Below are 65,051 nucleotides of genomic sequence, written 5' to 3' on the forward strand. Positions count from 1 at the left end.
AAAGCCTTTGACGCTTGTTTCCCTTTATTCCAATTGTATTTATATGTAACATTTTATATGTTAAACGACATGACCGGTAACAGCCTACAGATTTATTCTAAAGAAATAATAATGTCATAACTTGTGTTAACGATAACATGTTTGTAATGACAACCGAATAACATCTACCGTGTTAAAAACCACATGTTTTCATTACACCACGTTTCAACACATTACTGTCCTTATCCGTGAAATCTAGACGCTGACATTTTAAGGGAATGTTGTAAAATTGTTTTTTAAAGATATTAAAGGTGTTGATTTATCATATCCTTCCTTTCCCTTCCACACTCGATGGAAATATACGAAAAAAAAATCCGCCTTTTTTTTTGGGGGGGGGTGTACCTAGTTTGACACGTCGTTTTTCGCAAGTTACTGAATCGATCCCTTTGCTACATGTACGGTCAAATAAGCATTCATATGCGAATTCATAAGCGTATTAATAATCCAGAAAAGTGATGAATAAATAGCAGAAACTTTCCGTTTTTTGACAACATGTTCGGGTTTGTTTTGTTTTTGTTCAACCGTGTTAGCCATATGTACCGTGTTAACGATATCGCGTTAACCCCGGTGGGTACAGTTATAAGATCCGTAAACGTTATTTCAAGTATAAATCAACGGCCCTTTACACAAAAAAATCATAAGAGTAAAATAAGTCGTAAGTTATGACGTCACAATACGTTGATTTGTAAACATTGTTTTAAGTGAAACAAGACCCGATACATTAACGCAGGTAAACAATATATCTGTAAATTTCATAGCAAGAATACATTATTGTAAATGAGAATGGAATCTTTGAATGTTATTGATCGTAAACATTAGACATGTTTAAAGTACAGTGTAAAACCAGCTTAAAATCATTAATTTCATCCACTACTATCCCCGTAAGGCTTGTAGACTTCATCTCAATTTAATAATTCATCTTATCCTAAAGTAATATGTGATAATTTGTTTGATATATAGTTTAGGTGAGATGTATCTGTCTCTAACAATTTATAAAACAAAGAGTTCAATCGGTAACGTAAATGTTTCCGTTACTCTGTCACGACAATAAATTAAGGTCTTTTAATTTGCCATCGGTTACTTTGTTGTTCAGATGTTCAGGAGGAGAGCGAGTAAACAAGGGGACCTAGATTCGAGTGGAAATCTAAGAAATATGTTCCAAAGATAAACCTAGACAGGGAACATAGACAAGACCAACAAAGAACCTAAATAATACGTACAGAGAAACAAACGAAAATAAGCAACCCATACTATTCTAACTCGAAGCTTGCACCAGGTGCACCGGTAGGGTAATCGTCTAAAGAGTAATCAAAGGAATCAACATTCTAGTGGAATCAAAAGAATGTAATCCAGAACCAGGTAGTATGGACCTGAACGTATGTTCAGTGTTTACATATTTAGTAAATCTAAAATCATTAACGAGACCTTCTATTCGTGGTGAATGGTAATGAGAATAAATTAATATGTTTGCTCCTGTTAATTTTGATAAGATTGTTGTCTCTTTGACATATTCACCATATCACCATATTCACCATATCACCATATTTATATTCCTTATTTTTTTTCCTTTTTTTTAGGGTTTGGTTTAGATAGGTTTTACTGTAACAAACATCGATATGTTTGAAAATAGATAATTTATTTGCTCTGTTTCACATGTAAGGTGAAACAATCTGATTTTATTCAAGGACAGGATAAATAATTCAAGGTGGATGATAAATTTCGTAGAAGTGTGAATCGAAAACGATTTAATGCGACTTATTTATATTTGACTTACTTTCTACAGTTAGTTAAGACTTAAATCCCAATGCAACCAGAGGAAATGAACGAGAGATTATACATTTTCTTTACTCTAAAACTGTCGGCTCTATTTCAACTTTCTCGTGGTGTATACACAAATATTATACAAAATGTACTTGTAGAAGTGGGTGTTATACCGAATATCGCGCAAAATAAAAACATCACCTGAGACGCAATCAAGAAGGTTGAAACATTTACTTAATGCAATCCCTCTAATACTAGCAATATGCATTTCGACATGCGATTATGGAACGCAAATTTTCCGTCTAGATGGAGATATACCGCAGAAACAGGTAAAATGTTAAAGGTGATATATGTATAACGGGTTACCTATCTTTATCCGTTTAGGGGTGGATGAGGCGTAGAAGTAATGAATCTACAAATAGATATTATTTTGTAACGGGAAAAAATCGTCAGTCAGATAATCACTTTTTCGAAAAATTCTTAATTACGAGATTTTCCGAAATAGAATATGGGGTATTTTGAGTAATTTCAACTTCTTAAAACGGGTATAAATCCATTAATCTATTCCTAGTGGATTTAGACCGGGTCAACCTAGTGTGCGAAGCAGTGTGCCTAAATGTAGCTGTGTAGTGCACCCGTAAGTGTTTGTAAGAATCCGGCAAAATTGGGAAAACATGCATGCCAAAACCCTACCGATCTGACAATATGATTTACCTCAAGGATACTTTCTTTATTTGAAAAAAAAACATATTTGATCTCTGCATCACTAGATTCGCTCAAAAATAGGTCAGTATAATCTTAGAAAAATGAGGTTTTTTTTTCATCTGCCCTTGAAATGCCCATTTTGAATCAGTGCATTTCAAGGAAATTGTAACTCAATGGTCCAACATGATATGGAAAATATTGTACGTATTCCTTGATTCTGATGGCGCAAATAGTCAAATTGCACATCAAAATGATGTTTTTTTTTATACCATGTTTCACCGACTGCCTGATTCTTATAAGGACTGACACTTATTATTAATTTTTTTCAGGGTTTGGTTTAGACAGGTTTTATTATACTAGAGTATATAATGTGATACTACTATAATATTGTACTCACCACCAGTATCATAAATGAAAGGCAATTACATAATAATATGGGTATATAAAATATTTTTTTATTATTTGTAGGATTGATAACTTTGTGTGTAAATCGTTTTAGGATTAGACACTACTCTTACTGCAGAATGTGGGCCAACCATAACAACAGTTTTGTCAGTTTTAATGTTCGACCAAAACACAAAACATAATCCGACTTACATTATTTATTCTGTCCTTGAATATGATCAAAAATGGCTTTGTTTGTACTTTGTGGTTACATTGATATATTCTACAGAGAATGAATTGTCTATTTTCAGACATATGAAATATTAGCCAACATAAATGAAGCAATTATAGATAAAATAAAAGAACTAACTAGGTCACTACCAAATCGATTTTATATAGCATAGCATGTCGTCTGATCTATGAGTTTTATATGATTGCATTTCTTTTCTTTTTCGGACGAAACAATGTTGTCGGTACTGTAAGCTTTCCGTTTACGGAGTATATTTCCAAAGAAGAACTGCAACTGCAACTTTTATTATGAGAGGATCTCTGTGAGGATCTAAGAAATACACAACATTTTCATATATATATATATATATATTATGTTAAACAGTATTAAATCATAACATAGTATACAGGTTAGTGTCCAGTTCAACCACGGCATGATTAATTGACAAGCACCTGGTCCATGCTCCCAGTTTTTAGTGGAGTCCGAGTTGCTCATTTACTTTTGTTACTTTGTATGTATGATTTTAGTTACTTTATGTTCTTTGTTGTGAATGTCTGTTTTCCATTTCTGGTCTTTGTCCCTGAATTACATTCTTTTGATTACCGCTATAACCTTGGTTTCCTTGATTACTCTTTCAATTCACACGTATTTGATATTCATTTGTTTTTCACCGAGGTATTTTTTGTATACATGTGCATTTGACGGGGTATTTCTGTTGTGATAATTGATTTTAATAATATGTTCTTTTGATTCCCTTAATGGTTGTTTTCATACCCTTAAATACATTTAATTTAATTAGTAATTAACATGAGCAATTATAATAACTCTGAAGTCATATAGTGTCCTAACACATTCCTCCCTTTCTCAAAACTAACAATTTTAATCAATGTACGAATGAGGAAAGTATGTCACATTAGCTAATGAGATGAAGAATCATCAACTAGAGATACGAGACAAGATGGACAGAAGCAAGAGGGACAAAATTACCAATAGGCGAAACCATCACATACTAGAACTTTGGCTACAAAGATCAGAATGTGCACCACACAAGAGGTGCGTGGATCATCATGACACCAGGCCACAAATTCATAATTAGAAAGGACATCGGTAAATGAACGAATAATCTTAGAATGAGTAAGTACACCAAACAGTAGTGTAACATTAACTGTCATAGGCATATGTTATGCAACAATGAACGAGGCAGACGAAGACATAAAGTACTACAAGATAATGTAAGAATCATGGGCAAAATATCAGAGAAAACTGTCGGAAATGATATCACCAGGCACAAAAAGGGGTCATAATGGACTTGAAAATATGAATGAAAATGACCAATATCTGACAGATTTATGTGCAAACAATTACCTATATTTTTGTATATTATCTCCTCACAAAAATAAATGCAGGCTAGGCCTGGCATGCGACGGTTAGTAGCGCCCAGAACAGAATTAGATGCATGAAAGATGATTGTTGGTGGCAGTCAGAATTAACTCATTTATTCTATTTGAAAAGGTGAAGGGCACTGTAGGTTGATTCGGCCCAGTCCACGTACAGATACGGGTTAAAAGAGAGAAAATTTGTGCTGTCATAAAAATATACAAATAGTTTACTTTTCATGTGATTCCTTTGTGAATGTGATTCTTTTGAAATTCTGTTTCAATTTATTTTACAGACAGGACTTTCCGAACATCGTTTTCAAGAATAAGGGGTCTGAAATGGGTCCACGCCTCCAAAATACACTTGAAAAATATGTATTACTACGTGTGAGGGATAAGCACACGAGTCTCGCTATCTCCCTCAAGTAAGTAACAAATTTATTATGTTGCAGTAAAACATTTCATCTTAATATTAATGCATTTTAAAATTGTATAAATATTTGTTAAGCCGAACCCATTCTGAAGTCCAAAGAGGTTCGATTTCGAGATAAATCAAAGTATATTGAAAATATGGATATTCGTAAAAAGACAACGTAATGATGTACATTTGTATGTTTAAACTTCTATGTTGTTGCAGTGTATAGGGGCAATTATTTTCCTGTACCTGTGTATAATTTTGTTTTGGGGTCAACTGTAGCCTGCCCTGTGGTAAGAGGGTTTTCATGTCATTCATTGAAGATCAATTGTTGGCCTTGGGCTGACATTTTCATCTAAGTAGGGTTGTTATCTCTGACATATTCACCGTACCTATTCTCATTACATGAGAATTGTGTTATTTGCATTATACCGGTAACATGTGATTATCATATGAATCGAGCATGATATGATTAATATATAAATATGATTACCATACGAGAACCACATGACTATCATAATTTTACGATAAATGTTGTATTATTATCATTTGAATAGATCGTCATATGATTATCATATGTGACACTTTTTGGAGTGGTAGACATAAAATATATTAGAGTTTCGAAAATTCGTGAAGAAACGCTTCCATAAATGTATATACCGGACAAGAGTACGGGCGCTTCCATAAGCGGAATGATACTCCATCAGAACTCATTGATTGTGGTGGTTCGCAGTAGATTCAAATTAAATTAATGGCAAATTTTCCACAGCATTGCTTTAAGCAAAGGACAAAGCTCTTGATTAATGAACTGTCAGCTCGAACATGCATTAAAACCTCGTTAATCTTGCTTCCTAGTTTTTGAAGTGTATAACATACGCAGATATCTAACCACGTGGGTCTATGTTCCTATTAACGACGGAGTATCTAACATACGGAAGAAATAATAAATTGTATGGTCTGTCAAAGGACTAGCCAGAAGACATTGAACCATATTTCATGCGCAATTTCGTTTTAAGATGCATATTTGCTAATTTAATGTTTTAACACTTAATATAGGTATAAATGTATTTACTGGTAGTAAATCTGAACGAAGATAATATTTGTTTGTGGCGTAGTAATTTCCTCCCAATCTTCTTCGCAGCTTATATAGTGTTATTTGAAACCTTTTACACTGCGTACTAAAATATTGTCTCTTTATGTAACTTGAATTAGTATAGACTAGCTGGGGGTCTTTTATTAAGGGAGATAACTCTTTTTTTAAGTTTTTTTTTTTTAATAACAGTAATTTGAGAGGAGAGAGTTAAACTATCTTATCTAAGCCTGAGACCGTCTTAACAACATTTTCTGTACAAGTCTGAAATAGTCTGAACGTGACTGAACCGGTACTGGATACGAAAGACTGAACCGACTCAAGTAGACTGAATAAGACTTTAATGGATAAGGCGGATAACAGTCATTTAAACAGCTACTGAACTACTGAATTAGTCTTAACAATTTTCTTGTTCAGACAAGAAATGGCCGTTTAAGACTGTAACCAAAGTACTAGTGTAGCGGATATAGCATCAAAGGTTTAGAAAGAGTAGTGCCCATGTCTATACTAAATGTTTATTCACATGTATTTATAAGCTTGTGGGAGATATGTAGTTAATAAATATGCGCTTTTGGGTCTGCGGATTGCGGTCTGCGTATTGGTCCATTCGGGAATCACCCAATATGTACATATTCTCAAACGACAGAGGCTCTACTTTTTCCTTAGTTTCATAATAATTAATATTCTATGCTGAGTTCTGTACTGATCCTCGAGCAATGCCGGTGTATTTTAAGCTTTCGAGGTTTGCAAAGAATATTGACCGAAACGATATTTATACGTTTCATTATTTTTTCGGTTGGTGTAAGTTCTCGTTGCGATTCATGAAAAAAAAATTCGTTTCAAATTATTTTGCACTAATTATAAAAAAAAGATAAAGTATAAAACTAGTTGTATTTAATTTCTTCTTACACTAGTTGTCCACTAAATTATATGCATAGATACGGTCCTATGCACCGTCCATAACATAAATGTTTGCTCCTATTGATAAACACTCAGGACAGTGCACTCTTGCTTAGTCGTCTCTTGAGATAGATAGTCCAATATATGTCTCATAAACTTCAAATTCAGCTGTAGTATTGCATTTACTTAATATTTATTATACCCATGTGAAATAGCTCACATGTGATTTATTGGAATAAGCATGAAAGATAATGGCATCTGTATCGAAAAGAATTGGTGCGGAAAAGTCACTTATTTTAAAGTCGCATAGATGTAATTAAGATACAATCATTCATTGGTAAGCATGGACTATCAATGTACATTTAGTAGATACAATCACTTAGTTGTAAGTATGGACTATCAATGTGCGTTTAGTAGTACTTTTATGAACATGTGATACATGTACCCAGAATAACAACAAATCTCAACCCAGTTAAGACAAAAAGAAGTAGTCCTTAGTAAGAAATAACCTCACATGCAGAAAGAAGATATTGTTCTTGAATTATTTGTCGGAAATGTAGTGATTCGCGCATAAAAAAAAAATCCATGTAGCAAATGTCGCACACACGTGGTTGGATATCACCAGAAATGAAGGACGGTTATTTTTTCACAAAGAATCTTGGCTCGACGAATCGAGCTAAGAAAACCAACCAGTTCAACTGTAATTTAGATCGGACGAATTACAATGAATTTTGGCTCGACGAAACGAGCTAAAAAAACAACCAGTTCAACTGTAATTTAGAATCAGATCGGACGAATTACGAACAGATTCTTCCACCTATACAGTAGTGCATGCGAGGTTTTTCTTCTGTGTAACGAGAAAGGCTGAGTTGTTCCAATTAGTATCTTTGTATATTTTATGTATAGAAATGTTATCACGTTCAGGGCGCGTGATTTTTTAATGTGACAAATATTTAACAACCTCGTTGAAATCGGACCAACATGTTGTCCAAACACGATGTATTCCTGAACAACCCGGGGAGTTTTGGAACAAGTAATCAGAAGTATTGTCTTCAAGGTGTAATTTCTATCATTTGACTGTCAACCACTCTTCTTAAGGAGGTTGACCTAGGGCAAGGGACATAACTCTTGAAATCAGTGATATGTTTTTATTATATTAAATTTCACCAAAGCCTTTCAAATGACACAAGCTTTCATTTGTAACAGAATGTAATCAGTCGAAGTTACTTTGATGTTTACATGAGATTGGTGTAAAATGCTGAATACAAACGTTCCAATGATTTGTTACAGTTGTGTCCCTTACCCTAGGTCTACCTCCTTAAATCGAATTGAAATGGTACCAACTCCGGTGACCTACCGTTACTCTCTAACGAAATAAATATACCAAGTTCTGATTAATCTTACAATTCTGACATGAAGCAAAATTAGTTAGTTCATGTACATTATGCAGTTAAATTGTTGTATTGTACATGTATAAATTATATATAATTGCTTAATATACACATGTATATTTATCTATCATAACATGTTTTAATGTCAGCTTAATGTCCTCTGCGAAATAAATTTCATAATCCTATATTTCTGTCCGCCCGTTCAGGTCGTTCTTTATGCGACTAAAATTCCTGGTCAAAATTTCAGTTTCATTGCAATTTAACTTTTATAGAATAGAAGAAGAAAAGACAACAACAGTTGCATGTTTAATGCTAGGTTTTCATGTTGTATGTTATTAATGACCATTAAAACATCAAAACCTAGCGGTAAATTCAGCTGTTGTCTTTTTCTTCTTTTATTTTACTGCTATGTAAAACCGCACCGAATCAATAAGTGGTCCATCTGTTTTACCTTACCGCAAAATCATACTATTGGCGTCAGTCAGCTGTACAAATCAGACCGTGCCTGAAACATGGTATAAAAAACCACCATTTTGGAAGTTTTATTTGAATATCTGGACCATCAGAATCAAGGGAAGAACCAGATTTTCCATATCAATGTGGTTGATCGAGTTATTTCATTGGAATGCACTGAAAATGAGAATAACTGTCTAAAACCTCATTTTTCTTACAAATGTACATTCTATTGAAAAAATTCTCACCAAAGCCAATTATGCAGAGATCAAATAATGATCTTTTCAAATAGAGAAATCAGCATGAGTGAATTATTATTGTCAGATCGGTTGGGTTTTGGCATGCATGTTTCTAAATTTATAATAGTTTGCCTGATTCTTACAAACAACTTACCCTTGGTAGATTCACCCGTTTATAATAAGGTGGTACTCAGTTAATTTTACACTAAGATACTGATTTCCAACCGTGTTGATTCAATCTTTCCGTAAAGTACATTCTATTTATGTGCTTGTGATAAATTACGTTCTGTAAAATGGAAAAATGAAAGCAACAAATGTCGTGAAAGTAATTAAAAGGCACTGAATTTCCCAATGAATTGAGTTGGATAATAAACTGCAATTGTTTATCTTGTTTCGGTCCTGTTAAAATAATCCGTTTGCCACTATTAAGTGTTAGAATTCTAAAGACAAATGAATATTTCATTTAATATATTCGAGCGCTCGATTTCAGAGAAGTTGTTTTATTTAATTGTCTATATAATTTGCTTTGACAGAGCTGTTAGGCGTGAAATTTATTAAATTAGCATCTCACTGAATTCCCCTGACTTTGTGCCCGGTAAAACGTCAAATCGATGCTTATTACTTTCGTTACCATGATGAAGTGTGTCTTTTTATAGCGGCTTATTGACATAACCAGTGTCGTAGCAAGGGTCACAAATTTAACACCCTCTTTTCTTCGCAAAATTGAAATATGGTACATTTGTTACAAGATTTAAAGTTTCTATACCGATGTTGGTAATACATGTACATTGATGGTTAGCATTAGAACCGCCAACAGAGCCTTTTGTGATAAGATGATGCGCATGCTCAGTATACACTTCCGCGAGCTAGGGCTTGGGTAGAACAAAAGAATTTTCCTCGCGGAAGAGTAATCAAGGGATCCAAGGTTATAGCGGTAATCAAAAGAATGTAATCCTGGGACAAATACCAGACATGCAAAACAGACACACAACAAAGAACATAAAGTAATTAAAATCATACACAAAAAGTAACAAAAGCAAATGAGCAACTCGGACTCCACTAAACACTGGGACCATGTGTATATTTAGCATACTCTACGCATGCTCATCGACTTTTCTACAGTTAGTACAAAAGGGTCAATAGATGTACAGTCAACCCTGTCTAAACCGAACTCTGAATAAAGCAAACATCTCTATAGTCCATTTATATTTATTTCAATACATTTTGAAACTGTACTAAGATAAAATACATTCTTCAATTGCATAGTCTTCGGTCCAAAAGGTAGTTAATTTAAACAAGTTTTACTGTTACTGTATATTGTAGCTCGTTTCCACATTCATGGCAGCAAACTGTTTTAAGTAGCATTCTGTATAAAAATCAAACAGTAGTTAATGCATGAAGGTAAAAAAACACAAAATTCACCTTTGTTTTTATTTCAGAAGTAGTTATAGACTAGATAGTAATGTGTCATTCGTATGTGGTACTTCCGGGATAACAATTATAAAGAATAGGCAGTGTGCAAAAGTTTTATTGTTCTTTATTTCGTCTGATTTGGTGAAATTTTGTGAGAAGTAAATGTATGGTTTTCTCCCAATTACAGACCTGTTATTGTTACGTGAAAGTACACTTGCATTCCACATGTAGAACAAAAAGGCATAGAACTTAGTTTCATACACAGTGAATCACCTCTATCATTGGCACTGTCTGTATTTTATGATGACTGCATGTTACTTCAGGCCGGCGGAGACGTCATTGGGCTTTCTACTAAACAAATATAGGACACGGAGTTTACGAAAGCTGTATTTGTTCAATAATATCTTCTCCTGATTACTTTTTCCATTTTTTGACAAGTCGTCGCGTTTTTCATAATATGGTAGTTATTTTCTATTTTGTTAATTTCAAGATGAAGATAAAAATAAGAGTCAGTCCTCATTGTGTCTGTAGTTACCGAAGTCTCAAGCTATTAAGTACTTCTCCGTCTAAGAATCGGGTAAAATGTATATAAGTTTTAAGAGATTTTATTGCACAAACCAATTAATTATACCTGATAACCATCAGAAATAACCATCAATTAAAGTGTTTGTAAAATTTGCCTTATTAAGATTGATAAGTCAAATTTAGTTAAAATGCACTATGGAAAATTGGCGGGAAAATTTCCCCGCACTTTTTCCTTAAATAAGTAGTCAAAAAATATCTACGTCATAGATGCATCAGGATAAATTTAAATAGCTTTTCGGTTGTTTTCTAGATGTATTTAATATATTTAAGGCAAAAAAGACCAAATTGAGAAATATGATGTGCAATTCATTGCCTGATTCTTACACAGAATGGTAATTAAATATGCGGTAGGTGAGATAAGGAGAGTCAATCATGGATTATTTAGTTATGAACATCTATAAGGGGATGCCCATTTGATTACGGGGGAGGCTGGAAGTTTTTGAAAATAAAAATTTTGTCATCGAAAAAGTTGAAAATATATATATTCTGGCCTACACCTCTTAAAAAATTGATAATTTTTCCTACCTCAGTTTGAATATTTCTTACAGTGAAACGGAGATTAAAAAAATCTTGCCCCGATGTGTTTAAAGATATTTTTTCTGACCCTCAGAATTTAAAAAAATAAATACTCTGACCCCCACCAAATTTTCAAGCCGCCCTAAGAATAAAATGGTTGTCCCCTAATGTATAAAGCGAAAGCTGAAAATTAACGGCTATCCCAACTTGTACATTCATTATCATGGGGTAAGTCGACAACAAAATTTGTCAATTATACAGAGGAAATGCTTTCTACATTAGGGGTCACTTTGGTACTTTGCAACTGTGTGATTATGAAAAGTACCAAGAAATATTATTCTATTATATAAATGAAACCTGCATGGATGTGTCTCCTAAATACAAAAAAAAATCAGCCATAGATATTGCAAATTTCAGTTTGTTGTACAAAAAAATCCTAATTCCTTACCACAGAAAACCTCTTTTTTTCTATTATTCTATTTAAAAATTTCAAAACAAAGCCAGTTATTCAGAGACCAATTTATGGTCTCTTTAAAGAGAAAGTATCCTTGAGTGATATTACAATGTCAGATCGGTGTATTATTGACATGTATATTTCTGATTAATTCCATTTTGCCTGATCCTTACAAATACTTATACTTGAGCGTTTATATTTTTGAAAATAACAATGTATCCCCTGTAAACACACAGTCCACACCTTTATTTCTTCGTGTACTACTGGTTCAATTGTTTATGTCATCCATTAAAGGTGGAAGCCCCGTAGTTTATTAAACAACACAATCTGTACGTTCATCGTGAATTTAAGCTTAAAGAATTACCAAAAGTTTTTTATAGGCCTTAGGAGGGGGGGGGGGCTAGGACGGAAATTGAAATGAAAGGGCAGTGTTTAAGTATTCAATGAAGAAAAGGGCAGGCTTTAAAAATTCAAGGAATAAAAAGGCATGATTCAGACATTCAAGGAATAAAAAGTAAAAAAGTAGGACTGATGATCAAGGAATAAAAAAAACAGCTAGCCTAAGTACAGATCATCTAAGGAATAAGAAGGCAGGACAGGTCATTAGAAAAGAATAGCAGGATCTATTATAATCCTTCTCGTTTTGGTTTATATTCAATTTGCATCGAAGAAAAGGACAGGACCCATATTTTATCAAAATAAAAACGCAGGATCGAAACTTTCATCATAGCCCTACCCCTCAATAAAATCAAGTAGTTGCTCCTCTATATAATCATGGGGATATCATGTTCCTTTTGTGTATTCCTGCCAAATCTTGGAAGAGATACAAGTAACACCTCCTTAACTATTGACTTGCCATATTCCTGAAAAAATTATCTCCCTTTCCTCTTTCTTCTGTTGTAAAAAAATTCTTGGAAAATCTAATAATCCCTTTATTGTTTCTATTGCATTGCCTGTTACTTAAATAAGTAGTACTCAATCACCAAAGTACAAACCAATTACCTTAATTTGCGTCTGTTGACATTGATATGAAATGAAATCTTGTACTTTCCAGAGATAGAAGCCTGTGAATCATTCATCATTTGTTTTTATGGCGTATTTATATTGTTTGAAATACCTTGTTTATTCCATGATCCTAATGGAATCCAGATAATTCTATCAGTTCACAATAAACATGTTCGTATTTGTAAATTTTGTTGATAAAGCGTGTCAGGTTACACATGCACTTGACAATGTTCATTTTTACTTACGCCGTTTCCAGTAATTACATAACTTTGATGCAAGACTTTGTATTTAGCATTGCATTCCACAAAATTAAAAAGAGTATTTGTCAACAATTTATGCAACTATGCATGTTTTGGCGTAAACGCGTTTAAGTTTCGTGCTTACATCCACAAAATTAAACAACCATTCATCCAAAAAAAAAATGCTGCATGGCATAGGTGTTAACCCTCCCGTTTTTTTGCGCGAGTCCCCGTATTTGTACATGAACCTTTTGACCCGCAAAAAAGAAGAGGCATCGATCTCCCGGTTTCAAGTATTTGCCCCGAAAAAAAACTTCCGTAATTGAATTTATCAATTATTTGTCATTTATTGCCAGCCATTCTTTGTTTATGCCAATAATCGCGTGGGTCGTGAAATCACTTTATCATAAAAACGTTTGGAACACCAGATCTACATACGAGTCTCTCTTTGTTCATATCGACAAATTGCATGATTTAGAATTTCGAATGGTTAGTTATGTGAAGAAATGATCGAACTTAGCGGCCGAACACAATTTACCGTTCCATGTGACTTGGTGAAAAAAAAACATTCATGGAACATTAGTATAAGCAAACATTTTTTTCAGAAAGAACGCATGAACGACTTTCCCATTCACTTCTGTCCCGGAAAAGTTCTTCAATTATATCAAGGTCAACATGGGTCCGCAGAACAAGCGTACATGTCAATCGGAACTATTCTTCCAATTTCGCTACACCTACAATAATCTTGGATGCAGAAAGGAGAATTCTTATAAAATTTGCCGGAATAGTAGTCTACTCGACTCAAAGTAGTTCTATCCACCAGATGGCGCTAGAACAAATTTGATAGATATCACTAGAAATAAAGAACAATAACTCTGTCGAGAATTTTAGCGCGAAGCGAAGAGCCAGGAAAAAAAGTAATAGTAAAAATTTCAACTAGTAAAACAATAATTTTAGAATCGGTTCGGATAAATTCCGGACTGATTATTTCGCCTAGTGCCTCCGAGGTTTTTATTTTGTGTAACTAGAAAGGCTGAAAAGTTCCAATTGGCGTACATGTAAGGAAATGGTAGCCAATGGAACAGAAACTTTATTCGATTACTCTACAGAGAATTTTAAGTCAAACATATATAATAGAAGCATTTCAGATGGCATATTTCCACGTTACAATTACTGTTTTTGCAGCCTTCAACTTCCAACAGATTCGTCGTAAATGGCGGGTGTGAAAGTCGTCTATAACAAGAAAAATCATATATAACTTCCTCCTGTATTTCATGGAGTGTTTTTGGCAGTTTTATATTTTCCCACATTTACTGAATAGTATATATTTTCAAAAGGGTTACGATGAAGGTGATAGACTAATGTGGTAATTAATTTTTGGTATCACAATTAAACATTCAATCTATTCAAATGAAACGTTGATTCAGCGATATAGAAGAACATAACATGCGCACTGAGAAAATTATGAAATTTACTATATGAGTTATAATGGCGTATAAATTGTTTCTGAGTAATGATATTTGTCACGAATGACATACTTATAAAGGTTTTTGTTCAAATAATGTTCATAGAAACTTGATGATCAAACAGGACACATTGCACTAGCAAATTAATAGATGTTTGAGCCTGATTGCCCTCCGTAATATGGTGCATTCAACTAAATATATAATAAGACGAACAGAAAGCAAGGTCTAGACTTTGCTGCAGTCAAACATCAATCGGATTCAATTTACCGAAAAAAGAAAATCATTCCGTGCAATTGTCACACCTGACAAGTCTAATCGTTCCGTGAAATCAACAGACTTAAAGCTAGAGAGTAATGGTCAAACACAGAATCTCGATAGACAATGTCAAGGTCACTGACGTACAAGAAAAAAATATGTTTGCGTGTTTGTGGTATCCTGACAATCTCTGAGTATCCCATTACAAATACGCTTCATTACATCCGGTTTGTCTCTGGTCGTATGTCAACCACAATAAGGAATAATGATTAAGTAGTATTCTTAATGATAAAACTACAGAGATACAGGCATATATATTGATACTATATGTTCTCTTATCGTGTTCCATACAATTTGACTCTTTAATTAAATGATATCTTCCTATATTTCGAGCAATCGTGTACTTAAGTACCATAGAAGTGAATTATATCCGAGGCGGATCCAGAAATGTTTTATTAGTAGGGATGTCCCAACAGAACTTTTGGGTCCCGCATTATTTATTTAATATATTTATATATGACCATGTGAGATACAGAATATTGATTTATAACCCTGTTATATCAATCATAGGCTTCATTCACATCGCTCGAGCGAGTGATTAAAAATTTGTAATTTCCCGCCACGTGCCGGGAAATTAAAATGTCGCGTGAAGACTCCCACGCTTACCACGCTTACCATGTTTACCATGTTTACAGTTGCTATTCATATTGTTGATCAATTAAATTCAATTCTTGTTGATTTACAAATATTATTTATATTTTAAAAGATTAGTTGGTAGTGTATCAACTAATCATATCGATGACGCAATGATTTGATGACTGGAGGGGAGGTTCTTGATGACGTAGTTGATTTTAGGAGAATTTAGGGTGTTGTTTAATTTATTTCTTATGGTTTTATTCATGGGAGAAGCAGATTTTTCCTCATTTCTCTCGGGGACTAAAGGGTTTCTCCACTCTCGATAGTTAAATTCTATATTTTTACCCACTCGCCAAAGCTAAAATTTAACTCTCTCGGCTGGAGAAATCCTGTAATCCACTTGAGACTGAAGGAGAATCTATATAAAACCTGTAAGACACAGAGTATTGGTGTATAACACTGTCAGATACAGAGTATTGGTGTATAACACTGTCAGATACAGAGTATTGTTGTATAACTCTGTTAGATACAGACTATTGGTGTATAACCTTGTTAGATACAGAGTATTGATGTATAACACTGTCAGATACAGAGTATTGGTGTATAACACTGTCAGATACAGAGTATTGATGTATAACACTGTCAGATACAGATTATTGATGTATAACCCTGTTAGATACAGAGTATTGATGTATAACCCTGCTAAACACAGATTATTGATGTATGACACTGTCATGATGTATTATCTTTAAACAATCCTAATTTCGGGGATTTGATACATCGGATCTACCCAAAAGAACTTCAGATAAAGGATACTACAGACACTGTGAATCAGCCTCATATCTTGACCTACACTTATAAATCGATGGTAAAGGAAAACTATTGACCAAACTTTACGACAAACGTGATGACTTTTCATTCAGAATTGTCAAATTTTCTTTCATTTGTGGCAACATCACTTCGGCACCTGCGTATGGAGTGTTCATATCACAACTCATACGTTATGCCAGAGCTTGCCGAAACTACGCAGACTTTTTGTATCGCGCTAGAACTCAAACAAATAGGCTTCTGGAACAGGGTTATGTTGCTACAAGGTTGAACTCATCACTACAGAAGTTTTATGGTCGTCATCATGAACTCGTGTGGATCGTTATGGTGTATCCATCTGCACCATAAAACTGATTTATTCAACGGGCCATGGTTTTCCTTTCCTCGTTTGTCTACCCCGGACTTGACTTTATATGAGCAACTCTGCGGTGTTTCTAGAAAAGCAGAGGACGCTTACCCTACAGGTGCACCTGGTCCATGCTCCCAGTTTTTAATGGAGTCCGAGTTGCTCATTTGCTTTTGTTACTTTGTATGTAGGAATTTAGTTACTTTATGTTCTTTGTTGTGTATGTCAGTTATCCATGTCTGGTCTTTGTTCCTGGATTACATTCTTTTGATTACCGCTATAACCTTGATTACTCTTTCAGATACAGATCATTGATGTATAACCCTGTCAGATACAGATTGTTGATGTATAATCCTGTTATATACAGAACAGGCGCGTAGCTGTTTTTTTTTAATTTTTTTTTGTTTTTTTGTTTTTTTGAGATAAAATACATCCAGGAGAGGCATAAATGATGCTCTTAAACGCTATCTCCGACGAGCTTGGGGGTGGGGGGGCTTAGCCCCCCTGGACCCCCTACCAGGGCTTCCCCAGACCCCCTGACGTAATTTTGCCTACACTTCAATTTGGCCTCAGCCACCCGCCTGCAGAATATTGATGTATAACCCTGTTAGATACAGATTATTGATTTATAACACTGTCAAATACAGATTATTGATGTATAACACTGTCAAATACAGATTATTGATGTATATCACTGTTAGACACAGATTATTTATTTAAAACCCTGTTAGATACATATTATTGATTTACAACCCTGTCCTACATCACTAAGGCTGTAAAAACATACCCTAAATTTCTATACACTCATATCATGAATTATGTAGGGAGTAGCCCCCACCCCTCCCCCGGGGGAGGGGTGTCCAGAATATATATACTACTTGTTCGCATACTTTAATTGTCCAACATATTTGCCGACAACAGGGGGATACAAAAATGTACTATCCTCGCAACCCCTTTAATCTACCACTAGATATTGATCTCTATAGTTCTGTTTCTGGCATTACTATATGTCATCATAATTAATTTGATAGCTAAATTATATTTGACAGGGATTGTAAAACATTTACATTGTATGACAGTCATGTATATTACTTGACCGGAGCGAACCCGAAAAATCCAACTATTTTTGTTTTCGTTTTGTTTTGTTTTGTCTTGTTTTGTTTGTTTGTTTGTTTGGTTGGTTGGTTGGTTTTTTTTGTTTGTTTTTGTTTTGTTTTGTTTTGTTTGTTTGTTTGTTTGTTTTTTTTTTTGTTTTTTTGTTTTTAGTTTTTCTTTTTTGCCCAGCAAACAAAAATGTGAAAAAAGCTTCTGAACCAATAACAGTTTGCCAAATACAGCACAAATATCATTTTAAGGCGGATGAACATACAAAATAAAGATCTTGAAAATCTTAAAACAAGCAGAAAGTATATTCACCTATACATTGTTCCGCCTATGAACAAACATAAATATTTACATTTGGTTGTTGCATACTATTATTTTACTTAGTTAACGATCAACAACACACTCCGTGTCCATCTGTAGGCATATTCAAATGATATTTTAAAAAAATCTCGACCACATGAAGGTTTAACACTTTTCCCCCGTTGTCCTTCCTATGGATGTAACCCCGGAAGTCAATTAATAAGTGATACATGTAGACATCGAGAAAGGATCAATTGGAAGAGGAATAACTAAAAAATATTAAATTTTGTTTATGCCTACAAAAAGTATGACCCCCCCCCCCCCCCGTCCAAAAGTTAAAAGGAGAATAACTTACACGAGAAATTCACTGTATCATAAATTCCTGTTAATATGCCGAACTACATATCATGTCCTAAATACCTACAAAGTATATGCAATTTGGTGCGCATTTTGAGTTGCAACTACACAAGTGTGACTGATAGACAGACGGACTAGGCAAACAATACTGGGGAGACAAAAGAATATAATGATTTAACTGCAGTAATTTATATTGATATAGAAAAAATAAAATTTTATAACAATGCAAGTACTTAATTAGCAAGAAACATATAGCAAAAACAGTCATTGGATCATCGTCGTAAACATATCAGTCATGTTCTGATGCACAGACCATTTTATCTTCGAAAGGGGGCTGGTATTTTAGGTTAGAGGTTTTTTTCAGAGCAGCCGGTGCTATTTTTTAATTGGAGAGACTACAGTTCTTGTTTAAGGGTGAACTATTGAATAATAGTTCTTTCGTCATTGCTGTGTAATTTTGTGGCAGGGCGGTAAGAAGTAGCTAAAATTTGGAATGAATTATTTGTTTTTAAGAAAAAAACAACCCCAGTCCCACTCCCTAATAAAATGGTCAGTGTTTAATATTCTAAGATCTACTCCGCTTTTTCAGTTTTTCGTCTATCTTTTATTTCCTTTAGTACCTCAATTAATCTCTCTTTTGTTGATTCAGTTTTCTTGTTTCTGGCTTCTTTTTGGTTATGACCAACTTGTTTTTTCTTTGTTGCATCCATTTGTGACGCCATTTGCATTTTCTCCGTGTTTCCTTTAGTTATGAGTGGTTTGTTATTCAATTTCTTTACTGGAAACATTCTTCCATTTCGTTGCTTGTAAGAGTGGTTCTTGTTTGAGATCAATCGTCTCTTTGACCTCATAGCACGCAATTGGCTGAGTGCTTCTTCTTTTACGACAGGAGATTTAGAATGCAAGCGAAACATCAGACTCCTTCTAAATGAACGTCCTTCACCATGGCGGATTTCTCCGGTTTTCTTCAAGTCTATTTCAGTTTTGTCCGACTTTTCTCCCTTATTTGAACGCAAGGACCTCATTTCATCTTGCATTCCGTCTTTAGGATTCTTCTGAACATGCTTAGGTAACGGTTTATCCGCTTCCCCAGCAGCAAAGCCATTTGTAACAAGTTTACTCTTTCCTGGAATTCGCCTGTAAAACACGAGTTCAATTTAAAAAGCAAGCATATCTGTTTACATTAATTTCCTCACTTTACAAACTTGTGCATTTTTTTTCACGTGCATATCTATCCTTATAAACAGTGACTTCTTTCTCTTACAAATTCCGTCTTTTTCACAAGTTTGTGCCGCGAACTTTTCAAAATAATATACATAAATTCCAAACATAGGAAGCCGTCCACCCAGGCATCATGCAGGGGCGATATAAAAGGCAGAAAGATTACATTTTTTTACAGATGTCATGTTAAAATTCTTCAGAGTATTGTAATTCTTATAAGGCTTGAATGTTCTTCTTTTTTTTACGTTAGGAATGGGGTTTCAGTGGATTGTAGTTTCATTTTTCGCCTAAAAGGAGATAACACAATCCACTAAATAAGAGGCTATAACATAAAATAGCCAACAATATGAAAAGTTCGAAGACTTCATATGAAAAATCATTTCCAATACATTTAATGAAATGTTCTACGATACTGAGAGTCGGCTTTTTCATAACCATACTCCTGTTTTACTTGATTAATCAAAGAATCAATTGTTTGGCTTATAAAAATTCAAGAAACAATATAAATGGCTAATAACGGCCACAGCTCACTGCAAGAGAGGAATTGACAAGATAGGGAAAGAGAATGCCAAACGCAGGGGTATACGGACAACTCTGTGCACCATTGGTAAACAATGGATGCTCACATTCCTCAAGGTACCTTGAGAGAACGAGGGACACGATTTTCCAGTACGCCAGCCCATACCATTTGTCACCCCATGGTAGCAACCACTTTTTTCATTTAATATTTATAAAAACATGGGAGTGAGTTTATTATTTATTTTGATTATTTATTTGTATTTAGAATACCCTGGCCAAATTCAATCTGGTGATCAGAAAAGAACCGACCACTCATGGAGGCATGAGATGGTCTAGACCAACTTCCAACGGTAAAGCGTAGGAAAGTTTTATTGATATGACCCGACGTACAATTAAGGAAAGGATAGTGTCCCCTTATCTTGCCAGATTCCGCCAAATGGGCGTGTCTATACACGTTCAAATATCTACCCCCCCCCCCCCCCGCGGCCCTACCGCTTCAAATAATAAATCATTTATATTCCTTTCAACATTTGATAACATATATTAACGAATGTGACGATCCTAAGGGAATGAACGAACATCGGGTGAGGATAAAAAGGTTGCCAAAGCACCCTCAAAGTTGTTTAGAAGTACGTCATTTCCGAGATCGGTCAAGTGAACCTCATCAAACCGGTAGAGGTCGATCTCAGATGCTCTAATATTCGGGTGTCTTATCTCGGCAAGGCCCTCAGTTAAATAGAAATTTTTTATTGCAGTGTTTATGCGTTTTCGGGCCTTCTCTAAGCGAGTGCCACTTTTTGTTGCGCTATGCCAGTACCGTCTCATCAGAAGTTCACTCCAAATGACTCTGGTATTAGGAAATAATAATTTAAATCTAAGGGTGTCTGTTTTGATATCATCTATTATATCAGAACAAGGCCGTAAACCAATATCATTAGACCCAAGGTGTATTACGATCATAGCGGGAAGTGGATATTTCTCTCTAGCACACGAGACTGTGGCCGACAACTCACTCCATTTCATTCCTCTTTCCCCGAACCATCTAACAACATATCCTAGCCTTTGCAGTCCAAGGTGGATCCCCCCAGTGCGAGAGTCAGCTCGTCTACGGGCCCAATAAACAATCGATGAGCCAAAAATCCAAACAGATTTTGAACCTAAAAATTAGGAAATTGTAATAAAAATGAATCAGTCAGAAGTACATGTAAACTCGCAAAACAGATCGAATTTAAAGACGAATATATCTCTCAAAACAACTAGATTTCCAGCGACCCAATTTTTTAATTGCCTCGTCGTCTATGCCCTCTTTAGCTAGATCGGACGCACGGTCTATTCTGAAAGAATGTGAGCGAATGTGTAATGGTATCTCGCAAAACTTTAGAGATTTCTCCAGCATAGCACAAAACTGATATTTTGTCAAAGGCTTGCCGTTAAAATGAACAAAAAGTTTTTCAGAACCATTTTGACCCGAGAAACGGATAGACAAATAACGATGTAACAGAAAAATTGGACGAACTGATACATTTTCCTGCTTTGTTAATATAAGCTTAATTGAGGATCGCTTTTGATCTGTTTTAGAAATGCGAATATTGACATGCAAAACTGTATTTTTATCTAAAAAAGAGATATCTCGAAGATCGAGAGCGTGTCCACTTTCATTGTCAGTTGTTGTTACGGCAAATTCTCCTACCCTTAATAAGGCAAAGTAGGCTAGAGAAAAGGTGGAGGCAAACATGTATGATTCGTAATCGGAGTGACAGATCCATTGTAACGAGGAAATAAGCTTTTTTAGTAGATCAAAAGTAATCGGAATTCTTATGTCGGGTTTTGTTGGATTTTTCCTGCGAAAACCTTGTAACAACTTTGTAACGAGAAAAGATTTAGGGTTGTCAATAACATTATTTAATTTGTGAGCGTAACTCAGAGCTGAAAGGTAAGTAGAGACAGTTGAAAAAGATTAACCCTCACAAGAAAGAAATGCAATGTAATGGGACAATAACTCTACGGGGATTGGCCAAATAACATCAAAATTATAAAGCGAGCAGAAATTTTGAAAAGAAGCGACTGCTGTTCTATAAGTCTTCCAGGAACTCGAAGCCATGGAACTATCGAATAAAGAATTTGTTTCGACTTTTAAATTTTCCAAAGATGGGATGGAATGGCGCATGGACGTGGTTCGGCAGTCGGACAAAGAGTCTGGAACTTCTGAAAATCACAACGAGAAAGAGCATCACATACTTTATTCATAACTCCGGGGATGTGTTCACATTTTATTAGTATGTTATATTTTAAACAGTCCAAAACAAGTTTCCTGACTAATGACATAACTCGTGGAGAACGGGATGATTTTTTGTTGACAATTGCAACAACTGCTTGATTGTCGACGTGAAATAAAATTCGTTTATTCCTTAACAATTCTCCCCAGATGTTCAGAGCTACTACAACAGGGAATAATTCCAGAAAGGTAATGTCGGTTAAAATGTCAGAGTTAACCCAAGAACTATGCCAACAGGCCTGAGCCCATCTGTTATCAAAGAAAATACCAAATCCCTTTTCTTTACCTCCTGCACTGTCCGAAAAAAGATTCAAATCAGAATTGGAAGACCAAAATTTATCTAGAATTACTGTAGTCCCATTGTATTCCGACAAGAATTGTAACCAAACCTCTAAATCGTCTTTCATAGCCTTGGTGACTCTTATTCTATAGTAACTTTTTTGTACGTTACAAGTTGCATCAATGAGCCTACGACAAAATGCTCTACCAGGAACCACAACTTGGCAAGCGAAGTTTAGGGACCCTAATAAGGATTGTAATTCTTTTAACGTAATTTTTGAACAACCAAGACAGTACAGAATTTTTTCCCGAAGTTCAGTTATTTTCTCCAAAGGGAGTCTCATAATCATATTGATAGTGTCAAACTCTACTCCTAAGAAAATTAATATTTCTGTAGGTTCAACTGTCTTTTCATCCGCTAAAGGAACGCCCCACAACTTACAGCAGTCCTGGAAGCAAATTAAAACCTCTTTACATTCTGGAACTGACACTCCCCCAAATAGAAAATCATCTAAATAGTGAAGAATATTCTCAGAGTTTGATTCTTTTTTTACATACTAATGAAGGGCAGTGGAGAAAGATTCGAATAGGGCACAACTTATAAGAGGCCCCCATAGGTAAACACTTATCAAAGTAATACAAATTTTCGAACTTAAAACCAAACAAATCAAAATCCTTTGGCGAAATTCTGAGCAGTCGGAAAGCCGATTTTATATCACATTTGGCAAGAAAGGAATTTGGGCCAAGCTTCTGAATCATGTCCACCGCATCGTCGACCGAAGAGTAGGATACGGAACAGAATTCTCTCTCAATAAAATCGTTTACTGAGTTCTATTAGTTCGCCAAAAATTTCTTTGCCATTAGCTTCAAAGGGTCTCCGGGGACCTGAGTATTTCATATCAAAGCCATATTGTAATCCATTAACTAAAGCATATGCTTTTATACTTTTTCAGAGCTTTTTTAACTTCGCTCACTCTGATAGGAGAATTACCTAGTGTATATAAACGGGTCAATCCTGAAATGAAAAAGTTCGATTTATAAATTTGTAATCACAACGTATTTACAATATTACATAATATGACATTGTCATTAATGTCAGACTTGAAATCAAATCGATTTATTGATTCTGTGGACATTTTGTTATTGGGTGATATTTTCTACATTTTTTACATTGATGGGTAAAAATACATTTTGACCCGAACTTGCAATAACCCTTATTAAACATTCTACATGGGCCTGTTGTTTGACCAGCGCTAGTCTTGTTTTGCCCCCAACTGACCACAGAAACAGACGAAGTTGGTGAGGAATGTCCAGGTCTATGATTTGAAGGGTCTTGAAGCGACCCATGACCTACTGACTAAGGGGGTGTATAAGGGGTTGAAACACACATCATCCAAAGTTTCATATCAACTATTCCCCAAGAAGAAGTTGGGGACGCCGCTTTACGCAACCTGTATTGTTCATCATAGTGAACCCAACCTCGAAAATAGCCCCTGGAGGCTGCAAGTCGAATTGTTTGCATATATTTGAAAAGTTCTAACCCTTTTTGGGGCCATTTCTCTAAAATAATGCTTGCATATATCATGAATGCATTAGTCCAAGTTTCAATGTTTTTAAACTGTGTTTTTTGTTGTTTTACAACGGCAAGGGTACCCCCTTTTATAGTGAGCTCTCCATCTAACTCACAGTTATCTGCTAAATCTCGAGCTGATTTGAGAAGCAAGTTTAGATCTACAAATTCATCTGCCCATACTTTCTCTTTTATTTTACTTGGGACGTGAGATGATATAGGAGTAAAGACACTAGACACAGAATCGGGCGATTGATTGATGTACGACATATCGCCACACCTTTGTGTATCAGGATCGAAAAGGGGGGGAACAGGAGACCCAGAGTAAAATGGACGTGCTAAGGTTTGTGAAGTATTGATAAACCTACCAATTCCACTCGAGCTTTGCTGGGGTGGGACCTCTTGTGCGGTAACAGGAACAGGCATACGAGACTCATCAGGAATGGGAGGCAATGCTTCATCGGCTATGATATTGACGACCGGACCATGGCTCACAGATAAAGTTGACTTTCTGGTCGAGGGACCTTGAGTAGGGGCATCAGTGGCATCAATTTCGCTGGACGACGTGGAAGCTGTCGAGGGTATTTTTCTGGATTGGCGTGGCGACGATGACGTCTGAGCAGTCTGCAAAGTCTTCTTCTTTTTCTGGTTTTTTGTAGCATCTCCGTCTTGTTGATTCCTTCTAGGGGCTGCTCGTTTTCTTTTGGCAGGTTTCATGCTGCGTTTTAAGGAGGATGGCTTGGATTGATTATCGGTTTTGATGTGGTGTTTCAAAAAATATGGCAGCGTTAGACGTAAATATAAAATCGGGATACATCCGGAACGGATTCCGGTTTAACGTTGTGAAAGAACAGATTAATTTCTCTTGTATTAAATTGGTTTATCTTTTACTTAGATAAACCCGATTAAGGAGGTAGACCTAGGGTAAGGGACTTAACTCATGAAATCAGTGATATGTTTGTATTATATTCAATTTCACCAAAGTCTCTCAAGCTTTCGTTTGAAGCAGAACAAAATGAATCCAAGCCAATTAGATGCTTACATAAGATTGATGTAAAATGCTGATAACAAACGTGCCAATGATTTGTATGAGTTGTGTCCCTTATCCCAGGTCTACATTTGTACCTCCTTAAGCTTCATATCGGTTTATTTTATTATTTTCATCGCCGTGACAAAATACATGTACATCTTAGTGTATGATAAAGGCCATATTGGTTCGAGCAGAAATTACGACGATTTACTGTCGCTAACTTAGTTTTGTCATTCTTTCTGTAATGTTCTGACGTACTGACGTAGCTATTTTTCAAACATCTTAAAATTGCTCTTTCTAATACTAGTATATTATGTCTGCATATCAATAACACTACCCATGCTCTCTTAAAGCCTACCTTGCTTTATCATCACGTTTCCAGTACCAGTAGTAGTAATCGTTCGTGTTTCCATCGTCCCACCACGAGTCGTCAAACCCGCCATAGTAGTTTGAACCATAGTTGTCATCATTCCAGGAGTTGTCGGATCATTCATTGCTGTTATCAGACCAACCCTGATCATAATAGTTAGACCAGTAGTTGTCCCAGTCGTAGTTATCGTACTAATCATTGTAGTTGTTGTTTCCGTCATTACCAGAGTTACTCCCCGTGTTTCCTCCGGAGCTTCCACTGTTCCCTGTGTTAATTCCATCGTTGTCGCCTGTGTTACTTCCACCGCTGTCGCCTGTGTAACCTCCACCGCCTCCTGAAATCCCCCCGCTGCCACCTGTGAAAAGGCTGTTACATGTAAATTGTAAGGACATTCACAAAATGAATACAAATGTGTGGTTTTGGTATAGGCATAAAACATTTCGATTAATATTACTAGAATATATATATTATAGTTATATAATTATTTTAGTTTCATTTCAATTACAATGTACATTGTACCTCTATATTATGTAGCTAGTTTAAAGAAAATCAGTTTGACTATATTGTCACTCACTAGTAAATAAATAAAGTATGGTTCAATTATTTATATTAATAACTTGATTTGGTTACAAAGTACATAAATCGTACTAATCCATCTCCAAGATAAATGTTCAGGGAGAGAGGTGTGAGCCACGTTAAAGATGTCATATTCACTGTTCCATATGCAAAGAAGTTTCTTTTTTGTATACAGTCTTTCACTTATAATAGGAAAAAGGCTTTCCTTTCTTATAAGACCTATACCTGTGAAATACCATGCCAATGCTTACCTTTCCTACAAATATCCATACCAGTACAGAGTCCCGACAAAACCTTCCTTTCCTACAAATAGCCGTACCAGTACAGAGTCCCGACAAAACCTTCCTTTCCTACAAATATCCATACCAGTACAGAGTCCCGACAAAACCTTCCTTTCCTACAAATATCCATACCAGTACAGAGTCCAGACAAAACCTTCCTTTCCTACAAATAGCCATACCAGTACAGAGTCCCGACAAAACCTTCCTTTCCTACAAATATCCATACCAGTACAGAGTCCCGACAAAACCTTCCTTTCCTACAAATACTTCAGTTTAAAATCCTTGCCACAACTTTTCTTTCTATATAGACCCATATACCCGTACAAGGTCACTGTAAGACTTTCTTTCCTATATAGACCCATACCCGTACAAGGTCCCTGTAAGATTTTCTTTCCTGTTATTACCAATATAATCCTTAACAAAATAAGTCACCACAAATGACTTTCTTTCTTACTAAAACTAGCACTTGTACAAAGATTATGCCTAGGCGTGCTTTCCTATAAAATACCCATACCTGAAAAAAGTCCCCAAAAAGTTTCCTATAAAGACCTATATATGTACAGAATTCCTATCAAAACTTCCCCATAAAGACCCATACCGGTTCATAGTTCCTGTAACACCCTACAAAATGTAGCTCCTTTCCTACAAATATCCATATCCGAACTGTCCCTACAAGGCGTTCGTTTGTTATAAAACCCCTGTCAGGACTTGCCTCCCCAATTAAGATTCATAGCTGTTCGAAGTCCCTGTAAGGTCCTAGCCCCTTTCTTATAAATACCCATACCTGTACAAAGTCCCTATAAGGCCCTAGCCCCATTATATAAAAACTCACATATGTACAAATTCCCGTCAAAGGACTTTCTTTCCCACAAAGACCCCTACCTGTACAAAATCCCGTCAAAGAACTTTCTTTTCCATAAAGACCCATACCTGTACAAAGTCCCGTCAAAAGACTTTCTTTCCCATAAAGACTCCTCCCTGTACAAAGTCCCTATCAAAGGACTTTCTTTCCCACAAAGACCCCTACCTGTACAAAGTTCCGTCAAAGGACTTTCTTCCCCATAACGACCCATACCTGTACTAAGTCCCGTCAAAGGACTTTCTTTCCCATAAAGACCCCTACCTGTACTAAGTCCCGTCAAAGGACTTTCTTTCCCATAAAGACCCCTACCTGTACAAAGTCCCGTCAAAGGACTTTCTTTCCCATAAAGACCCCTATCTGTACAAAGTCCCTGTCAAAGGACTTTCTTTCCCACAAAGACCCCTACATGTACAAAGTCCCGTCAAAGGACTTTCTTTCCCATAAAGACCCCTACCTGTACTAAGTCCCGTCGAAGGACTTTCTTTCCCATAAAGACCCATACCTGTGCAAAGTCCCTGTTCACACCCACCGCCTCCACATTGCGAACAGGCTGTTCCTTTTATATACGGTCCAGAGTTACTGGTTGGGAAATAGTTTCCACTACAAATGTAAAAACTGTATTCTTAAAAACAAAAATTTAAAAGTTATGAAATTAAAATGAGTTTAACAAAATTCTACTGAGATCATTTTCGTAGTCCTGAAAATTTCGCGTAAATTTGCAAACGCAAAAAATTATATTGGTGAGCTCAACATGCTCAATGAGCTGTAGTACAAACCAAGAACACTTTAATGATTAATGAAGCAAACATTGTTTATGTATTCATCTGCTTTTTTATTTCATTTTATTTCTTTTTTTATTATTTTTATTTATTTCTTTTTTTTTTTTGGTATTTTTTTTTATTATTCGAGCATCGTTTTTAAGTCTAAGTGTTTGTAAAATGGAATAACATAGAAACGTGCATGTCAAAACCCCACCAATCTGACAATGAAATATCACTCAGATGCTTTCTCTATTTGAAAATACCATTATTTGATCTCTGCATCATTGGATTTGCTCAGAAATTTTGTTGTAATGTGTTGGAAAAAATACGTTTTTAACGGAGTTATCTGCCCATGAAAGTCTTTTTCAGTGCACTTCATTGAAGGTATAACTCAATTTACCAAAGTGATATGGAAAATCTTGTCTTTTCTCACTAATACTTAAGTATTAGTATGAAATAAAGTTATATTGCACATGCCGATGCTTGTGCTGGTTATTAGTTTACGTACATGAAACTATAGGCATACTTACGCAGGCTCGTAGTTACAGGCATACATATAGTATGCTTGATCGCCGAAGTTTCCATTTGCTGCACATAGGTTCACTGCACAACCTACTTTATCTGTGTCTGCCCAAACAACCTACACATTAAAATAAAGCTGGTAACAAGATATTAAAAATCAGTGATGCAGTGGCGAACTTACAATGTAGATGTTGGGTACCGAAGGTCTGTTGGAACATTTTGTTATTTTTGTGTAATCTTTGGTTGAAAAGACCAAACGATAGAAAAAGAAAAACAGTGGCGGATCCAGAGGTGACTGCAGGGGGTTGGCACCCCCTTTTAATGTTTTTTTTTTAATTTTCATGAGTAAATTTGGCAAAACCTGGCAAATAATGTCCTACCACCACTTTTTTCTAAGGAACCACGGCTTGCACCCCCTCCCACTTTTAAAAGTGTCTGGATCCGCCCTGAATCCACTTTCATAAACTTCTGAATCCCCGTAAGTGATTCCTTGATGTAATCGAGTTATTTAAGTGAGAGTAAACACATGATATAGATGACGGGCAATAACAAAACTAACAAACAGACCAGGCAATATCAGGGTAAATAAGTGGAACGCTGAAAACCACCCCAATGACCATGACTTGGTACGGGCATTTCCAACATGAAATTAAGGTGGGTTAAACTAGGCTTTATAGATATCAGCATATTAAATATTAGTGGTAGTCAGTCAAGAGCAACAAGGTAATTTTCTATAGACCCCTTCGTATTAACTGCGGGATAGCCGATGAGCATGTTTGAGATATACTTCCACGAGATAGGGGTTTAGTTAGAACAAAAGAACTTTCTTCACAAAAGGTATTTTGAACATGTTCATCGTCTACGCCGCAATTAACACGAATGGGTATATTCCTCTATCAGTGAGAAAATGTGATTTAAAGTGTTTACAAAGATAAAAGAGAAGTACATTTTCAATTGACGTATAAGCGGCCCTGTAAAATCACATTGTTGATTGATCCCATCCTACTACAAAAGTTACTCATGAGTCACACGAACGTAATATGGTAAATTAATGAACCAACCTGAGGTGTCAAAATAGGTGCAAAAACAACTCCGGACACGGAAAACGTGGAAATGTACTTGATTTTTCGTCTTTAACGCCATTTTCCGACGAGGCCGCAATCTTTGACAAACAAAATATAAACGAATATTGAAATAGTAATAAAAGAGAAAAAACGTAGTTTGGTTCTGGTCAAAGAATGCGGTCAACTTGTGACCGCAAAATGCAAAACCGTGTCGTCTGCTACAACGTCAAGAAGAAAGAATGGCATCGTCCCTGACAGAACAATTATCTGATATTTGATAGATGTCAAAGAGTTCATCCAGGGAATTTATAGAAAATGTTAAATTGTACAACATTAACGGTTAATATAGTTTCAACCCTCTTCATCCATCTTCACCTAAACTCCATATTTTTTCAATTCGTCTATGTTTTCCGAAAAAAAAAGAAAGCAATGTGAAAAGCAATGTATTTCTATAAATTACATACATTAGGGGTACTTTCAGCCAAACAATTAGAAAAAAACTTTACATGGCCGATTTCCCCCTAAAACGTACTTTCACTTTTACCCCAGTGTACTTCATGCCGACTGTAACTGCCATTGTCTCAACAGCTTACAACACGTACCTGAAATAACGATTTATCACAGTGTTCGTCTTCATTTCATGCAGATTTATATTATTCACATCCTGTATAGTAGCTAGCGTAATGATATTAATTTTTTTTTGTGAATCCGGAGGCGGCTATACATTGTAGGTCTGCGGAGAAATTTTTTCATTCTGCCGATTGTATACTATTCAGTATGACTGGCTTGTATACAAAAGGAATGCCTACTGCACTAACCGAAGAAGGTTGATCAAATAGATCGTCCTAATATACAAAGAAGAGGGATTTAAATCTGGCAGATTGCAGAAATTATACCGAGTCCCAAGTGCTTTTGAGTCAAACTTACGCTTACCTGTGTATAATGACCGGTTTCTGATGTAAATCCGAGTCCCCAGTACCACTTGCTTTCTTCGTCGTACCAAGACTGAGTTCCGATATTGACTACATCCATCTCTAGGTACGTGTACTTTGTCACCCAGTAGAGGTTTTCACCATAGCCAGTTGTACTATGCTGTATCCTACACTGGCTAGCCCATTTGGAAGCGTGGTTTGCCAAGGCTTGGCTCCAAGACTTTAACAGAAAGTTATAGATTATAGCTTCTGAAGAGACATAGTGTCTGTGACGTCCAGTATAATATATAAAGATTCTGAAACATGAATCACTCAAAATGACGTACAAAGTGCATGTGCATTTCTTGGATGTTATAGTTTTATGATTTTTAACACATGCGCAGAGCAGGTGTTCTAGAATTTCTCGCATATTTCCGTTGGCGGAGTTAGTACTCATAGAAACATGGCGTTACATCATCAAGATAGTCGGCATTGATAGAGAAATACAAATAGCTCCTTCACTCATAAACCAACAACAATCAAAATTAAACAGTCTAAAGTACTTGACATGAAAATTACCATGATAGTTGAATCATCTTTGGATACCCAATATCTGTTTTGATACAGTGGTGGAATCATGATTTCTGGTAAAATATGATTATAAGCAGGCGCGTAGCTGAGGCCAAATTGAAGTGTAAACAAAATTACGGCAGGGGGTTTAGGGGCCGCTTAAGGCCCCCAGCAGGTGCAGGGCGGCGAATCATAAATAACTAATGAACGAAAAGACACTAAACAAAAAACAAACTCATAGGTGAATGAATGGTGTATTACCATCTTTTTCATGTTAGCAGCATCCTTTTGATTGGCTTCTAGACTTCTTAATTCATTATGCTTGTCCAGCATTCTTTGTTGTAATGATGTCAGCCCAGATACTGTATGAAGGATCAGTACCACCAAGACCCAGTTTGTCACGTTAATCATTCTAAGAAAAAGAAAGAATATGGAATATGAATACAAGTACATGTTAACCCGATCGGTGCACCTGGTCCATGCTCCCAGTTTTTAGTGGAGTCCGAGTTGCTCCGTTGCTTTTGTTACTTTGTATGTATGATTTTAGTTACTTTATGTTCTTTGTTGTGTATGTCTGTTTTCCATGTCTGGTCTTTGTCCCTGGATTGCATTCTTTTGATTACCGCTATAACCTTGGTTCCCTTGAATACTCTTGCATTGAAAGACATTGGTTCGGCGAACCATGCATTCTAACCCAAAAAGAAATATTTTCTGCACATTTCGGAATACAAAAGAAAAAAATATATAAGATAAAACGCTATCTTTTTCATTTTCTTGAAGTTGAAGTAAAGATCTATTTCAAAATTGTGATTATTTGATTATCTACAGGGACTGCTCCATGATTTCAGATTACAGGGGGAATTTAATTAAAATAAATGGCCAATCGTAGCTAGTCAAGATATCTCTTTGGGGGACGGGGTAGGATTTGTTGTGAAATCAAGATTTCATCCCAAAAAGTATTTTCCTCCTATGAAGAGAAAAAAATATTGTATTATTTGCTTTTGTGTATGTACATGAAATCACCAAGGAACGTTTTTTTAGTTTGAAAAATCTGAAACAAAAAATGAAGTAAAATTGCAGCAAAAAAACATTAGACAAAAAAAAATAAAAGCCTTGTATATTGAAGTAACAAGAATTAACCAAAACTTGTTTTGTAAATTATTATACTGAAATAAAAATAAGCAGCACTTACCTTCTAGATATTCTGTTCAGCTCACAGTACTTGTACAGTCGTTGCCGGGATTGGTGCCACAGTATGGCTGGTACAACGTAGCAGGTCCTTATTTATACACCCGTCGCAGCTGATGCCGCACAACTATTACATGCACTTTTGTCGACGGTCATAAATTTTTAAAAATATATCATTTTCTCTAATGCAGCATTTGTGTTTGATAAACAGGAATTGTATAAAATAATTTATATGAAAAGACACACAGTTATTTTTTACATGTTTTTGAAACGCCCCTTTCACCCGACGTCATAGTTACTTTTAGATTAATATGAGGCAGGTGTAACCTGTAAGAGCACATTGGCTTGTGTACAGTGATAAGAGTATTTTAGGTCGCCAGTCCCACCCTCTCACTCAATGAAGAGGAGAAAGGGTGTGACTGGCGATCTAAAATACTCACTGTACAACAGCCCCTGTGTGTAAGAATATATATTGGTAATTTAAAATATATTTACGCCTTTTACAGTTTTACATCAACTGGGATTTTTTTAATTTAACAAAACTTTAAGATGCGAGCTATAATAAACGATAAACATTTTAAAAGTAACGCTCCTTACTCAGTCCTAGTTTGACTTCCTGTCAGTCTGAAATCGGGCTGTAGCTCAGTGATTCATAGGTCAAAGGTTATTTTATTGATTACCGCAATGATGACTTTTCCTCTATTTTTTGTTTTTGTTTGTTTGTTTTTTGTTTTTTGGTTGTTTTTTTTTTTTTTTTTTTTGTTTTGTTTTTGTTTTGTTTTTTTTTAAATATAAATTTAAACGGGTTTACGAGAAAGAATATGCTATGGCTTGCTTGTAATTCTGAAAATTGCGTGCATGACCTTAATGGTTTCTTCCAAAAGGAAAGACTTCTGTCGTCTGTTCTTAAGTTATACCACAATTGATAATCGTATAACATCGTATAACCGTTTATAGTGGCAAAATATTTGTTCTGCTTGGATTCATGGTAACATGGTGTGACTCCCTCGAAACGCCCTTTTTACTAAAGGTCTTAGTTATGGTACACTTAAAAGAACGCCGTAGTGTGTTTTGGTAGACTAAATATTTGCATAAAAAAGATATAAGATTTAAGGACAAACCATTAAGCTATTTAAAGTTGATCGTACGTACAATCATCCGTCGATAAACAACAATTTAAAGCAAGAAGTCTTCATTTCCAAAAAAGAAAAAAAAAATAATTGTCTATCAAATTTCTTGCAAAGATGAAGTTTAGTAGAAAATTTGTTTAGAGGTCGCACGAAAGTACATTTTAGTCTTTTTTGGAAAACATCCGGAACATGCGCATTTAAAAATTGAAATGAGTCTCCGTAAATGTCTTCCAAAAATGCAAATACTTTTTATTGTGCAGCGTCATAATATTTAACACGGGGAGCAACTAAACGTTGGCTTCAAATATTGAACGGCATGTGCAGATTCAAATCTATGACTTCATCGAAGGCAAAGGCGTTTCAAATCCCATTCTAAGTTTCTTTTTTTATTTATTTACATGTATACATTTATTCGGTGAGCACATGAACTCGACAATATTATTCCTCGTTAGATATATATGGACACATCGCTAATACGATATGAAATATGTACTTATAAAGATAATAATATCAATGCAATAATCCTACACTAGGAAGTAAAAAAGTCCGCTACAGTCGTTATTTCCTTGGGTCTTTTTGAACAGTCAAACACATTGACTGTATATGTACAAGAAGGGTATACTATCACTTTTTGAATAAAACTTTTTCTCTTAGACGGAAAGAAAAGAACATGTATGAACATTGATTCGAAGTCATAGCCAAATTGGGCCTGCAAAACGTTTTTGTTTTTCTTTGTTTTCAGTTATCTATTAAACTGATCATCGATCACTTGTCGGGCACACATTGATTGATAATCGATTGATTAGCTCTGTAAATTAACATTTGTCGATCAATCTCGCAATTAATCGATAATTTTGATTGGAAATTCCTTATCAAGTTCTGATCGATTAATGATTAGTTTGATAAAAATTCTTTGAAATAAATTGAGTTACAATGGACAAGGAGTATATTTTTCAGACATCTTGAAATATTCCTGAAAAGAACACAGCAAGAAAATATGGTAAGTGTATTGGATTATTTATCGATAAATATCGATCACTTTTTACTCTAGAGAATTTGATCGATACTTGTTCGATTAACACAAAAATCAAGCGGTTATATTTGATTTGAGACCTCTAAGTGATCGATAATCAACTTGATCGGAGAAGTCTGGATATTCCGTAACTTTAAAGTTATAAGCCTGAAGCAATTCTTACAATGTATATCTAAATACATACAATGTTTGTTTTTAATGAAGTGTACTAAACGCCAGAAAACCTTGAATATTAAACCCCAAGTGTATATATTCACATTTTAAAGGCATCCATAAATTGGCGTTGTGTACACATATTACGATATACTTTCATACCCCACCGATAAATGGCACCTTAGGTTGTTGATCAAATTTCAAAACCTCATCATAGCTTATAAATGCTAATTTAATCATTTCAGATTTGTTTAAATGGCGCATGCAAAATAGTTACTCAATAACTCTATATTTATTTAGTGCCATCCTACAGTGTACAATGATTAGCTTATTAGGTGGACAAATGGTTCTCTCTGAAAAACTAATTATTCGTCTCATTGAAAAGAAAGCAAAACACCCATTTCCCCATAGTTGGCGCCAAAATTATTTCTATAGTTGATACGTGATTTGATAATATTTTTAGACAGACCTGCATGGCCTTCAAAGTCTGCTTAATCCTTAGAATAAAATTAGTATCGGCTTCCATATGGACGCTTCAGGCAGTGGCTGATCCGTGGGAGTGTTTTGGGGTGAGATACTGAAAATCTTGTTAATTTGTGAATAATTTGGTCAAAATTAACAAATTATAGCCTGGAATATCCCTATTAATATCTGGATCGGACCAAGTTTAATATTTTTTTTTATCTGCCATGGCCAGACGTGTCGATTATGTTCAGCATTTTCTGCTTTCTAAATAACAACTAAAGTATAATGTATGAATTGGAAACATGCGCAGTGTGACATAAAAATAAAAAGTTAGCACATTTACATTAATGTAAAATGAATTTCTTTTTCAAAATTCTAACTACGTATTTAACTAGAAATTCTACGTTTATACGGTTAGTTTTATGTATTGCACTTTCACATAAAACTTCAATTATATTTCTGTTGTAGTTAACATCTTCAGTGTAAGTTTTTGTAAGAATCACGCAAAATGGGAAAAATCAGAGTTATGCACGTTCAAACTTCACCGATTTGACCAGATGATTTCACTCTAGGGTGCTGAACACTGAACTGACATTGAACCAACGTCGAAACGACTTTGGCAACAAACATATTAAACAGACTTAATATTATTCTTGATTTAAAAATGTATGTCGGTCTCAAGAAAGTAAAACTAGAATCAAATCCGGATGTAAGAAAGCAAATATTATGTTGCATCTAAACTGCGATACTAAGTTGGTCCAACGTTCTGCCTTAAATATTCATTTTAGGAGCGTTTCAATGAAATTGTAACTCAATGGTCAAGCATGATAGGGAAAATCTTGTCTGTTTTCCTTGATTCTGATCGATGGTGCAAATAGTCAGATTACACTATAAAAATTATTGTGTTTTTTTTCATACCATGTTTCACCTACTGCCTGATTCTTACTGGAACTGACACTTAAGTGTTGGAGCAGCCTGAATACGTTACACCGGTAATTCAAGGAGTCCATGAATTCAGAATAAGGAGCGTTAACAGAATTAAAGGTCAGGTAAATTATAGGGATAGAACTTGTGAAGAATCAAGATTTTATGCAAACAAAAAAATCGAATTTTAGGGGGCGTATGGCAGATCCATCCGCTATGTAACATCATGTACTACATGTCCCGTAGTTTTAAGGGTATTTTTTTTTTGCACAACTGATTCGACGAGTGACGTGCAAACGCCACTCTTCCAAATTCGGGGTCTGCAACCTTCAGGCAGAGTTATGTCATAAGAAACTTTTCTTGTTAGAATGAATTTGAAGAAAAAGGAATTTTGAGTTCCCCCCTCCCCACATCCCACACACACATACAAAAAAGATCATTCTAGTGACGACCATTGTATATTCTTTACAGAGCGACCGGATTGCCAGGAAGGCATACGAAAGACAAATTCAGATTCAGCAAAATGAAGTTGTTTAAACTTGATTCTTTACATAAAATTACTCATTATAGAAGACTTAAATATTAATTAAAGAAGAAGAATACTTATTAAATTTCAATCTGATTTAGCCTATTTAACATTATTTCACGTGTACATACTAGTCTTAATTTTCAGCTAGTAAATATAATATTGATTTACATACAAATGTTATATAACTAAAACTTCCATGTTCGTTTAAAGGAGTAGAAATGTTTTACTGCAGCACACACAATTAATTTTGATGATGTTTATAGTGAAAATAAGTAAAAATAAAACAGATTAAATATAATGATTATTCAATAAATGTCAAAAAATAAATATACGATGTACCTTTGTGAAATTGCCCCCTCAGAGCTATAGTAAGCTTAGTGAGCACATCTGGTAAATATCTAGTACATTTAACACGGTACATCGTTAGCTCTTCTTCGTGCACTTGATGATGGAAACAACATTTTAAATGTTAGATTGTTTCTTTGTTTTTCCACAGTATCGGTTATATACACAATTTATCACACTTTAATTATTCAAATTCTTGGTAATTCTACTGCATAATGTATCTTTTAATGTAATAACACTAAGTTGTTGATTTAAACAAACATACTCGTAAATTTTGTGTTTTTATCTTCTGTTTTAAGGGAAAATGAATAAAATTATCCTGTTTAAAATTTCTTTTCAATATTTCGTATTTCATTTACATATGGGATGTATTAAACAAACAAAAATTGTGGAAACAGTAATAATTTAAGTGTAATGGAAATGAATATTTCTATGAATATAGCAACCGAATGTGATTTCACGTGTTATTATCACTATTCGAACAGTTAACAGTTCCATAACGGATATTTTATTTCAATATATATTTCTCTCCTATTCTAAGTGCACGAAACTTATTCTTCACGGGATACATGATGACTGATTTCTGCGAATTTTGTCCACCCAGACACCACGCTCCGTTAGGTCAACGTTGGTCGAACGTTGGCCCTACTATATTTGAGCAACCATTTCATTTTATGTTTCTCTTTAAAAACTTGTTTTAGAAGCGTATTCTTAGAGAGAGTATTGTTAAATTTTGATTTTTAAATCAAAACCATGATTACATGATTTGCAATACTCTACAATTGTCCAACCCAGAGCCAACAGTCAGCAAACACTGAACTGACATTGAACCAACGTCGAAACGACTTTGGCAACAAACATATTAAACAGACTTAATATTATTCTTGATTTAAAAATGTATGTCGGTCTCAAGAAAGTAAAACTAGAATCAAATCCGGATGTAAGAAAGCAAATATTATGTTGCATCTAAACTGCGATACTAAGTTGGTCCAACGTTCAAACACCAATATATATATATATATATACAAACGTCTCAGAATGTGACGACTCTATTCGCTACACTGTTCCATCGGATCAAATTGATACAGGGAAGATACATAAACGTATAGAAAGGTCTGAAAAGTTCCCAACGATGTTAGAACTGTCAAATTTGCGGTGCAAATTTTTGGTCGTTCCTTCCGCGGGACTCGAACTCGTACCACTGTGACATCTATGGCAACTAGGGCGCTGAACTTAGTGCAGGCGGTGTTGCCATAGATGTCACAGTGGTACGAGTTCGAGTCCCGCGGAGGGAACGACCAAAAATTTGCATCGCAAATTTGACAGTTCTAACATCGTTGGGATTTTTTCAGACCTCTCTCTCTCTCTCTCTCTCTATATATATATATATTAATATAATTTTATCTCTTTCAAAAAGTATTGTTGGCTCTTTTCTCGAGTTCTGTTAACTGCATGTTTAATTTTCATGCAACAAGTATTCGCATTTAATATTTAGAACTTAATACATTTGTAACACAAAATAATTATTATTAATAACCAAATCTAATTTATCTAACAACAATGTTCATAATTATCTCCCCCTTATGCAGCTTTGTAACTGAGAGCATAATACACCTTTTACAAAACAAAAGTTGTCTTTCATTTTGAACAAATGTATACTTATTTTCAATGTTAATTCACCCTTAACACAAAACAGTGAAGGTATTATTACATGTCTATTCAATACAAACAAAATTGCAAATTTTCGATAATTAGTACACCAATGCTCGTAGTATCTGCTAATTTTATAATTGATTTTCTTGTTTAAATCGAGATCTGACAGGATAGTCAAGGAGTTAAAAAACTCCTTAGTCAGTTTATCTTGTAAACTACAATCATGTTGTCAATGGTATATTCTTAAGGTAAAGAATTTGTATAATAAACTGATGGGAAATGTGCGCGCTTAATTTGAAGGAGTGCACATGACCAGGAAATACATAATAAACTTATGTTCTAATATCTAAGGAATGCAATCATCTGACCATATGGTTGTGTTAACGTTGGGTTTATTTTGGGCCAACATTTGGGATTTGTTGGGTCAATGTTGGCATTACGTTGGGCCAACGTTGTCCCAACTATTGTTTGACTCCGTTGGTTCAACGTTGGCTCTCTTTGCACTTACACGTTGGGCCAACATTGGGTACCCTACGTTGGCCCAACGTAGGAATGCTGTCTGGGCACGGATTCTGTGGGCGAAACCCAGTCTCCTTCCTCTTAATCTTGATTAAACTATTCTCAGAACACTGTGGTTGATTAAAAAAGATTCTAACAAACTTGCTAAAGCTCGAAAGTTGAACATACTAAGACCTATATTTGATATTATTGCATGTGGACATGTATATTCTATCCTTAAATAAACAATATCACCTGGATGAACTATCCTGCACTACGTTATAATTATACCACACATCGTGTAATAAGCTACAACACTAGAATAAAACTTACGATCGAGGAAGAATTACCCGGCCAACGAAGGCTATATTTTCGTATCGCCTTTAGCCGGCCGAATGGTCTATGGCGCTGGACTTGTAGTGCAGGTGTTGTTGCCATAGATGTCACAGCGGATAGAGTTCCGCGGAGGCAACGAAAATTACTTTGTTTTTAATATATATAACTGGATTAGATTATAACCTATTTTTTCTTTGTCTGAATTTTAATTGCGTACGCCATCTAATCGTGACCTCGCTATTATTCAAACTGTGCGCCACGTTCAGGGCCGGATCCAGACACTTTCAAAAGAAAGGGTGCCAGCAGAGGTTCCTAAAAAAAAAGGGTCCATATTTTGTCAATTTACACATGGAAATGACAATTTTTTCCAATAAAGAAGGGTGCCAACCCTATGCACCCGGGGCTCTCTGGATCCGCCACTGACGATGATGTCTGCTATGCAGATATCATTGAAATGGAATTCGAATATACTTTAACGATTCAAATAGCGATTCTCATAAAAAAAATCCAACTCATAAACCTGTCGTTTTGGATCATTGTTCTATTTGTTTTGTTGAAATTTCGAGACGAGCGATTATATATTCTGTCAGTATGACACGAAATAATTGCAGACATTTATGGAATATTAGTTCGAAGTTGTAATTAAGAACCCAGAAATTTATAAAAGGGGGTTCCGATAAATGATGTTTTAAAAAGGGGACACCTAGGTGAGCATTTCCTTAGATGCTCATATACTGTCGAATTTCATTCTATACTAACAAACTTAATTTTGTAATAGACTGGGAATTTCCCACCCATCCCCAATTCACATGTGGTTATTAATGACATTTGAGTGTTTCTAGAACTGTAAATTTGTGACACTATAACGAATTGGACGCAAGGTTCTTTACAAAAGAAAAAAAGTGCTTTCTAAGCAGTGTTCAGTGCAGGCTTTGGATCTTAATATACTTTGTTGAGGGTGGTAGAGGACTGGAAAGAGGCGCTCGATAGTAACAAATACGTTTCCAGGACTGTCCTCACGGGTCTATCAAAAGTCTTTGAATGCCTCCACAATGACTAGTTGCTGTTGAAATTCCATCATTATGGAGCCAGTGACAGCTCTCTCAGACTCTTGACAAGTTTTATGAGTGTCAGATGAAACAATGCTTAGAAGTTGAACAAAATGTCAGTTTCTTTCAGAATTTGAAAAAAGGTGCTCCTCGGGGGTCTACTCTGAGTTCTGTAATGTTTAATATTTTTCTCAACGAAATCTTTATTTTTTTTAATAAATCTACTTTGTACAATTATGCAGATGACAATACAGTCTCCTGTGCAGATAATGATCCAGTAAATTAAAAAAAAAACTGTATTTAAAAATGACAGCAAAACTTTAATAAAATGGTTTCATATTAATAAATTGAAAGCAAACACTGGTAAATTTCAGGCCATTGCACAAAAAAAAGAACAATCTTAATTTAAAATTTATAGACCTTGGTTGTAATGTTAACATCGAATGTGAAAAAAGAAGTAAAATTGCTTACTGTAACATTTGATTGTGTATTGGACTTCAATAGTCAAATAACAGATATGTGCAAAAAAAAAAAAGCAACAATAAAACTTGACGTTCTCGAGAGTATTGGCCATCATTTAAACCGTTTGCGCAGGCGGGATTACTATTTATTATTATTTTATTATGTCAAATTTTACTTTTTGTCCCCTGACTTGGTGGCACAGTAAAAAGACTGAGAACATTCAAGAAAGTGCTCTTTGATTTATTTATCAGGACAACTATTCTACCAACGAAAAGTTGCTAGAAAAGTCGCTACTCACATTCCTTGAAATCATGCGCTTAAGAACTATAAGAATTGGATAAGCATTGAAACCTTTAATACCATTAATTACGAAAGTCCAATATTTTTACAAGATCTTGTATCAATTTAGAATAATTCTTATAACCGGGTATACCAACACAGCAGAAATACCCTGAGTGTGTTCTGAAATCCTTCAGATACTCAGCCGTAAAGATTTGGAATAGTCTCTCGGATGAACTAAAAAAAGCAGACAAATATAAATCAGTTCAAGACCCTCATTAATGTATGGGCATGTCCCACCTGCTCATGGTATTTTAAATCATATATGAGGGGCTGAATGTCTAGATATATATGGTCTCAGTATTGCATTATTTAGTATTCCCATAGACTTCTAAAGTGAAGTGCATATTTTTAGGATTTAAAAAAAATATTTGTAAATTGATTAAATAAAACTTTCACTTATGTACGTAGCATTTCCAGGGACATGTGAAATTAATTTTCCGCAAAACAGTAGGTTTGAATCGACGAAAATCGGACAGAAAAGTAATTTTGAACTATAAATAATTATTGTCTCTATTTTCATTTTCGTTTTGCACTCTTCAAACCAACCTTTACATTTTTATGCTATAATGTTGAATTTTCTTAACAAAAAGTTTGTCATCTTATAGTGCTACATATGCATTATTCTTGTTTTCTTTTGTTTTGTTCAGCTTTTCCTTTCTTTTTCTGCTGGGCCACTTTGTTTTTCTTTTTATTCTACTTTAGTTTCAACTGCTTTATGTGTGTATTATGATATTGCTTTGTTTACCCTACTTGTATGTCTTATGTGTTTACATGTTTTTATGTTTCTGAACTTTTATGATGTTTGTTTGCTTATGTGTAGTCGGTATAATAGGTCCTGAGAATTTATGTTATTTGTTATACATGTATTTATTAACCCGACTTTGAATTAAAATTACTTACTTTCTACAATTATGGATTGATCTTTGTTTTCTTTGTGTGTTTTTGTTGTTGTTTTGTTTAGTTTAGTTTAGTTTAGTTTAGTTTTGTTTTGTTTTGTTTTTTTATATTGCATCAACATATAAATGGGATTTTGAAATTGGATCTTGTACTTTGTTTAGACAATGTATAATATTGTCTGAAATATCTTCAATTTGTTTGTAGGAACGAAGTGAAAATGGGGCGACCAAGCAGAGAATCACAAAAAGTGTTTCACTTCCCTTTTTGACATCTCCCCAAACATTTTCAGTAAATATTTTTTTTATTATTTTACAGGATATCTTGTGTATCAGAATTAACGAGGTAATTTCTTGTAGTGTACGTTTAAACGAAAATTATGCATATTGTTTGGTATTTCATACTCTCCCTTTTGACCAAGCCTTAATTTTCAAAGAGGATCCTGTCGACAACACTCAATACTAGCCAGGCCATTGTCCAAATATTGATATGCCATACTGGAAGTCTTACGGATATACCTTTGAGCACTACACCCTAGACACTTAGTATGAATTTCCTCTTTTCAGTTTGGATATTGATATGTTGCTTGCAGGATTAGAGGAAATTTGGAAAATGCTGCAAAATCAGTTTCAAAATGCATAAGACTTTAAGAGTTGGCACTTTGTTGCTACTATTTGCCTACAGGCTTGAATTCCTGATTCATTTTCCTGTATGCCGATTCCAAATTTACTGTGGGGATTTACATGGTATCACTTGCTTACTTGTTATGATGTTGAGATTAAATGACTTGAGCTGATATTTTGCTATAAATTTCCCTCATTATGTTAGTCTAATTATGTATATTCCCAATCATTAAGTGGGTGTTATTATAAAATCGCCATGTCTGTCAAGATTTTTGAAACAATTACATGTATATATGTATTGATGGAGTGATTTCAAATTTGGTACACTCCTAGATAAGTTCACGTTTCCAATTTTAGTGTTCGTGTATCATTTATTGTGCATTTACACATCGTTTTGCATTCATCTAAAAGCACAAGAGAAGTGTTTTGGTAAACACACGATAGAAGTGTTTCTGTAAATGCACGATAGGGAGTTACATTTAAATGCATGACAGATGTGTTCGTTTAATGGCACACTGAAGTGTTTGTGTAAATGCACAATAGGGAGGTACATTTAAATGCATGATACAAATGTAGATGTGTTCGTTTAATGGCACATTGGGAGTGTTCGTTTAAGTGCACAATAGAAGCTTTCATTTATTTTTTTACATTCCAGTCTTTCCAAAGGTTCAGTTTTTTTTGTCAAAACATTCAGTTCTGTATTGACATACTATTTTCAGGAAGGAACCAAGTTTTACAGTCCATTTTGACCTGAATCAAGAATGACTACTAACAGAAACTTTCTGACTTCTGGTCTGGCATTCCAGATTTTTTTACTGGTCCTGTCACATTTTTACTGTTTGAGACCAACGGACCTTTGGAAAGACTGACATTCATTATTTCCTTTATTCAACTGTTATTTTCATATTTTTTGCTATTGTTTTTTGTATTTTCGATTTTTTCTTTCGTCATTAATATTTGTTTATTTTTATTATTTTTCAATCGTTCGTCTATAGTGCGTTTAAAGGCATGCTATGAGTGTTCATGTATTGTATGTTTAAATGCATGCTAAGAGTGTTTGTTTATCTGACATGCTTTTTGTAAGTGTTTAGCGTGCATTTGGGTACAAAAATATATCATTGGATGGGGGTTACCTGAATGTCTTAAGGGGTGTTCTTGTGTGTGGCTTTCCATATTTATTGTAAATAAGTTTGAAATGGTTTTGGATGTGGTTCAGCAGAGTTTAACACTAAATGCATTTGTTTGGTGGTCAACAGGACTACTTCAGAGGTAAAAGAGGTAGTCCCCAGATGGTTATGATTGTTCTATTCTATAATCTTATATAAAAAAAAATGAGGTAAAATTTAAATAACCCATTGGACTACCATGAAAATTTTCAAGTAATCCTCTCCAAAATTAGGGTGACACAGAACTAATGAACTACCGATAGTGTCAATTACTGTTCAATATCAACTAACTGCTATGAGGGACTTAGCCATTTTCATTACATACATATATATTTGCATGCACATGTATATGGATATAATAATAATGATAGATGTGGGGGTGGTAAATGATGCAAAATCCTGTATTATAGGCAATTGCTGGCATCTAAATTGAAGTTTCTATGCTAGAGTATGTCAGTCCATTGTTCATGCTTTGCACAATAACTTAAAATGCTGCCTCCAATATTTTTTTTGAGATTTTGGTGAATTGTTTCTTTTGATTGATGTAAGCTCCTTTGGGTTGATTTTCAATTTTTGGACTATAACTCTAAATTAAAAGAAACTTTGTGGAATTGTTTCTTTGTATTAATGAAATATACATTTCAATTTCTATTAATTTCAGGTTTTTCAATTTTGAGTTATAGGACATACACTGTAATAAATAAGAAGGGGCAGGATATTATAGGACATACACTGTAATAAATAAGAAGGGGGAGGATATTATAGGACATACACTGTAATAAATAAGGAGGGGCAGGATATTATAGGACATACACTGTAATAAATAAGATAGGAGAAGATATTATAGGACATACACTGTAATAAATAAGAAGGGGGAGGATATTATAGGACATACACTGTAATAAATAAGATAGGGGAAGATATTATAGGACATACACTGTAATAAATAAGATAGGGGAAGATATTGTAGGACATACACTGTAATAAATAAGAAGGGGGAAGATATCTTATAGTTTGGCAATAACTTGAAAATGCTTCAAACATTTTTCTTGAATTTATTTCTATTAGTGTAAGCTCCCTTTCAATTTTTAGATAAGTTGGAGTAAACTTTTTTTGAGTTACAGGACTTAATTCATAAAAATATGATGCAATATCCATTTTGGACTTTAACTCAGAAACGTTTAATTCCACTAAATGCCATGACACCACAAATTGGTTATTATTCCCCTCCCACTTTGCAAAGTGGGAGTATATAGTGATGGTTCTTTTTAATCAAGGCCTCTGACTTTTTATCATACCCTACAGATACAGAAATAATATTCTGGGATATAAAGCACCTTGTCTGTCTGTTTGTCTGTTCATGCTTTTTTAAAGTTGTGTTTCAAGCATTTAAGTTATTTGACTTCTTCCATTTTGAGTGAAGTATTATTTTGTCTTCTACTTATCATCACAATCCAAATTCAGAGCTGTATCAAGCTGGAATTTTGTGTCCACATATGCCCCATCTATTCAAGGTTTGACCTCTGTGTGTGTATATAGCTGTGCTCTGTGAAGCATTTCTTTGTGTAAATTCCATAGGTATTCTTTTTTTTTCTTAACAGTCAAAATTTCACTTGCATACAGGCCTTTACAAGTTACCCTTGCCTATTTCAACATTGCACAAGCAATCACACGTCATAGCACATTACATTTGTTTGTACATGTATTTCAAAGCATGTTTTATCTTTTCTTTAATAGCATGGTTGTAAGCAGACATACATGTACATGTAGTTTGGAGACCCAGTCACCTGTTGAAATAAAATGGCTGTTATTCAAAGGCTACACATTAATGAAGTGATCTTTATACATGTAAATTGAAAATGAAGAATTGCTCAATTATTTGAATTGGAAGGCAACAAAGCCATGGATGATACACCTGACAACCATAACTATGATATTAGAGAAACTAATTACAATGCTCATCAAAACAGTTTTCAGTACACAGAGTCTGGTGAGGTTTTGAGCACAGGTCTGTCAGATATTGATAAAAATAGTACAAATGTTCATTTAATTTCTGCTGGAAAAGATGACCAAGTTATTGCTGTGAAAATCAAAGAAGAACCCCAAGAACTTCCTTGTGAAAAATCTCAGTTTACAACACTTCAGTCAGAAATACTAGAGCAAGCTTATAACTTGAATATTCACTCTTCCATGGTTCCAGATCATGTGATTTCTGACCCATCTTTGATCTCTGGTCATGTGACCTATGACCCTTCTCTGAACTCTGGTCATGTGGCCTACGACCCTTCTACGATCTCTAATCATTTGACTATTAAACAGGAGTCTTTGACAGAATTGGAACAATCTGTAGCACCTATATCTTTACAACATGAACTTGATGCCATGTTTGAAAATTTTAAACAAAAGAGAAAACTTTTGTCTAGAGGAAAAGTTCAAAGGAAGAGGAAACCAACTGAATCAAAGCCTAAAGATGAATCAGGAAAAAAGAGGAAAAAGACTGATCAATCTAAAAAAGATTTACCAAAAATAGCAATCGGTAAAAAACAAAAGAAATCTGTGGTCACAAAGGTGTGTAAGAAAAATACGAAAGATTGTAAGAACAAGAAAAGGAATACAGATTCAAATTCAGGATTCACCCAATCTCCTAAAAAGAATAAGACATCTACAAAACGAGCTGGAAAAATTGATGATCAGATACCTGGAAATGTAGTTCCTACCAAAACAAGACGAAAACAAGCACCTAAAAACCAGAAATCAAGTACTCTCAACAGAACTGTTAAACAAACAGACATAAACCAACAAAAAACAAAGCATAATTTTGTTAGAAATGGAAAGACACAGGTCAAAAATCAACAAAAACCAAATCGTAATCTTGCTGAAAGTGGGAAGAGGCAAGTCAAAGCAAAAACCATTCTAAATAAAACAGGTACAGACACAATTTATGAACCTGGAACCAGTTGTGAGACAGATGCTGAGGTGATGCAAAAGTTGTACTGTTCAGATCCAGATGCCACACAGGGAACCAGTTATGTTAAAAATGAAGAAGGGAATATTACAATGGTGCCATTCACAGATGATGGAGATACAGATAACCAAACACAAGGTATACCTGTTTTAAGTATAAACAGTAACTATTTTATTATGAGGGGATGCTGTAAAGTCACAGTAGAGGGATATAAATTCAAATTTAAGTTAATGGTAGTGTTACTGTCTGTCACAAAATATTTAACCTTAAGTCATGCTGATGAATCACTCGAATTTTTTTTGTTTATTTATATACACTGCCATCAACCAAAATTTTAATTTCTCCACTCTTCACAGTTGAGACACTCACGTCCTGCACCATGACTCCACCAAAGTAAAAACTGGGATAAAATTGCTCCATTTCAATAGTTTTCAATATTTTTCTGTCCTTTACTCACATGTTATTAAACTGCTAGAACCATTGAATATACCTTGATATAAAGACAGGAGAAGTTAATTACAGACAATTTTTCACAGAGACTGTGACTCCACTAAAAATATCTCCACTGTGGAGAGTGGAGAAATTAAAAATTGTGTTGACAGTAGTGTATGTATTCAATTAGGTAATTGGTTCAAAATGAAGTGTATAGATCTAGCAAACAGGTTTGTCAAATTTCCCAATTTGTTTGTAACACATGATTTTAAAACTAGTACATGTTTAGGCTAATTTTATTTGATTTTTCGAAAAAAGGTCAAATTAAGACATTTGGTTCCTCTGAATTTCACAGCCTTGAAGTCAGGCATACAGAAAATTAGTGCTAACTATAGAAAAGATATCCTACCAATTTTCTGGCTGTGCCAGTTTATTTGTGAAGTATCAGTTTTATAAAAATCAGACAGAAAGTGATTCATTCATGTCAGAAACCCACTGAATGGCTTTCATTTCTAATTCAGAAACAGTTACAGACTGTATAACCAGTCTTAGTTTGTCATTTGGTTGTTGCAGTTTGAAGATAAAATTCTATAGATTGTATAATGTATTGACACTTTGCAAGAGTTATCATTCTTGTTTTGGCTTGCTTTTGTTGATTTTTAGAGTAAGATTTGTATTTTTGAGAACATCATTTATTATATAGATAGAAGTGTCTTATTGAATAAATGACACTGTGAAATAATTCGCTAATTTCACTCTCGCTCTTTCTCCTGCCAAAATGTCACAACTTTAAAATCAATCTGCCAATCACAGAATTTAAAATTCATGTTGAAAATATTGATAAATTATAAGGAAAATCTATATTATATATAGGATAATCAATTGTTTGTCATGAATGACCAAAAATATGATCACTCTAGCCCAAGAACGCTTGAGGATTAAACTTGTGCGCGGAACAAGTTCAGCACAATCGTTAAATCTAGGCGTTTTTCAGTACTTGTAATAATATTTTAATTATTCACTCTTTCCAATTAATCATCCTATTAATATTCATCTTCCACTAAAATCAACAAAAGCAAGATTGTTTTTAAATGAAAGTTATTGCCTTAATTCTTTTTCTTCAGAAAAACAGCCTGTGACAACCAGGGTATTTCATTGTGCCCTGTGTGGGGTGCAGTCTGAGGGTAATATAGCTCTACAAAAGCACCACCAAGAGAAGCATCCTGAGAGTGGGTCTCTATACTACTGTGATTTTTGTGGTAAACATTTTATGTCTAAGTATGGCCTTCAATCCCATGTTAAGTCTCACTCAAAAGATACTAATTTTCTGCCTGAGTTACAGTGTAAAGAGTGTGGAAAGGAGTTAGGGAGCAAAACAAGTCTTACAGTTCACATGCGAACTCATTCTGGTGAACGACCATTTAAATGTGATCTCTGCCCACGAACATTTGCTCAAAAGGCGAACTTGAAAAGGCACATGGAATCTCATACTGGCATTAAAATTTTAAAATGTACTTTTTGCGGCAAGAAATTCAAGAAATTGCTATCCCTTGAAAAGCATGCACTCAAGCATGACGGACATGAGCAATTTGAATGCAACGTTTGTGGATTGAAATTCAAGCGAATGATTGAACTCAAGGTTCATGCCAAGGTTCACAAAGAAAGAAAAAAGAAAAATTGTCAAATTTGTGGCAAGGATTTTGAAACTGAAACCAATTTGAAAATTCACATAAGAACTCATACAAAAGAGAAGCCATTTCCTTGTGAAGTTTGTGGAAAATCATTCAGTCGAAAAAGTCACCTAGATGAACATTCCAGAACACACATGGATCAAAAGGCATACTTCTGTCATCTCTGTGGGAAGGATTTTAACCACATACAAGGCTTAAACTACCACCTGAAGGTTCATACTGGGAAGAAAGACTTTGAATGCCAAGTTTGTGGCAAGCTGTTCATGATCAAAAGGAATCTTACCCAACACATGCTTACTCATAGTGAGACCAAAACTCATGGATGTGAGCACTGTGGTAAAATGTACTCAACAAAGGAAAGTTTGGTCCGTCACCTCACCACCCATTCTGGTGAACGCCCATTTAAATGTAATATCTGTGGCAAAGGATTTTTAAGGAAGGAGCACCTCAAGCTACATGACCGCGTCCACAGTGGTGAAAAACCATATCATTGCTTGGATTGTGGGAAGAGTTTTTCCCAGGCTTGTCAATTAACTGTTCACAAACGACTCCATTCTAATAATAAACCATTCTCCTGTGACCATTGTAATAAGAGTTTTAATCAGCTCATTAATCTTAAGAAACACTCTTGTCAAAAGTCACTGTTAAATGTGAAAAATCTGATAAAAGAGAAACAATTTAAATGTAATCATTGTGAGAAGGTGTTTAAAAAAGAGTCAGATTTAAATGAGCATGTTGTTACTCATGATGGAGTTTGTTACTCTGTTAAATGTGAACTGTGTGGGAATAGGTTTACACAACTTGAAGTAGATATTCATACATGTGGAAGTTCAGATACCCAGCATTCAAATATCAGTGAAAATAAAAGAAATGTGAATTTAGAACTCAAGTCAAGTGAGAAAGAGGACAGTGGTAGTCAAAATAAAAATGAGTGCATGAATGAGGGTGGCCAAAGCTTTGCTGATTCAGAGTCAAATTATGGTGGGAGAAAAAATGATGACAGTCAAAATTCAGAAAGAGAAGGAATTAAAGCTGATTGTCAAAATGCAGGCGTTGGTCATAATTGTGTGAATTTAGAACCAAGTTCTGCTAATCAAATGCTTGAAAGGAATGATGGAGAGAAAGTTGTCATAGTGTCGAGTGATGGCTTGAAAATGGGCAGACCAGGTCTAAATTTGAATGGAGTGGGAGGTAGTGAACAAATAACTAGCAACAATGATGTAACTGTTGAGAATTGAGAGGAGGGAGTTCATAGTTAAAATACATTTGTAGTAAGAATAATAAACACCAGATGAGAAAAACTGTAACAAAAAATTGAAAGAGGGTTAGAATGTAGTGAGATAATGAATATTTATTTAAAAAATGGACATTCAGATTTTTAAATTGCAAAGAAAAGAAAAAAATTCAAAAACGGTTCAAAATGTTAAAAAAACTTTAAAATTTTTTGTTACTCGGTATGCATATTTTTAGAGCTTTTTTCTGTTTTCTCTAGGCTGATATATTTGAAAAATTAAGTGTTTTTTTTCCCCATTCATCCAGTACAACATAAATATGAAAAACAATTCCAGCAATGGGAGGTAACTCTACATGCATATAAGTTTACCATAAAAAGAGAATATGAAATGATCGAAATTTAAGTAAAAGAATATGGTTCAATTTAATAAAAATTAATATTTTAAGAATTTCCCTCCATCTGAATCGTTTTATCTTCATTTCTTAAGTGGATAATTTTAAGATTATTTTTAATTTTCCCTATTTTTCAATGGACAGAAAATCACTAAAAATGGTACCTTCAGAATTGATTTTAAACACTACATACTAAAGCCTTTCGTTTTTGAAACTGCCTACATATTTTTAGTTTTGATATTTTGCTTGAATTGCCATAGTAAACAGAAATTAACATTCAATTTTTCATTTAACTTGTGTTCTTAGGAGATAAAAATTATATAGAATGCACTGTGGATTTCAAAATTAAGGGAGATAACACTGTAGATGACATTCAAATACAATAGAATTCATTGGATTTTCAATGTTGATTATCTCCCAAAAGCAGACAGATTTGAATTAATAATTACACATTTCATAGTATAGACCCATAAACAACCTAATTACAAAAATAAAATTATGTAGCCTTTTTTGGGGGTGTATCACAGTTTTCAGATTTTGCATGATTCTTACAAAGTCAGCTACTTAATATCTTTACATAATTTGTAGAAGCAAGATTTTATGCATTCCCATGGAATGATAAATAAAAATGTAAAAACTGACTTGAATGTTTTGAACTTGAAATATATGTCAGTGATAATTTTTAGATATAACAATTGTTCTTGTTCATGTTTATTTCGTCTCTAGTATCTTTTTGTAAACAGTTTCATGTGTGGTAAGTTTTATGCTTCGGTGAGGCTTTGCATTCGTATATATGTATGTGTGTGTATGCAGAATACTTAAGTTATGTACATGTAGGCTTATTAGTATTTAAACATGTTTTTGTGAGAATGAATTTAATTCAGTGCGTAGTTTGTAGAAAAATAAAGGTAATTTATTGAAGTCTATCAAAAATTTATGCATTTGTCCATAATTTTGTATGATCTACCATAACAACACTCAGTTACATTTTCTGTTCAAATTACCTTTTCAGAATTTTCAGGTTTTTTCAAAAGCTGAAATTTGATTGGCTATTGAAAGACAATCTGAACAGAATGTAGAATGAAATGCTGTTACATCCTACATGTAAATACTGAATGGAGCAATTGATAGTTCAAATTTCCATTAGATTGCTCCTGTACAGCAATTTGTCTTCCAACTCCAGACTTATTGAGGTACAATGTCTACTGCTTTTTGGAGCTTGCAGTTATTGTTGTCCTGGGACTGGGTTTTGTAAAAAGTTTAAAATTGAGAATTGCTATTAAAAATACAAGTAGCATACAACATGAATCTGGTTTTTGATACGCGAGTGTGTTGTCCTTTTTTCTTATGGTTGTAATAGAGTTGAACATGCCTGCATAAAAACATGTTAAGTACTGATGAGTACCCCGGTATTTTCCCCTGCCTTTAATTCCTAGAAGTTGGGGTTTATGGAGTTTAGCTTTCTGTCCATCCAAAATTTAGTACCATGAATACCCTTTTTAAGGCTGAATGGATTTACAAAAATGAAGGTGTCAGTGATAACCATGGCAACTAAGTCAAAGTAAGTCAAAGGTCTAACACTGAGTAATCTCATTTTTGATGTGAGGCAGGTGACTTGATTTTTTTCACTAAATGTTTGTGCTGCCTGATATAAAGGGAGATTACTCTTGTCCAATAATATTTCCAAACAGCCCTTCTTCAATATATTTATTATCACAGTGTGAATAAAACCTATAAAAATTTGAATTTTATATCAACAAAGTTATCATTAACAATTTACATGCATGAGAAACAACAATCATTCATACCAACTTCTTACTATAATGTACACTTGCTCACTGAATGCTTTAATTACTGTACACCATAACATGATCATGTTATCTGTTACAGATACAGAAGCTTCAGGAAATACACATGTAATATTGGCATTCCCTGGGATGAATGACCATTTGATGAACTTCCTTAGATAATCAAATGGACCACTAACAAGGAGAACTTAACTTTCAATCCTTCCATAGATCTGTGTCTGATAAAAAGTTTAGGCATCCTTGTCAATTGTCCACTTAGGTAGCAGTCTTTGTAAGAATCATGCAAATTTTGTAATATGTGATACACCCCAAAAAAGGCTACACATTTTTTTATTTTTGTTATTAAGTTGTTTTGTGGGTCTAAATGATGAAATGTATTACCATCATTCCAGTCTGCCTGCTCTTAGGAGATAATCCACATTGGAAATCCAATAGTTTCTGTTCTATTTTGGTGTCATTTACAGAGTTATCTCCCTTAATTTTGAGTTCCATAGTGCATTTATAATTTTTATCCCCTAAGAGCACGGGTTACATGAAAAGCTAAATGTTAATTTCTGTTGACTATAACATTTTAAACAAAACATCAAAAATAAAAATATGTAGGCTTCCCAACCATGTACTGTGAAAGTACTTTACCTCATGGATACCAATTTTCATAGTTTAGGGAAGAAACACAAATTCTTTAATTCATGGTTCTGAGGTTTCAGTATACAGATCAGTGGGATTCTCCATTTTGTTGGGAACCAAATTTCATGGTTTGGCCTACCCACAAAAACCATGAAGTTTGGTACCTCAAGAATAATGTATTTTCACAGCATCACATTTTACATGATTCTTAGCTGGAGTGCTACTTAATTACCTAGGGAAGGTAATTTCTGGTATATTGTACATTTATAAGCATCACATAAATTACACATGTATGAGAAAAACAAAAAACAGTCATTTTGATTGGATAAAAATATTGCTTGTTTGCATTTTGAAGCATCCATTAAGGAGGTATTGTCTATTTATTGCTATTACTGATTGTGCTGAAAAGCAAATACTAAATTCGTAATCTTAAGTTTGGACTTCAAAACACATTAGGCCATTCCAATTTATTGGTTTTCAGGACATTCTTCATAACAGTAAAGTTCTAGCTTTTCTATATTGGCCCTGTGCCAATAAGGCAGCAACCAAATTTATACCACATTTATACTGATGGGAGGCTTGGGATTATTTTGAAAAAATAAAATTATTCCATATTTCAGCAAGATATTTTTTTTTACTCAACCATTGACTGAAAAAAAATATGATTCAGTATGTCCCCTATTTCTTATCAGTGTAGATTTTTAAAAAAGATCACACTCTAACCACTGCTAAAATAAATATCTTTCGTATATGTGCTAAAAAAAGGTCCTACTTCAATATAATCCTTGAGGAGAAAATGGTCTGTGCCTAAAGTGACAAAAGTGCTTTTAACATTGTTAATTGGATAGAAGTTATGAGGGTGTTTTCTTGTGTTAACTCTATTGATATGTTTATAAAAATGGCTAATGATGGACCCTGAGAATAGATAAATCAGCTTTGGATATAAATCATGGGCCAGAGGAATAGACAGAGGGGTAACCAGAGGAATAGATGGAGGGGCAACCACATAATACATGTACCTCATTACTTAGAGTGGAGAGGTATAAAGTGTCTTAGAAGCATACATGTTGCATCACAAATAATATCTACAGCAGAAATAACATATTCTGATAATCAAACTTATTTGCAAAAAAAAACAAAACAAAAGCATCCAAAAAGGCATATATGATTTAGATTGTTCATGTAATTAAAGGAAGATGATGCTTCACAAACACACCCACACTCAACTATAGCAGAACGCATTTTTCTCTTGAAAACATATCAATTATGCTAAAACCTTTGTTAGCAGCAAAATAACTACTTTTCTCCCATTCTTACATGTGACTTTAATAACCAGGCTTTGATTAAATTTCTGGGAGAGATTTCCCACCATTTCATTTAAAATTCTCCAAGTTTTCTACAGACTTCATGGGAGAAACTGATTCTCCCTCACCTTCCAGAATCTAGAGGAAGAAATGAGCAAAGACTTCTTGTTTATCACTTCTCCAATTTGCCTTTATAAGGGAGAAGTTTTTGTGATGGATTATATGGACAAAATGTCAATATTGTTATTTTTCAAACAGAATTAACTTAAAAGTTCTCCTTGTTATCAAGGTCAAGGCCACAAAGTCTATTCTTGATTTAACTCCATGGAAACTGAAGGAGAATCTATATATACACATATCAAATTTTATGGCATCATTCATTCAATAGTAACATACATAGTCAAAAAAAAAATACGCAAATTCATCTATTACAATCTACAGTGAAATTTGTCTAAACGTAACCTTAAGAGAACCAAAAACATATGTACGTGTCAGTTTTTGTAAGTATCAGGCAAAATGGGAAAATCACAAAATATGCATGTCAAAAACCCTCAGATTCACTCAAGGACGCTTTCATAATTTGGAAAATCAAAGTGCTGTCAGTGCTGGAGGTTTTTGATTCTTGTGTACATTGTAGAATGAACAAAATTTCAAAGATTACATAATGAAAAATAAAATTGTGATCACACATAAATTTGCATTTTTCGTATTTAATATCAAGAACCATTTTTTTTCCTAATACAAATATGTATGTATAAACTGTATGTCAAACCATACTTCTGATCCAATTTCACACACAAATATAAATTTTGTTCCATTTCACATTTTTCCAAAATTTTTAAAACTGCCCAAAAGTTAATTTGCATTAATATTAAAAAAACTATAGCAATACATTATTGTATTCAAATAAAATCAATCTCAGCTTAATAAAATAATTTCCTTGATGAACATAAGATTTCCAAAGACTTGACACTTTTATCAATTTGAATTTTCCCACCTATTTTATTTGTTAAAATCACTGCTTTTCACTTTCTGTTTTATTAAAGGTAAAGATCCTAAATGATCAAAACCATCATCTGATCTCTGCATCACTAGATTTGTTCAGAAATTTTTCAATAGAATGTTAGAATGTTGAAAAAAACAAGGTTTTTGACAGAGTTACCGACGTATCTACCTTTGAATTATTCAATTTTAGTGCATTTCAATTTTAACTAAAGTGAAAAATGTCATTTTTTCCGTGAATCTGATGGTGCAAATGGTCAAATAGTATGTAGTTTTCATACCATGTTTCACCCACTGCCAGATTCTTATAAAAACTGACACTTATAAATTCCTTCATATCAGTTTTAAAATAGTTTGAACCTGTATTAAGTAGCACTAGGATCATGCAAAATGTGATTCATGGGTAAAAAGCCTACATATTTTTATTTTTGATATTTTGTTTGAAATGTCATAGTAAAGAGAAATTAACATGTGGTTTTTCATATAACCTGTCCTCTTAGGAGAAAAAAAAATTATATAGAATGCACTGTAGATTTCAAAATTAAGGGAAATAACTCTGTAAATGATGCTGAAATACAATAGAATCAACTGGATTTTCAATGTTGATTATCTCCTAAGAGCAGACAGATTTGAATGAATAATTACACATTTCATAGTATAGACCCATAAAACAACTTAATTACAAAATTAAAAATATGTAGCCTTTTTTGGGGTGTATCACATTTTTCAGATTTTGCATGATTCTTACAAATACAGCTACTTAACCAAAGGATTGACTAAAACCAAACAAATCTTCAAGTCCAAAAGAGGTTCAGCGTAGACAGGATTCACTGTACATGATTCTAACACACCACACATTGAGCACTCATTTTCAATAAAATACCAGGTATGTGCAATCAAATACTGTCAAAGTACTTTAATTTGTGGAACCAATTTTGTGGATTAGGGAAGAAACACAATTTCATGGATTCTTGAATTTGTGGTTTTGAGGTTTTCAGTTTACACATCTACATGATCTATGGGATTCTCCTTTTTGTTGGGAAGCAAATTTTATGGTTTGGTCTATCCACAAAAAACATGAAAATTGGTACACCACAAACAATAGTACTTCCACAGTACTGATAATATAGAATGATTAAATTCATCTTGTTACATGATATGGTTAGATGGACAAATACTGAACACATACAAAAGCACATTTCAAGCACATGAAATCCATAAACACTTATTGAAGCACAAATTTTCCAGCACAAAATTACACTGGGAACTTTTCAAGCACACATTAATTTTAAGATTTTTTTCAGCCCATGAATTCCCCTTAAAATTTACAAACATATATATGAATTTATAATCAGCTGATTCAGAGATACCACTTTCAAAAGTACAATAAAATCAGAAATATTGTGGTTATCAAACATCTGCAGGACAAACCACATTTTATCTATTTTTAAAAATAGTTTACAGATTATGCATTAAATCTTATATCCATTCCCATTAACATAATTTATATATAAATTCTATACTTGTGTATTAAAAGACTACATGTATATTGCTCAATGGCTATCTAGCTCTGTCACCACATTATTACATAAGTCTAAGAGTATTCTGAAATTTCACTACAACTCCAATCACTATCTTTGGGGTTTATGATGCACAAATAGTAGAAATATTCTTAGATTTTTAAGTTTTGCGGTGTTAGGCACCGTGTTTCATAAAGCTTTTGTTCATTTATTGTTGTTTTAAATCAAACTTGTTCTCCACCACGATTTGCTACCATTAAGTAAGTATGCACAGATATAAATTTATAAATAGGGCCAAGTAAAATTACATGGTATATTCTCATCCAACCTTCTAAAAAAATATGGGGCGGTTGGAGGACTTTTATTTTTTTATTTGTTACCAGATATCTGCTAGCCTAACTTTAGCTATTTGAAGTATAGATATGTTCTAAATCCATAGCCACATTAGTTTCAGAGAAGAAACACTGTTTTAGACACTAAAAAATTAACGAATTGAATGTTATTGTATCTTAATACTAGAATCTGATGCAAAAATCCTGATTTACAAATTCTGGCCAATTTTTTTAGGTTGATGAGGGATGAGAATCTTCTAATTAAATTTATTTGGCCTACCAGTAAGTACTCCTACTATCATTATCCAAAGTCCCTTAAAACTAAATCAATTTTTTTTTCAATTCACAGGGTTTTTGGGTACTGCCTAAATATGTAAAACCCTTATACTATTACAAATGACTTAAGGGCTGTTCAAAAATAAAAATACTGGGTGGGGTGCGGGGAGAGGGGTGACCCTTTTCAAATTTTCAACCCAAACATTAGTTACTGTCTTCTCTAAACTATCATAATAATTATTTCTGCAAGTTAATACCCACCAACCATCACTAACCCTTCCCACCCAAGGATTAATTTTAGGACAGCCTTTATACCACTGACACTCTTAAATTTTAATATTTAAGCTCAGCCAAAGCACTATAGTTAGCCACCTATATAGTTTGATTGTTTACTTTATTTTGAACACAAAGAAATTACTTATAAATTGTACATGTATCTGGAAATGGCAAAGGGCAATATCCAAGCAAAAGAAAAATAGAGAAAGATTTGATGCAAACATTCTAATTTTTGCAGTGTACCGGTACTACTTTTGCGTAAATTTCACAGAAGACAGATAAGTGCAAAACATAATACTCCAAAAATTGATTTTTAATAATTTAATATGCTTATCATTCTCTGAAATCACAAAAAATGTGAATATGTATACTTGACAAAATCTGCGAAAATTAATACGTTGATGGTAACCCACCCCAGCAAGATGTGATGCTAGTAAGTCATACTGTAGTTGATACTGTAAAACATGTCCAATCCACACCACTTTCAAATTATTGGCTTTGTTCAGTTTAGGCATAATGTGTACATTTGCTTTTACTTCCAATTACAAATGTACCGCCAAATCTTAACAGACCATGAAAATAGATACAATCGAGGTAGACCTAGATTAAGGTTGACAACTTAAAATCAGTGATATGTTTGTATTATATTCAATTTCATCAAAGACTTTCAAGCATTCAGTTAAAACAGAATAAAATCAATCTAGGTTACTTAGATTCTAACATGAATTTCATGTGAAATGGTTTACGAAAGCATACAATTGATTTGCAAGTCCTAGGTCTACCTCCTTAAGTGACCATCCATGGGAGACAAAATCATGGTCATACAAGACAAGTGTTCTCTATAAATAAAGAGATATTTTAAGGAGGTAGACCGAGGGTAAGGGACATAAATCTTTAAGTCAGTGACATGTATGTATCATATTCACTTTCACCAAACCCTATCAAGCTTTCGTTTGAAACAGAATGAAATCAACCCAAGTTACTTAGATGCTTACATGAGATTGATATAAAATGCTGAATACAAACGTTCCTATGATTTGTAAAAGTTGTGTCCCTTACCCTAGGTCTACCTCCTTAATCACAATCTTTTAAGGCAGATTATTGCTGAATACAAGTGGTCTCTAATACAGTTTTGACTGTATTTTATGAATAAAAGTACATGTAATTAATACATCATTTTTTCACACAAAATTTCACACAAACAAAATTGAAAAGCTGAATGATTGCATAGCACAAACAAAAATACCAAGGACAATAGCTGCATATGAATGATTCTATTGGAATAGTGTTAAGATCATTATAATGATACAATCACATAATAACCACAGCTGGGTAGGGTGGCAACATTCTTAAGCATGATACCTAGATCTACATGTATAGTACTGAAGAAGTTTTTAACAATATCTCTGGAGCTTCATTTAATACAGTATGCAAAAAGTCCATTTTGAAATTTCATCAGATTAAGATAGATAATTTGTGAAAAAAAATCTTGGTATTCCTTTCATATCAAAAAAATTATTTTGCTTTTCATGAAAAAATAAAAATGGGAAATTTCTGATTTCTTTCTGAATTGCAAATTTATACCCATATATCATGTTAGTTCCAGTTTCAGCCTTTCAACTCCTGCTTCTGCTTATATTAACACATATTTCTGGGTATTTTTATGAACAAATTAGGCAGTTTTATTAGAAACTCCTTATCTACAATTTAACTGCTTCAAAATTTTTTCTTCTAAAAGCAAACAACTTGTTGACTTGAATAGTTATATAAAATAAATAACAGACTGACTGGTTTGTATGCTTAGAAAATGCCCTATACTGCCAAATTACTATCATTCATATTACTCTTTCATTCTTCATAATGGAAAATTGTTCTCTGTCGTAGCCAACGGACTGTGATATCAAATGTCGTAAAACTAACACCCACTGCTATAGGTCCTTTGATCCAGTTCATACTAAGTCCTTTATATAACCCTCGTATACCTTCCTCAAGGAATACACTTCTTCCTGTTACCCAAATACCCGTATAGTCCTTAGAGTGCCCAGTACAACCTAAAATAGAATTGAATATCATAAGATAAATTTACATGAGAATTTACAGTACAAAGCAGGCCAATATACAAACTTCCGGTTTTTTAAAAACATACCTTCCTTCAAAGTAAACACATTCTAAAACAGAAAATATCTCTTGTGATTTTAGTGTCATTTTTTTTTTCAAATCAATACTTCACAAATGACAGAGTTCATCTGTTTTGTAATATTATATTTTTCCATATGTACTTTTTTGCGTTGTGTAACTTGCTCTTCATCTAATGTTCTTCAAATCTGCCTAGCACTGTTTCAAGATATCTATCCCTTCATATGAACTTCTGACATTTCTTCTTCTTCCTTAAATTAGCCCATGATGATATATAAACCTTACTGCAAGGAAGCTTAACTTGTATTTTTTAAACACACTTTCTAATCAATCACTACCAGCAGGCCATGGTCTTATTTATTTCATAAGTAATTGGTTTTATTCTATATGCCCATTAACCGAGAAAAAAAAAACTCATAAGTCAAGAATACAATGCCAACAGACTTCTTCTCCTACCCATACCTAAAGGGAAAGATTTGTGTTTCATCAGTGATTGGTTTAGTTTCTATAACTAAGAAATGGATTTATTTAAACAACAATACAATACCAGCAGTTTGCATTCTTCTTCTAACAATATCTAGAGGGTAAGATAATGATTGAGAAGCAAACCCAGCAACAGCTCCAAAACACCATCGCTCCAGCGGTGTCGGCTCAGCTCCTTTGGCATACTCTATAAAATTAATGAAAATTGTTAAGTAACTGTCTTTGTAAGAATCATGCAAAATCTGATAAATATGATACACCCCAAAAAAGGCTACATATTTTTTTTTTGTAATTAAGTTGTTTTATGGGTCTATACTATGAAATGTGTAATTATTCATTCAAATCTGCCTGCTTTTGGGAGATAATTAACATTGAAAATCCAATAGATTCTATTGTATTAGAGTGTCATTTACAGAATTATCTCCCTTAATTTTGAAATCTACAGTGCATTCTATATAATTTTTATCTCCTAAGAACACGGGTTATATGAAAAACTGAATGTTAATTTCTGTTTACTATGGCAATTCAAACAAAATATCAAAAATAAAATATGTAGGTTTTTTTACCCATGAATCACATTTGCCCCGTGCAGGTCCGGGTGTTAAAAGAATAGGCCTGCAGGAGCGCTAAGCTTGTCGTATAAGGCGACTAAATGGTGCTCAGAAACCTAGCCGGGGGCTAGGCGCTCTGCCCACAGAGCAACTGGGATGTGTGCCCCAGGTGGTGAAATGGGGTACCCCTGGCGTGTTACATGCTGGGGTTGTCAGGCTATAATACAGAAAACCTGACCGCAAACCATAGTGGTGCACCGTGTTGGGAAAGATGCCACGTTCCTTGCACGTTAAAGAACCCTGCTGTGGTATTCGATAGAAGTAGGAACCTTTGTCCCATCCTTTTTTTTCATTTCATGTTCATCGTCTGAATATAGCTGAAATATTGCTGCTCGGACGTTAAACCCCAACAAACAAAACAAACATGAATCACATTTTGCATGATTCTTAGCTGGAGTGCTACTTAATTTCAAAGTTTCAATACTGTTTCAGCAGTGATTATATTGTTTACATGTCATTCACTTAATTTTCTCAATCTAAAACAGATGAAGAAGAGCTGAGTAAATCACATTTTGATGATGATTACTTATGGAATAGTTTATGTAAAGAATGCATTTTTACATTGTCTCCTAAATCATGTAAATCTAGCATTTTTATTGTCAAAATTTTTAATGTAAAGTAAGATGCTTATTTTAAAATAAAATCTAAAAAAATCTTTTAAATCCTGATTTTTGATGTAGGTACCAGGGAGAGAATTACAATCCATAGAGCATTATTTGCATTCAAAATTCTTAAAAAACAAGGGAGACTACTTAATGATAAAACACCTCTGGTACTGTTATTACTTTTGATTTTGAAGCCCCATCTCCCTGTGAACCTTCCTCAATCTTAAACTCATGAAATCAGTGGTATGTTTGTATCATATTTAATTTCACCAAAGCCTATCAAGCTTTAATTTGAAATAGAATGAAATCAGTCTTACTTACTTTGATGCTTACATGAGATTGATGTAAAATGCTGAATACAATGTTTCAATGATTTGTAAGAGTTGTGTCCCTTACCCAAGGTCTACCTCCTTAAGTTGATTTTTCACAGTCACTGAATACTAACCAATTTACATTACTGATTCCTAAACAAAAACCTATTTTTATTGTTTTTATTTTGTTTCAAATCAATAAATCACACTTACCGGCATGATATTTTTTTAAGGTTTCGTAAGTAAAAAAGCTAGTTCCTGAGTACATAGTTGACCCCATCACTGTTGGTAGATAACCTCGCCATAATGTATTAAATCCCTCATTCTTATGAGTCTTTTTTATGACTTGAAATAAATTAGAGTACCTGCAAAAAAAAATGACAAAACTTGTATACTTTTCGTTAAATATCAGAAAGTAAATATTTGGAATGAAAAAAAAACCTGATTTATCTGAAAGTAGAAAAATGTAATCTGATAAAGTACTTAAATGGATTCCATTTCATTGCATTCCTCCTATTAATAACATACATAACCTCCATATACATAACTCTTTCCTATCTTTCTCCAAATAAAAATTCCTTTAGAAGTAAAAAATCAGAAGACCTTCAATTGTATAAATTTTTTTTTTCAATATTTACTCATTAACTACATTTAGCATGTTTTAATTGTTCTGTTTACCTCCCTTAGAAAGACCTGTCATTTCTGCATTTGACTGTATTTCCATTAAAAAAAAAAATCAAGTAATTCATGGATTATACATTTACATATTTTCATTTCAATTGTCTTCTTAACATTATTATGTTTCACTCAACAATTATGCAAGTATCTTAAGGAGGTAGACCTAGGGTAAGGGATATAACTCTTGAAATCAGTGATATGTTTGTATCATATTAAATTTCACCAAAACCTTTCAAGCCTTTCTCTTAAATAAAATGTAAGCTACTTTGGTGCGTACACAAGAATGATGTAAAATGGTGAATACAAACATTCCAATGATTTGTAAGAGTTGTGTCCCTTATCCTAGGTCTACCTCCTGAAGAATAAATCTTTGTAAGAATCAGGCAAAATGGGAAAAATCAGAAACATGCATGTCAAGAACCCACCACTCTGACAATATAAATTCACTCAAAGATGATTTCTCTATTTGAAAAGACCATTAATTGAACTCTGCATTGCTGGACTTGTTCAGAAATTTTTCAAAAGAATAACGTTTTCTGACAGTGTTATCTCCCCTTTATATATCCATTTTTAGTGCATTTCACTGAAATTATAACTCAATGAACAAAAATGATCAGGATAACCTTGTCTACATTCCTTGATCCTGATGGTGCAAATAGTCAAACAACTTTCAAAACGGTAGGTTTTTTCCTGCTATAATTCACCCAGTGCCTGATTCTTATTGACACTTAAATTGTAAACTTAAGAATTTCTGTATACATTTGAACCTTTGTTCAACATAGGTTTGCCAGAATAAATAATATGCAATAGCATCTGTATTTTTTTTATTAAAGTACTGAAATGATATGCATAAAATGTAAATATGAAAACTTGTTTCTCAAAATTCTGTTGATTTGCCTCAGTTGCAGTGCAGCAAGGAATAAAATGTACTTTACTTACTGATTACATTCTGTGACAGCCATGAAAGCCCTGAATAGATCTAAAGGTACTCATTGATTAAGTCCTGTGACAATCATACGAGCTCTGACTAGATCTAAAGGTACTTACTGATTGCGTTCTGTGACAGCCATACGAGCTCTGACTAGATCTAAAGGATATGTAAACGTTGTTGATGTAATACCAGCTAATGATCCTGCTAAAAACCGCAAATGTGGTGGTAAATGCCTGAAATATATCATTTTTCCCCATTAAGTATAAATATATAACTATAACATGTATAACTCAGTGATTTTATGAAAGAATCTTTATTTCCTCATAGACTCTGTGTGTTAATTTTCTTTTTTTTTTCCTTTTTTAAATTTCTTTTTTCTTTACTATTTGTGCCTTTCTTTGTAGACATAATTTTATACCAACATCATTAAAATATGACTGATAAAAAGCTGTTTTAGTAAGTTTTAATTCACTAGATAAGATTACTACATTTTTCAAAATGTTCATTTTTGTTTTGTTTTAAGTAGCACTCCACTTATCATGAAAAATGTGATTCATGGTTGGAAAGCCTACATATTTTTATTTTTGATATTTTGTTTAAAATGCTTTACTAAACAGAAAGTAACATGCGGTTTTTTATATAACCACTGTTCATAGGAGATAAAAATTATATAGAATGCACTGTACATTTCAAAATTAAGGGAGATAACTCTGTAAATAACACCCAAATACAATAGATTTTGGATTTTCAATGTTGATTATCTCCTAAGAGCAGGCAGATTTGAATGAATAATTACACATTTCATAATATAGACCCATAAAATAACTTAATTACAAAAACAAAAATAAAAATATGTAGCCTTTTTTGGGGCATATCACATTTTTTTCAGATCTTGCATGATTCTTACAAAGACTGTTACTTAATTTGTTCTCACTAAGATCATTAGCCAAGTAAAAATGTCCCAAATGCTGGATTTTTTAAAGGAGTAAGATCAAGATAAGTCTTTTTTATGTACATGTATAAGCTTGGATTTCAAATTATAACAAAACAAGCAAAAAGAAAGATAAATAACATGACTCGAGCAACACATGCTATATAAGGTTGCTTTAACTAAGGCCTAAAAAAAGTATCTGTGTCTTTTTACCTTACCAACCATAATTTTTTGTGCCCTACCATAATTTTTTGACAAGCACTATCAAAGTTTTAATGTGACTACAGATCAAACCAACCAAAAAAGTTTTGAAAAAATAATAAAGTTTTGATAAAATAGGATCGGTAGGGCAATTTTTTTCTATAGCAACTGGAGCTCATCATTTTGTGCAATTATTGGGGGTTCAGTTATGAATCAGG

General features: G+C 34.0%; 4 protein-coding genes and 1 pseudogene across 6 annotated transcripts in view; 1 reads left to right on the forward strand and 4 right to left on the reverse strand.

Annotated features, from left to right (window-relative positions):
• Window positions 1-18,659: 18,659 nt before the first annotated feature.
• Window positions 18,660-21,480, reverse strand: LOC148597332 (uncharacterized). The gene is made up of 2 exons (XM_088564058.1): window positions 21,240-21,480; window positions 18,660-19,623 (listed from the first exon to the last, which is right to left on the reverse strand). Exons 1-2 carry the CDS (start codon window positions 21,266-21,268, stop codon window positions 19,059-19,061), a joined length of 594 nt encoding a protein of 197 aa, XP_088420184.1. The 5' UTR covers window positions 21,269-21,480; the 3' UTR covers window positions 18,660-19,058.
• A 96-nt stretch (window positions 21,481-21,576) lies between these two features.
• On the reverse strand, window positions 21,577-25,067 carry LOC148597333 (uncharacterized; annotated as a pseudogene).
• A 677-nt stretch (window positions 25,068-25,744) lies between these two features.
• Window positions 25,745-30,997, reverse strand: LOC148597334 (GLIPR1-like protein 1). The gene is made up of 4 exons (XM_088564059.1): window positions 30,750-30,997; window positions 28,761-28,870; window positions 27,972-28,069; window positions 25,745-26,105 (listed from the first exon to the last, which is right to left on the reverse strand). The coding sequence occupies exons 1-4, from the start codon at window positions 30,846-30,848 to the stop codon at window positions 25,942-25,944; spliced, it is 471 nt and encodes a 156-aa protein (XP_088420185.1). The 5' UTR covers window positions 30,849-30,997; the 3' UTR covers window positions 25,745-25,941.
• An 11,530-nt stretch (window positions 30,998-42,527) lies between these two features.
• LOC148597335 (uncharacterized) lies at window positions 42,528-52,906 on the forward strand. 2 transcript variants are annotated; one of them, XM_088564457.1, is made up of 3 exons: window positions 42,528-42,589; window positions 45,825-47,190; window positions 48,609-52,906. In XM_088564457.1, exons 2-3 carry the CDS (start codon window positions 45,990-45,992, stop codon window positions 50,411-50,413), a joined length of 3,006 nt encoding a protein of 1,001 aa, XP_088420583.1. In that variant the 5' UTR covers window positions 42,528-42,589; window positions 45,825-45,989; the 3' UTR covers window positions 50,414-52,906. The 2 variants fall into 2 exon arrangements, with proteins under 2 accessions (XP_088420583.1, XP_088420582.1); XM_088564456.1 differs by having other exon boundaries at window positions 42,538-42,643.
• Window positions 52,907-54,890: 1,984 nt separating this feature from the next.
• The window catches only part of LOC148597336 (mitochondrial coenzyme A transporter SLC25A42-like), a 17,134-nt gene continuing 6,973 nt past the window's right edge, over window positions 54,891-65,051 (reverse strand). For both annotated transcript variants that reach the window (XM_088564458.1, XM_088564459.1), the window contains exons 5-8: window positions 63,818-63,934; window positions 62,306-62,457; window positions 60,630-60,752; window positions 54,891-59,997 (exon numbers count right to left, since the gene is read on the reverse strand). In XM_088564458.1, the coding sequence (XP_088420584.1) occupies window positions 59,795-59,997; window positions 60,630-60,752; window positions 62,306-62,457; window positions 63,818-63,934 (595 nt within the window). In that variant the 3' untranslated portion in view covers window positions 54,891-59,794. The remainder of the gene's footprint in view (window positions 59,998-60,629; window positions 60,753-62,305; window positions 62,458-63,817; window positions 63,935-65,051) is intronic.

The sequence above is a fragment of the Perna viridis genome, chromosome 15 (genome assembly GCF_037379345.1).
Source record: "Perna viridis isolate PV_CMFRI_1.1 ecotype Kerala chromosome 15, ASM3737934v1, whole genome shotgun sequence".
Lineage (NCBI taxonomy): Eukaryota > Metazoa > Mollusca > Bivalvia > Mytilida > Mytilidae > Perna > Perna viridis.

Coding starts and splice junctions, on each gene's coding strand:
- LOC148597332 (XM_088564058.1), bottom strand. CDS start 21,268: ATGGTTCGGGGAAAGAGGAATGAAATGGA. Junction 19,624..21,239: donor GGAAAGAGGAATGAAATGGA/GTGAGTTGTCGG, acceptor CGTGTTTTACAG/GCGAATTCCAGGAAAGAGTA.
- LOC148597334 (XM_088564059.1), bottom strand. CDS start 30,848: ATGGATGTAGTCAATATCGGAACTCAGTCTTGGTACGACGAAGAAAGC. Junction 28,871..30,749: donor AAACCGGTCATTATACACAG/GTAAGCGTAAGT, acceptor TTTAATGTGTAG/GTTGTTTGGGCAGACACAGA. Junction 26,106..27,971: donor TGAACAGGGACTTTGCACAG/GTATGGGTCTTT, acceptor GCCTTTTCACAG/GTGGCAGCGGGGGGATTTCA.
- LOC148597335 (XM_088564457.1), top strand. CDS start 45,990: ATGGATGATACACCTGACAACCATAACTATGATATTAGAGAAACTAAT. Junction 47,191..48,608: donor TACAGATAACCAAACACAAG/GTATACCTGTTT, acceptor CTTTTTCTTCAG/AAAAACAGCCTGTGACAACC.